Source organism: Cricetulus griseus, chromosome 7 (assembly GCF_003668045.3).
Source record: "Cricetulus griseus strain 17A/GY chromosome 7, alternate assembly CriGri-PICRH-1.0, whole genome shotgun sequence".
Classification (NCBI taxonomy): domain Eukaryota; kingdom Metazoa; phylum Chordata; class Mammalia; order Rodentia; family Cricetidae; genus Cricetulus; species Cricetulus griseus.
This window is the reverse complement of record NC_048600.1, coordinates 122,204,351-122,265,298: the sequence shown is the minus strand read 5'-3', so window position 1 is coordinate 122,265,298 and position 60,948 is coordinate 122,204,351. Positions and strand designations below refer to the sequence as shown.

The following is a 60,948-nucleotide window of genomic DNA, read 5'->3' as shown; positions in this document are numbered from 1 at the left end:
GTAGACAGTGGAAGGTGGGGGCCTTGAGAGGTTACTATGCAAAGCTATGAAGGTAAGAGCTATGATGCAAGAGAGATCCCACAGGATTGGGGATTGAGGACCATGGAGGCATCAGCTGAGGAAAGCAGCAGCCACGGAGTGGAGCCAGCTCAAGACAAAGGCTTCGTGTGTTTAACAGCAACCTTCTTACCCCGGGCTGTAGCATAGTGATCCGCCACATAGGGCATGATCAGGTACCTTTAAAAGCATCCTTAAAGTCTGGCACTAATGCTCACTCCTCCATCCAGTGTCCCTGGATCCACCTAGGTGGGAGCAAATGCTTTCCGGTTCTTTCAAATGGCTCTTAGGAATTACCGCCCACCTCGGTTTAATGATGCGGACATCCATCTAGCCCGGCTGTGAGCACTTTAAATTCCCTTCCACGAGTAGATCTTTTTGGTTGTTTGGCCTTGAACTCACAGAGATCTGCCTACTTTTGCCTCAGAAGTACTGGGATTAAAGGCATGCGCCACTATGCCTGGCACAGAAGTCATTTTATTGCTAGTGGTGTCCATCACATAAATGACACAGCAGAGAGTAAATTCTGAGGATTCAGGGGTTGGTTGAGACAGAATTAGCAGTCTTTGTCCTTTGAGATCTGAAACCCTGATCTAGAAGTTGACTGGAAAAGAATTAATCTCCTCTCCCCCTGACACCATACCCCCCTCCTTCCTTTCTCCCATCTCCTTCCTTCTCTCTTGCATTTCTTCCCCCCTTTCCTCAGTTTCCCTCTCCTCTCCTTCTCCTCCTTCCTTTTCCCCTTCCCCCTCCCTTCTTTTCCTTCCCCCTCTATTTCCTTCCCTCCTGCTCCCCATCCTAGGCCAGTGTTGGAGAACAGACTAGACGCAGGACCTTGTACATGCTAAGCAAATGCTCTATCAAGACAGTTAGCCCAGTTTGCAAATTCTTTCTTTTTTTTTTTTTTAAGTAACTTTACCAAGATACTATTCACCTGCTTTGAAATCTGCTCAGTAGCTTTTAGTATAGTTACAGAGTTGCGCAACTGTGATGACAATATGACTCTGTCTGCCTCAAAGCTGCCTCCACGGCTGTTCATCCTGTTTCCACTGCTGCCTATGTATTTGCATATTCTGGACATTTTCTATTACTATGTCCTGATGGTCTGATCATTAGGCTGAGTCATTTTGTAACTGGCTTCTTTCACTTTGCGTAGTGTCTTTGCATTTCACCCATGCTGCAGCGTCTCTAAGTCCTTCACCTCTTTTCATCCTGAATGCAGTCCATTGTATGGATACACCATATTTTATTTAGCCACCCATAAACGATTGGTTCCTGGTACTCTGTGACTATTGTAGATCATGCTGTTAGTAACATTCACGCACAAATTTTTGTGTGAATGTTTTCATTTCTCTTGGGTCTCCATCTGGGCTTAGAATGGCTACCACATAGGTTAGCTGTCTCGGTTAGGGTTTCTATTGCGATAAAACTCCACGACCTAAAGCCACTTGGGGAGGAAGGTGTAGGGGGGAAATGCTGGCCACGCCCCCTTCGGGGCTGGCAGAGGTGATGTCGGCCGCACACACTTGGGCATGGTCAGAGTGACATAGCAAGGCCTTAAATATGAGGGTCACATGCATGCGGCTCTCTCTGTTCCCTCACCGGTCTGGTTGTACAGGACTGGCTCCGTCACGTGAGTACTTTCCTAATAAACCATCTGCTTTTCAAACTAGCTCTGACTCCACTGCGATCCACATTCATTGCGTTCATCATTAGGAAGGGGTTTGTTTCACCTTAGGACTCTCAGCTCACACTCTGTCACTGAGGGAAGTCAGGGCCAGAACTCAAGGCAGGAACCTGGAGGCAGGAACTGATGCAGAGGCCGTGGAAGAGTACTGATGACTGCCTTTCTCTCCATGGCTCGCTCAGCCTGCTTTCTTATACCACCTCGGACCACCAGCCCAGGTGTGGCACCATCCACACTGGACTGGTCTCTCCCATATGAATCAATTAAGAATTACATCACAGCCTGTCAGTCAGATAGATGGAGGCTCAACTGAGGTTCCCTCTTCCCAGATGATCATAGCTGGTGTCAAGTTGACAGAAACTTTAGCCAGTAATGGAGATATTTTGAGGCTCTCCCAAACAGTTTTCCAAAAGTCACTGCCATTTTACAATCCCTCCAGCACAGTATTCGGTCTGCGTGTTCTTTCCATTCTTGCCGATGCTTACACCCGCCAGTGCATTTGCTTGCAGTCATCCTAGTAGGTATGAAGTAGCTTCTTGTGGTGTGGATTTGCATAGCCTTGATGGCTAAGGAGGATGAGTAGACCACCTGGAACCACCAGCCCAAGGGTGGCACCACCACATTGGGGTGGTCTCTCCATGTCAATAAAATTCAATAGAACCCTCAAATTGTGTGTGTGTGTGTGTGTGTGTGTGTGTGTGTGTGTGTGTGTGTGTGTTACATGTTACAGTATTCATGGAGGCTACAGGACAATCTGTGGGAGTCAGCTCTCTCTACCATTTGGGTCCCAGGATCAAACTCAGGTCATCTGTCCTCACAGAAGCCCTTTTATCCACTGAAGCATCTCATCTGACTCTGTTTTTGTTGTTTTCTTTTGAAACAGGATCTTGGCATTGTTTAATTCAGCCTGGCCTCAAACTCAATATGTGGCAATCCTCCTGCCTTAGCTCTTCCCAAATGTTGAGATTACGGACTTGTCATCCATCTGAAAGCTCAAATTCACTTTTTTTTTTTAAAGACAGGGTCTCACTGCATAGCCTTGGCCAGCTTAGAATACACTATGTAGACCAGGCTAGCCTCAAACTCACAGAGATCTATCTGCCTCCTGAGGGCTAGAATTAAATGCATGAGTTACCACACTTAGCATCTATGGAATCATTACTGCACAAATCTTGGTTGCTTGAGGACTGTGCTAAAGCAAGGGTCAACTTTCAGGAAATGAAGCCTGTGCTTTGGAGGCAGAGTGTCCTTCCTGATACTCAGTTCACTGAGGATCTTGAGCTGGGTTTTGTAAACAATCACGAGGATATCCTTAGCTATAAGCCCTACACTGCCAGAGAATGTCACTGGACTAGACCCTAATAGGGAAATAGTTTTCTAGACTCAAAGCACATCACTCCTCTGGCATCCGAGCCAGGGAGTTGATTTACCTTTTAAGGCTCATGCTTCTTGGGCACTATAGAGTTGTGAAAATATCGCCGAACCCTAAAGTTAGCTTTGGACTTGACTGTCAAAATACAAAATGATAGACTGAAAGTTGTTCACATTGAGAATCTCAGATGGGCTGGAGGGATGGCTCAGTGGCTAAAATCACTTACTGAGGCACGGTACAAAGACCTTGTAGAGGACCCAGGTTCAGTACCCAACCCACACAGCATCTCACAACCATCTGTAATTCTAGTTTCAGAGGCTCTGATACCCTTTCCTGACCTCAAACAGCATCAGGCACCACGAACGGTGTGCATACATACACGTACACAAAATATTCATACACATAAAATAAAAGTAAATCTTTGCTGGAGAGATGGCTGAGCAGTTAGTAAGGGAGTTTGTCTCTTAGCACCAATGTCAGAAAACTCACAACCATCTGTGACTCTAGCTCCAGGGGATCTGATGCCTCTGGCTTCCACAGGCACCCCCCCCCAACAAGTGACATATATTCAGACAGACACACATACATAACTAAAAGTAAAATAAGTCTTTTTTCTTTTTAAATCTCAGCCGGGTGTGGAGGTGGACGCCTTTCACTCAGGAAAGCAGAGAGAGGTGGATCTCTGTGATTTTGAGGCTAACCTGGTCTGTAGAGGCGTTCCAGGACAACTGGGACCCCACTCCTTCTCCCCCACCTCCCCCCAAAAAAGAGGAAAAAAATCTCAGGGCTGGTGAGATGACTCAGCAGACAGAGGCACCTGCTGCCTAGTCCAACAGTCAGAGTTCAGTCTTTGAGATGCACGTGTTAGGAGAGAACTGACTCCTGCAAGCTGTCCTCTCTCTCTCTCTCTCTCTCTCTCTCTCTCTCTCTCTCTCTCTCTCTCTCTCTCTCTCACACACACACACACACACACACACACACACACATGAACACACAATAAATAAATAAAAAAGGTAATTTTAAGAAATCTCAAAGAACAAAAGAAAGAAAGAAAGAAATCTCAGTTGGCAGCTAGGTGGCACACATCTGTCATCCCAGTACTTGGGAGGTAGAGACAAGAGGATCAGAAGTTCAAAGTCATCCTTGGATGGATACTTAATGAGCTCAAGGCCAATCCAAGCCACATAAAACTCTGTCTCAAAAAAAGCATCATCAAATCAAATAACCTGAGTTGGTAAACCCAGGTCTGGAGGCTAACACCCAGCCCTAAGGATGGGTCATGAGTTTGAATTTAGCCCAGGTAAGACAGTGAGTTCATATGGAGGGCAGAGGTTGACCATGGGTGATTCCCAAAACTGTGCTCTGCCTTGTATATTGAGGCTGAGTCTCTCACTTGAACCCAGAGCTCACAGATTCATCCAGCCAACTTTCCCAGGGTTCCCAGCCTCTGCCCCTGAATACAGGACTCACACTGAGGCAAGCTGTCGCCCCAGCTCCATGTTTTTAAAACATATAGTACAGACTGAGGCCTGCATGGTGTCTGTGCATCAGGGCCTCAGCTCTGCTGTGTCTGGAACCCTAACGCTGACATATACATACATGCATACATACAAACATACATGAAGACATGATCAAAATAACCTAGCCTGCCAGATATGAGAACCAAGGTCTCAAGCACCAGTCCCAGGACACCAACTTTGGTCATCTGGCTCCCAGCCAAACTCTCAACTGACCAGAGATCATGGGGCAGCCTAGCTTGTCTAGACCAAAGAACCACTCAATATACTCATGGGCCAAGACAAATGTAGTAGGTGTTGTCTTCAGTCACTAAGTTCTGGGGACAACCAGCAAAAGTTCATGTACAAGCTGACCTGTGATAGTCATTTCCCTTTTAATTCCTGGAATCATTGTCTAAAATGAAGGATCGGGATTGATTCTAGAAGCTTAAAACACCAGATGTCAGATTTTCTTTCAAAATGAGTTTTTTTTTTCAAACTAAGAAAAATATGCTGTCTTTAGAGAGATAGAAAGATTCAGATAGGAAGGTAACAAGATTGGCCATGAACTAGTGAGTTTTGCTTGTTTTGTTTGTTTGGCTGGTTTTCTGAAACGGGGTCTTGCCGTGTAGCTCTGTCAGGGCTAGAACTCACTAGGTAGCCCAGGCTAGCCTTCAGCTCACAGCAACTCTCCTACTTGAGCCTCCCAGGTGCTGGGATTATAGATACATATGTCATCATGCCCAGCTGCAGTTAGGAGATACCCTTGAAGCTGAGTGGCATGTGTGGGCTTATTATCCCAGTCTCTCCTCAAACTTCTTTCTTTTTTAAAGATGTGTTTTGTTGGTGTGTCTGTGTCAGTGTATGTCTGTGTATTTGTACGGGTGCTCCTTCCACTACAAACACTAAGCACAAAAGCAGGCTTCGGGTGGCCCCCTGTTTTGCCCTCCACTCAATTTTTCCTTTTCAGGCAGGGTCTCTCTCTCTCTCTCTCTCTCTCTCTCTCTCTCTCTCTCTCTCTCTCTCTCTCTACCTGTGGCTTGTGTTTCCTGGGCTAAGCTGGAAGCCAGCAAGTCCCAATAATAGTTTCTCTGCCTCCCTTGGAAGTGGGGCTCCAGGCGTGGGTGTATAGCATGCCCAGCTTGTTGTGTGGGTGCTGGGACTGGAACCCCAGTCTTAATGACAGTGCAGGAAGCACTCTTAACAGCTGAGCCATCTCTCCAGCCCTGTTCAAAATTTTTCTATAATGTAGGTTAAAAAAAAAAAGTCAAACGAACTGAGATGTGAAAATCAAGCCAACAATCCGAGACTTCTCAAATAATATGAGAATATGGGAGGCTTTAGTCTGCAGGTTATGGTGGCTTACACCTGCTACTCTAACATCTGAGAGACTGAGGCAGGAGGCCAGCCTGGGCTACACAGTGACATCCTGTCTCACACACTTTCCCTACAAATGCAGCTAATTTTTACCTTTATTTTAATGGTATGGGTGTTTTGCCTGCATGTATGTCTGTGTACTGCTTGCATGCTTGGTGCCTGTGGAAGTCAGAAGAGGAGGTCAGATTCCCTGGAACCGGAGTGACAGATTACTGTGAGCCACCATGTGGGTGCTGGAAAACAAACCTAGGTCCTCTGGAAGAGCAGCCAGTGCTCTTAAGCACTGTGCCACCTCTCCAGTCCCAGAATAACCCACTTAAAATTTATTTTAGTTTATTAATTTATTTTTTACATTCTAATCCCAGTCCCTCCTCCCTCTTCTCCTCTAGCTCCCCCCACCCCACCTCCCATCCGCTCCTCAGAGAGGGTAAGGCCTCCCCTAGGAAGTCTACTAAGTCTGTTCCATCATCTCAATAAAACAAGACCAAGGCTCCTCCCCACCCCTGTGTCTAGGTGTCGAGGCTGAGCAAGGTATCTCTCCATATAGAATGGGCTCCACTAAGTCAGTTTGTGCATTAGAGTTAGATTTTGGACCCGCTGCCAGTGGTCTCATATATTGCCCTAGCAGAATAACCCACTTTTGATGAACTTACTCTGACGTTGAAATAGGCCCACTAGTTAAATCCAAGGATCTTGCTTAGCACTGGGATTTCATGTAGAGCAACAGGAAAGCTAACTAAAGCAGCCAGACCTTCTCCTCAGCAGTATTTGGCCTTCAGTTTCATCTTTTGCACTTGACTTTTCTTCACTTGACAGGGACAGAAAAACAAGTCTGTCAAAAGCTATAAGTAGATAATCACAAAAAAGAAACCTTTTCTGTAGTGCTAGCCAGCAGACCCCACCACGGGGGGCCTTCATCACTGAGGTGCACACCTTGGCCTGAATTACCAAGTACTTTGTTTTGTTATAGACAAGATCTCATGTAGCACAGGGTGGCCTTGAACTCAGTATGTAGCCAAGGATGACCTCCAACTACTGAGCTACAGGTCTCCACCTCCCAAGTGCTGGGATTATAGGCGTGCACAGCCACGCTTCGTGTACATGAGGCAATCACTTTAGCAATGGAACCATATGCGGCCCCCTTTATGTTTTTCTTTCTCTCTTCATCTCTCTCTTTAGAGATGATGTCTCTTTAGAAACAGGGTCTCTCTATTTAGCCTCTGATGGCCTGGAACTCATTATGTAGACCAGGCTGGCCTTGAATTCACAGAAACCCATCTGCTTCTGCCTTCTGAGTGCTGGGATTAAAGGCGTGGGCCACCATGCCCAGCTCCATAGTACTAACTTTTAAGAGGACTTCATTGCTTCTGTGTTCCTATCATGTACCTTTATGTGGAAAACAAAGGTCTCCTTTAATGTAAGTGTGAATTCTAGACACAACTTTTCTCAGCACGCTTGTGAGCAACACACAAGATGACATAGTGAGCAGAACATCTAGTTTATATTGAAAACGTGCTGGAGACCCTCCTTTTTTCCATTGAATATTTCAAAAATTAAAAAAAAAACCTTGCAAAATCTAGTTCATGGCGCCCCCCTTCCCCAGAGCACTGGGTTCAAGGGCCCCACTCCTTTCTGAGCAAAGACCACAGCAGGGACTTTAGGACACTGCCTGAGGTCAAGCATTTTTGGAGGACCTGCCAGGTTCCTCAAGTCACACTCACAATAACCTCTGGTTTAACATGTAAACCTTGGGTTTCTTGTATTTCCTCAGGACCAAAAGGCCCCCTTTCTCTTCCAACAACCTATACTGGACTCAGGACACTGAGGTCATCTTATACCAGCATGTCAGTTAACCCTGACTGTGCCAAAGCACTTCCCAGACAGGAGTTTGGGGCTTAGCTGTTTCTTTTCCCAATATTGAATTAATTCCTTGTTTCAACACTAGAAGAAAAGTTTCTGCTTTTTGCTCTCTCTCTCTCTCTCTCTCTCTCTCTCTCCTCTCTCTCTCTCTCTCTCTCTTTCTGTGTGTGTTTGTGTGCGAATGTGTAGGTTGCCATGCATGTGTGTATTATGGGGGAGCTCATGGATGTATGTATGTGTGTGGGTAAGCTCATACACTCATACACGTGGGCAGGGGTGCGCCCATACATATGTTTGTATGGGAACCCAGGCATGTGTATGGGTGTGTGAGAAAGAGAGCTCATGTATGTGTGAATGTGTGTGTGTGAGAGAGAGAGCTCATGCATGTGGGTAGGGGTGTGCCCATGCATGTGTATGTATGGGAACCCAGGCATGTATATGTATGTGAGCATGTGTGCCTGTGTGTATGTGCCTGTGTGTGTGTGTGTGCCTGTGTGTGTGTGTGTGTGTGTGTGTGTGTGCGCGCGCGCGCGCGCGCGCGCACGTGTGTGCCTGTGTGCCTGTGTGTGTGTGCCTGTGCGTGTGTGCCTGTGTGTGTGTGCGTGCGTGCACACTTGCAGGCCGTCATAGGTATTGAGTATCTTCTTCTATCACTCTATTTTGGGAGATTTGATGACTCACTGAACCTAGAGCTTGCTGTTCTGGTGAGATGGCAGTGAGCTCCCTGGATCTGCTTGTCTCCTTCTCCCACCCTGGGTGACAGATGTGTACCACTGGACCTGCCAGGTGCTGGAGAGCTGAGCTCAGGTCATGTGTGTGCCACAAGCACTTCACCCACTGAGCCTTCTCCCCTCCAGGGCCTTTTCTTTCTCTTTCTTTTCTTTTCTTTTCCTTTCCTTTTTTTTTTTTTTTAAGTTTTTGTTTTGAGGGGAATGCCAATGTTCAAATTAGTTTCAATTTCCAGTCTCTAACCTCACAGAAAGCCTTAAAAAACTTGTCTCTGAAACCATACATTCTCCAACATTTACATAAAGTCCACATTTTATATTGTAATTTTTTTTTTCAGGATCCAGAGTTAAATATGTGAAAGTGAGGCCCTAAAGAAGAATTTTTATTTGCCAAAGGCCGGAGCCAACTGGCTGTAGAGCCAGCGCTGCTACTGGACCTTATCTTACAGCTGCTGGGCAGGTCCAGCTGTGAGGGAAACCCACGTTCAGTTGGGGGAAGGCAGCCATCCGTGGAGCCTTCAGCAAATGCCAAGGAGGAGGATTCAGGGCTGGGAGATGCTCATGGGTAAAGCGCTTGCCACTCAAGTGTGAGGACTGGAGCTGGAATCCCAGAGCCTGTGTAAATAAACACCAGGGTGGCCACCTGCAATCCCAGCCCTGGGAGCAAGTCCGCTAGCTTGGTGAGCTCTGAGTTCAGTTGAGAGACTCTGCCTCAATGAATAAGATGCAGAGCTATCACCACCACTCCCAACGGTACCACTGGGCCTTACACATGTATAGGAACACGTAACTCACAAACGCATACAGATGCAAATAGAAGGTATAATCGGGGGTGGTGAGCCATAGCTGTAATTCCAACGCCAGCTTGGGCTACATAAGAAATTTTTTTTAAAAAGCTGACAACTTATAACTTGGCTCTTTGTAAAGAACGGTAAGGAAGTGATTCTCAACCCGCTGAGTCAACTGACCCTTTCACAGGGGTTGCCCCAAACCACCAGAAAACAGATATTTACATTGACTTAGAACAATAGCAAAATTAGTTATGAAGTAGCAATGAAATAATTTGATGGTTGCCCCAACAACATGAAGAACTGCATCAAAGGGTGGCAGCATTAGGAAGGTTGAGAACCATTGGAGAGTGAATGATGGCCATGAGGTAGACTTTGTTTCTTTTTCAAGACAGGGTCCCACTATGTAGTCCTGGCTGTCCTTGAATTTGCTCTGTAGATCAGGCTGGCTTCAAACTCACAGACATCTGCCTGCCTCTGCTGAGATTAAAGGTGTGCATCACCACTGCTAGGCAGGGCTATTAGGTACACTTGACAAGATTTCATGAGAATGCTAATGGTACTTTTGTTTGGTATGTTGTATGCGGTCTGTGTATGTTCTTGTATGGCTGTGTGCATGGGTGCATGCAAGCATTTCTCTCTCTCTCTCTCTCTCTCTCTCTCTCTCTCTCTCTCTCTCTCTCTGTGTGTGTGTGTGTGTGTGTGTGTGTGTATATAACTCAGTGGTTGACATGGTCTTTATCACTCTCCAACTTCTTGTGACAGGGCTTCTCACCAATCCTGAAGTTTACAGATTCAGCCAGGCTGGCTGGCTGGCCGGCCAATGAGCTTCAGGGATCTATCTATAGCCCTGACATTCTAGGTGCCAACAAGCATGCCTAGCTTTTCACATGGGTTTTGGGGGTCAAGCTAAAGTCCTCATGCTTATGAAGCAGGCACTTGCTGAGTCATCAACCCAGCCAGGAATACTTATTTCTCTCATCATCTACATCTAAACCCCACTCTGCTGCCTAATAAGAAGGTGTCAGACTAACCCCAATAGAACATTCCACAAAATCCCTGGCTGGCACTCCTCAAAGCTGCCAGTATTAGGATGAACAAGAAAGACCGGAGAACAAGGGACGTCCAACAGCTGAGAGGAGCCCAAGGAGACATGACACATGTAATGCAGGGTCCTGCATGGCCTCCAGAAGACTTCAGGGGAAACTAAGGAATCATGGGATTCCTATATAATTGCCAGGCTTTCCTTATTGGCTCTTTGAGACAAGGTGTCGCTTTAGACAAGACTCTACTTAGTCTAACCAGAACTCCCGTCAATCCTCCTGTCATAGTCCTCCAAGAGCTGTGGTTAGCAGTTGTAAGCCACAAGCTCAGCTCGTTATCGGTTCGATAGTAGTGACAAATATTCCAAACGAATACCAGGCGTTCACTGGGGAAGCAGTTACAGGGTGAAATGCTCGGAATCCTTACTACCTGCCCAACCACACTCCTCCACTCTATTCTAAAATAAGGTTTACCGGTGGAAAAAAAAATGATGACTGATGTTGACTGGTTTTTTAAATATGAATTTGATTATAACGAGCTTAAGAGTAATCCTGCTGCAACTGGATGAGGCTGGGGCCCAGAAGCCTTCAGAGATCCTGTGCCTGTAAGAGAAGCGGGGAGCAGGTGTGCACCCCAATTCCTGCTACACAACAGTGGAGACCTGAGGACTCCATGTAGCCACATCTCCCATCTTTAGTCAGCAACTGTTTCCACAGCGGCAGAGTTGGAGAGACGCCTGATCTCTGTGCCTTCGGCAGGCTGTGCAAACTTCTGCTTTCCAATGTGAAACTCACCCCCTGCTTCACACTCAGTGTCAGAGTTAAAACAACATCATGCTATCAAATCGTTTATAAATGTTTATTAAATGTCAGTAATTTTTACAAAGCAAATATTAATAGTAAAGAGACAAATTTTGCAAAATATGTACAAAAGTAAGAAGCCTTAATGAATAGCAACTCGTTTTATAAAATGAAACCATTCCTTCCACTCTCAGACCTCCTGTAGAAATAATTTACTGCTACTCTGGAACCAAAACACTGGCCAAAAAAAATTTACAACAGTATCAGATAATGTGCTTAGTTCCTGGAAAGTTATAAAAAGATGTACGAAAAGAAATCTAAGCCACAAATACTTTTATACAGGGTAATATAAACCATGTCTCGTTAGGGACAGTATCTGAGGATTGCACTGAGTGCTTCGGATAAGGCTTCTTGTGCCCTGCGAGCTCACACCTAATGGAGAAAAGCCACCTAAAATATTTTGCGATTCTGCTTTCAAGTAAGAAAGAGTTAAAGAGAGGGCACACGGTATATCGTCTGCTTCATTACCATACGCACCCAGCAAGAACACATTGCCTCCTTCCTCCCTGTCACTCCTGGTACCATCACACAGGCATGGTTAATATAAAAATCACCACTCATTTTAGCAGGGTTGTGTCTGTGAATAAAAATCAGAATTACAAACCCAGAAGGTAGTTTATTATGGTCAGTGATTATCACAGATTGAAAATGTATGCCTCCTGGATTCAGGTAGGCTTCAATCCATCTGGGATCTCATCACCATAACATAGCAAAGGTCACAAAAATCGCTTTGCAGCCCACAGAACATTGCCCCATCCCAGTGCTTTAAAAGGAGAGTGGGAGTCTCTGCACTTGCGGAGCTGGGCCAGCAGGATCTCAAATCTGAGATCAGCCCTGGGTACACAGGGAGAGCCTGTGTCAAAAGCACACAAATACACAAGCAAACAAATGTAAAACAATGCTCTGTGCACTCAAAACTGGCTGCTTAGACCTGAAAGCTGTATGGAGGGATGGACAGGTCAATTCAGGTGGATGGAATAATGCTCGTGGACAAACACTGTTTTGATCAATCTGGCAAACGCCTTCCAGGCAAGGCTAGTGGTATGTAGCTGATGGTATCTGAAAGGCCATCATCAGGGTTTAACACAGAATTCAATCTCTAGTGTAAACTGCCTAAGCCCTAACCTCGTACCATAAGAAAATGGGCATCTCGTGCCCCAGGCTTTCTAGACTGAAAAGCCATCCCAATTTAAAAAAAAGAAAAAAGAAAAGAAAGTAGAAAGTGCTTTCATTCAAGCAGCACAACACAAAGATCACTTGGCTCATGGGTTTTAATGTGCTGGAACCATAGAAGGGGACATGATTTCCATACGGTTAAGGACCGTCAGAACTTCACTCTCCATCTTCCAAATAAAATGAAAAGAAATGAAAGGTAACAGAGCGGCTTTCTCTAGGTTTATTTGGGAATTTGTTACAAATATTTAGCTGGGCTTTACAGGTAGGGTGCATGGGTTCATACAGGAAATTCAGATTAACACTGACACTTGGTCTTCTCAAATGAGAAAAATAACATCGCTACAAATTGCAACCCAGAGTCACGTTTCAAATGGTTTGTTTGGGGTTTTGCCTAAATGTATCATTAAATAATGAAAGCACCAATTTGAGGGATTTCCAAATAGCTTGAGTTTCAGAATATAACCGCATAACTTAGACATTATTCTTCATATGAGCAAGGCATAACCGGGTGTGAATACGAATGCTGAGAAATGCATCCCATCCGAACAGAAGCCCTCGAATTTGGCTTACCCTGGAAGGTGACTTACTTAGAGGGCACGTGCTTTTTGCTGCATCTAACAACACTTCTTGTCACTTTCGGTACCAATGTGGTCTTTCTTTCTCTTACCTGAAATCAACAGCTGCCAACAACTGAACAAGCATTTCCCTATAGAGCATGGGCTTGCAAACTTCACAGAGGACCCCTTAGGCGTGAAGTGCCCACCAATGCCTGCGACAGGAAACATGCTCCTCTTTAGGACACCCTGTCTCATTTGGCTGCAGCTGCCCTCTGGCTATCAAGTACCCTTTCCAGAGAGAAAAACTAAAATGGAGGCTTCAATTTAATACAGACAGCATTTGGCAGAAAGAAACATTTCAGGCATTAAAAAATATTTAAGTGGCAGAAACACACCTTGAATTAAGATTATATGAAACCATGGAACAAAGCCCTTTCCCCATTTTAAAAAAAAAATTAGGGTCTAATTTGTGATGTTCTTTCATTTATAAGGCAACTCTGTAAAATATAAAAAATTTCAAAGTTAACCAAGACACTTGTGTGATCATTCGTTGGTATGCAGCAAGGGTGCAGGATCTCAGAATATGTGGAGTTAGGCACGGGTCATTACACTCACCCCCAAGACATGCAAAGCCGGTCCCCACAGAGCCTCAACTCCAGGTCACACTTTAGGGACCTGGGAGTCCGCACAGGGAGGGTGGAGCACCTTTTTAATTCTGTTGACTAAATCTTGCCCTTCCTCTTCACACAGCAATATTTCAGTATTTCAATTCACGAAAGGACCTGACTTTCAGGATGGAGGTGTTAGATTCCTTTCAAGCGTGGAGCAGAACTTTCTGGCTGGGCCTCCCAGTTCTTTGCACTCTAAACAATCCTATAGAAACTGCCAGTGAGTAGCCCACTGCTTCAGCATGTGTCTGGACCGCATTTGGGTCTGAGATTCTGCATGCTTCAGAAGGAAGTGCAGATGCCCGGGGTACTGTGTCTAGTCGGTGCTCCTGTCATTTCCTGGTGATAGTCACAACGGAGAAAAGTCAGTGATTCTGCTCGGCCAGGTACTATTTGTGTTCTCACCACAGAGCTTAAGTGTAACTGGATACAACTGCTTTCTGGAGGGGCTGACTTTTGCCTTCACTGTAGTTAGTTTTGGCCAATGCACAAAAATGTTTGCTAAATTAACACAGAACAAACCAAGTGTTACTGTGCACATGTTCAAATGTTCATCGGCACTGGAGTTATGCTAACCCCATGAATTTAAATGATACATTCTTTTTTGGCAAAAAGGACTAGATGTAGAACCATTCAGGTATGGATAAATTATGCTAACAACACCTGTACTTCTGATATTGGACTACATGTCTTAAGCTCATGTATTACCAAGGCAAGAAAACATTGGAATTTATAAACAAAAAAAGACAGCAAAAGTTCAAATCCAAGACAAATCAGGTCTATCAAGAACATATCCCTTTTTAGCACACTTAAGAGGCCCAGCTCTCATACCTGCCAGTAAAGAATAAGGACCACCATTGCCTGTGAGCCACAAAGTTGACCAATCTTTCAGGGCCCTATTTCTTGTCTGAGAAAAGTCACACAGTAAAATGACAGGCACCACAGTCCTCATGCATTCTCCAAGGAAAGCAGGGGTGTGCTCAGGCTCTGCAAACTCTCACAGGCCAGCTAGAACATGACAAATGTTTTAGAATGTCAGTCACTATGGTATATCTAATCACAAAGCTACTTTATGGGCATGGTTTAACTTAGCAGTGGTGTGTGTGTGTGTGTGTGTGTGTGTGTGTGTGTGTGTGTGTGTGAGAGAGAGAGAGAGAGAGAGAGAGAGAGAGAGAGAGAGAGAGAGAGAGAGAGAGACAGAAAGGCAAACCTCTGTAAGTATGGAACAAAAGAATTACTTATCCTTAGCTGCATTCTTAAGACATTCAAATGTACCCCAATAAAGCTGTTACCCCATACACAACAACAGCACCAACACACACAAACTTGTGTCGCCAGGGACACAAAGCATGAATGGGCTACTCAAATGATACCTTCTTGAATATTTCACAGGAAAATACTGCCCTCCAAGCTCTTGGTGACAAAAGAACCCCCAAAATGGCACAGTTCAGAGTTGCTGAGATTGAGACAGGAGGGCAAAAGAAAGAAGATCCAACAGTGATTCCTTCCAGCAAGGCATGAAACCAACTGAGACAGGACCAAAAAGTCACGCACGTGGCACTCTGGAACAGCTATGTTGATTCTTGTTACCAAGGTGCTTGCCCTTTCTAGTTGTTGCTATGGCCAAAATGTTTCTAACACAGCACATCAAGTTACTGATACTTAAATATGGAAAAGGCAAAATGCACGTCAACATAGTACATGTACCATTTGTGAACGCATCAGCATCAGGCCGAAATCCATACTGTAAACTTAAAACACTAAGGCATTACCTTTAGAAACTAAAGAAATGGAGAAGAAAACTACTGCTGTGTGTAAGCCTCTGAAGATCTAGACTGCTATTTCTTAGACTGAACTTTCTCTAACAGCCCTTTCAGAACAGGGGCTCCCGCTAACTAGGCATGCCACTGCTGTGTAAGGCACTCTCTCTTGGGTCTCATCTTAGAGCTGAACATTCCTAATCTCATCCCTACAAGTAGTTAAGGATACTGCCTATGCTTGGCACTGCAGGAGAATTCAGTTTGCAAGCAGAAGAATTCAAAACCTGAAATACACCTAGCGTGAGGCTGGCCAGGAAGTTACAACTGGACTTGAATGGAAGCTACGGTGAACCTGATCAAAGCCTGAATTCCAGCAGATATTGGCAATGTGTTAATTCAGCAGCTTTCAGCCACAAACTAAAGGCCACAGAAGGACTAAGATTTCCAAGAAGTTAGACACAGAATTGAGATCTTTCTAACTGTTTTTGTAAACTGCTATTTAAAAAAAAAAAAAAAAAAAAAAAAAAAAAAAAAAAAAAGGACGAACAGAAGACAATCAAAACCACAACAAGGTATTGAAACAGCAAATAGCAAGTCTTGTCATCACTGGAGCATGAGCTGCTTGAGGTTGTCGTGGAGGATCGTGTCCTTCACGTCTCGGAACACGAGGCGGATGTTCTCTGTGTTGATGGCGGTGGTGAAGTGGTGGTACAACGGCCTCTGCTGCTGGTCCCGGCGTTTGCCCCGGAAGCATTCCACCAGAAACTTTTGGACGTCTCTTAAGCAGTGTGGGTCCCCTTCAAATTCTAGGAAATAGTCTTTGATGCTCACAACTTGCACTTTCTCTTCAAGCAAGTCTGTCTTATTTAAGAAGAGGATTATAGAGACATTGCTGAAAACCCGGTTATTGACAATTGTCTCAAATATGTTCAGAGATTCTGTAAGGCGATTGGTCAGGCGATCCTCCATAAGCACCTGGTCAAATTCACTTGAAGACACAAGGAAAAGTATTGATGTCACACTGTCAAAGCATTCAAACCAACGTTTCCGTTCTGATCTCTGGCCACCTACATCAACCATTTTAAAAGGAACATTTTTAATTTCAAAGTCGTACTCATGGATGCCTTTGGTGGGTCTCCTGGCAAGCAGAATATCTTGCTGTGATGGAATGTAATCCTGGAAGAGAAAAGGGTTTATACTTAGAGGAGTCCACAAGTAGCAATAATGAAATGATTTTTAATGTGCAAATTAAATGATTTTCAAAAAAAAAAAAAAAAAAAAAAAGACAAGGTCTCACTAGTAGCTCAGGCTGGCTTCTAACTTACGATTCTTTGATCCTCCTGCCTCAGCCTCCCAGGTGCTAGAATTACAAGTGTGTAGCTCCACAGCTGGCAGCACTTCTCACACATAGGTGGAACTCCCAGCTGACTTCACCCACCTGCACTCCTAGGTCAAGCTAGAACGATTTCCCTGCCCATGCATCTCCATGCTGGTCCTTGCCCCTCTAAAAACAGGGATCTGTGAATAATTCATGAGGCTCACTTCCTGTGCCTGGTTCTGACCTCCTCTTTAACCCGTTACAAATGCTTCTTCATTATACACATCTCGTTCATGAGGCTGAATAAGCTCCACACTCTCATCCATGTGGAAAACACTTTACCTAGCTCGAGTGATTAACAATCACATTTTAGACCATAAGCTAGTCTGTTTCCAGGCAACGGTTCAAGCAGCTCTTACTCACTGAGGAAGAATGTACTCAGAGCCCCAGTGCCTCTGCTGAGGAACAGCACATTCATACCTGGAGGGCATTCACACCTGGCATACTTGTCTTGGAGGTGCATCACTGCCAAGAATGTTAGCTCTTCCTGAACTCTTCCTGTGGCCACTGCTATAGAGTGACCCACTGCTACTGTGATGATCCTCCTGCCTCTGCCTCTTAGTGCTAGGATTATACATTCATGCACGCACGAGTGTGTGAGTGTGTGAACACAGGCATGTGTGTTCACTCTCATGTGTAAGACAGTCCTGTGATGCTGTCCTGGAATTTGTTGACAATTCTCCTGTCTTAGTCTTACAGTGCCACGATTGCAGATCCTGCCACCATGTCAGGCTTTCCAGATCTTGTGAGCACAGAAACAAGATCCTGAACAAAGGCAGCTGCTGGTTGCAGGAAAGAGCAACTGCACTCAGTGGCACACTTCCTTCCGTGCCCTGATGGTTCTTCTTTCTCAGGCTAGTACTTTTCCATAAGTCACATGGCTCTTTGGCAATACTGAAACAGGAGCAGTTTTAATACTTATCTTCATGGTCAAAATATTTTAAAAGTCAAGGCAGGATGGAAAACTGACTTACAAGCTGTGCCTGCAACTTATGCCTTTCCAAAGGCTCAACACATAGTAGGGTTCTGCAGCTTCAATAGCAGAGAAGCAAATGGGATTCTGCGACTTGCCCTAAGTTCACAGAATGAGTGATGAATGCAGCTTTAGCCTCCTCTCCTTCACAACAACGCACTGGCTACACAGCCCTCCTTTGTACTCTACATGGCTTCAGGACTCTTCAGCCCAGCAGTTTACGCACCTACTATAAAAAGCCGGGATTGGCTAGACTACTTATTTACATTTACAAGCTATTTGTTGACTGCATACTTTGTGCCAGGTACTGTCACTAGGCACCAGGGACTTTAACTCTTACAATCAAGCTGGCAAGTGTGGTCCTCACAACAGAATGGGTAGAAGACAAAGTAACTATCAACTGTGAGACATGTAACAAGGAAGCAAGGGCTGATACAGACAGCTGCCTTACAAGCCTGCTGGGCCAGCACTAAAGCTCAGGAAGAGTTCAAGGTCATCTTTGACTACATAGTAAGTTCAAGTCTAGCCTGAGCTACAAGAGACCTAGCCTCAAAATACTACCCAACAATCAACAAAACCCCAGCAACAATGAAAAGGGGATGCATATGAATGATGTGTTTTGAGAAAGAACTAACTGAAAAACAGAAAAGCACATCAAGTTAGCTCTGTTTAGACTGTAAGAAAGCACTCTTTAAAAAAAAAATCATTAGCTAGGCATGATGGTGCATTCCTTCAATGTGGGAGGCAGGCACAAGCAGATCTCAGTGAGTCTGAGGCCAGTCTGGTCTACAAAGCAGTTTCCAAGGCCAGGTAATGAGACCTGGTCTCAAGAAAACAAACAACAACAACAACAACAACAAATGAGAGCTGGTCTAGGGTATGAGGAGGGCATGGGTTAATTCCCAGCACTCACATGGCAGATGTAACTACAGTTCCAGGGGAACCAACATCCTTTTCTGGGCTCCTGGGGTACCAGGTAAGTACTCATACACACACAGACAAGAGCTCATACACACAAAATAAAAATAAGTAACTTAAAAAAATGTTTAGGGCTGCGGAGGTGAGCTCAGTCAGTAAAGTGTATGCACACAGTCGAAGCCCGAGGCCCTGAGTTTGGATCCCCAGCACCCACATCAAAAGGTGGGTGTTAACAGAGCAGCACTTCCATCCCAGAGCTGGAGAGATGGGGACAGGAGGGTCCCTGGGCTGTCATCAGCTAGTCTAGACAAATGGTGAGCTCCAAGTTCAGGGAGACAGACCCTGTCTCAAACAAGGTAAGAAACAACCAAGGAAGACACACAACACTAGCCCTAGGCCCCTCCACCAGCATGTGCTTACGTGCAAATATAACCCGCCCGCCCACTAGTCCCCTAATGCTTTTCTCCAGTTCATGTATTAGGTGTACAAAGTAAGTCATAAAGAACTCAAGTTCTGGGAGATACTTGTATCTGTGGGGGAAAGCACGTTAAAAAAAAAATACTCCTTTAAAGGCAAACAAATGCAATTAAAAACTTAGTTTTGTTTTTTAAGACAGGCTGGCCTGAAACTTATGATCTACCTGCCTCAGCTTTCTGAGTCTAGAATTCTAGATGTGTTCCAATACACCAGCAGGCAAATTCAATTAGAGAAAGATAAGGAAAATGTGAAAATGATCCTGCTAAGGAGAAAAGTTCAGTCCCAGTGCCCCGAGTACTCGGTGCTTACCGTCTTCCCAGCAGCAGGTCAGTTCTGGGCTTTTCTTTTCTTTTCTTTCTTTTTTTTTTTTTGGTTTTTCGAGACAGGGTTTCTCTGTGGCTTTGGAGGTTGGCCTGGAACTAGCTCTTGTAGACCAGGCTGGTCTCAAACTCACAGAGATCCACCTGCCTCTGCCTCCCGAGTGCTGGGATTAAAGGCGTACACCACCAATGCCCGGCTCGGTTCTGGGCTTTTTCATCAGCACACTAACACTGAAGCCTCAGAGCCCAGAGTGCATTGAACCCAACAGAGATCTAAGAGGCAGCAGAGGCAACAGCACAGATTCCATGACTAACAAATTACTTCTAGGGCAATAGCTCTAAGCAGTGAAAACCTTAATTCCAACCACTCTTGGGTGTTCGCCAATAGAGAGAGCAGACAGACAGTAGCTCTCGCTCTTTGCTTGCCATGGGTACAGGGAAGCCATGAGCAGGCCTCAGCCCAGCTGAGTCACAGGCTCTAGTAAACACTGGGAAGATAAAAGAGTCCCCTTCCAAGGGCAACTCTCTCTTACCTCAGTCTCTTCAGCAGGCCTGGAGATAGAGCCCCACTCACTTCCCTGACTCTAATACAAAGGAGTCCTGCTCTATTTCTGTTACAGAAACCCCAACAGCATTGAAAAATAATAGATAATGGGCAATCTCATTTTCAAACACAAATCTCTTTCATGTTGAAAAAAAAAAAAACAACTAAGAAATCTGTCAGTGTTCGCAGCTATTAACCCTCTTTAAAAGGATGAATCAGGCCGCTGCCACTAGAAGAACAGGAGAAGGCAGGCTGCTTAGCATTTCCTCTAACTTTCCTAACAAGCTGCCCCCAAAGCTATCCCAATCACTGCTTCCAAGTCTCAATGACCATTGTTTTGAAACTTACTGGTACTCCAAGTTTATCCAAGTTATCCAGGAAATACTTCACAGACTCACCCTGAAAACAAGAAGAAAACAAAGTTACAAGGGCCTAGATGCTACACAGTTTATGCTGTACTGTGGGGCTGTACACTTGGTTCAAACACACTCTCCTTAGTCACACTCAGGGAAGGTGAAGCAGGAGGAGAACCAAGTGTAAGGATACATATGGGAGACTCTTGTCTCTAACAAAGGAAGGAAGGGAGGGAGGGAGGGAGGGAGGGAGGGAGGGAGGGAGAAAGCAAGCAAGCAAGACTTTGACAAACATTAACTTTAAAGCACTTCTAATGCACTGAAGTATAGCTGAGTCGTGCTGGTCTGCCATGCACAAGGCCTTGGACCAGTCCTCAGTGCTACAATAAACAAACACACAAACAGCCAATAAGAAGCCCACAATAGGCTACCACATTTGGTAAGGATGACAGCAAGGCACACTTGACCTGTGACAATAGGTTAGCCTGACTGAAAGAAAGGAAAACTATGCCTAGCACTACAAAAATTGTCACTGCGAAAGTTTTAAGGTCACTGTAGAGATTTTTGTTATGACACCAAATTTGGTAGGCTTGCTTTCCTGAAGGCTGGGTCCCTGTAGGCCTAGAAACCCTAGCAAAGAGCTTCTCAGGTTCTGCCACACTGAAGGCACTGTCTGTCCTGCACTCTGAATGGGTCTTCGCCTGGCCACAGGTGAGTAGCACCTAACACTGGACATTTGGAACACAGCAGATCACTAAGTTTTGTAAAGCTTTCAAAACCCATGTTTTATTCTACAGCATTTAAAACCCTATGCCAACAATTACGGCAATCTTATCACAAGTTTGTGGGAGGCTGTGGCACAGTGGCAGATTCGGGTTTTCCTATATTCTAATACTCAGCTGAAAGCTCCAGCTTTGTACCACCAGCAACAAAAACCTAGGCCGTTTTCCTTGAAACAGTGAGGCGGCCAAGTATCCAAATGCCAGTCATTCCTTTAGGCAAAAGCGGCATGGCCTGAAGAGAGTGGCTGAAGCAGCTGGAAATACCCCTCGTCACCCTTCAGTTTCTTGAGGCGATAGTCCAGTTTCTGTTTCAATACCTATTCATCAGAAAGACGCTCAAAGTGAAGCCTGAACACAAGTAACCATTTTACTGTTCACTCTAGAGCAGTCTTCAGGGTAAGCAGTCAGGGCTGGGGGGCTGTGTGTCACACCCACATACACTTCTGGCCACAAAACAGGCCGATGAAGAACACAACCAGTATGGACTGAGGCTCACATGTCGATCTGCTGCTCTTTACCTGAGGTACAGATGGTTGTGAGCTGCCTGGTGGGATGCTGGAAATCAAACCTGGGTCCTCTGGAAGAGCAGCCAGTGCTGAGCCATCATTTCAGCCCCAAGTTTTCCCATGCAAACTGGGTAGCATCCATCCCCTTGAGCAACCTGTGTTGTCTGCAGGTTTAGAATCCCCCCTACCCCCCCACAAAACACATGGCGGGGGGGGGGGGCAGTTGAATATTTGCTTTGAGACACAATCCTCCAGAAGGTACCTGTCAGTTTTAAGGAGATTTCTACAGCTGAACTGAACACAAATGGGGACCTGAGCATAAATATAGATGTGTCACTTATAATTGTCACTTAACTGTTTCTCCTTGCTATTTCTAAATGGAAACACATAGCAACTTGCATTCAAGGACCTGGTAAAATGAAATTGCTATAAAATCAATATTTCAGAGTAAAGAACAAGGATTGTGCCACTGGTTCCTGACCTGCAGGAACTAAGCACATGCACGCACGCATGGCACGCACGCACTAAATAGAAGCTTGTGTCTATGACTTTATCTGTACATGTGTGTACAGATGCATATACATGTGATCCTAAACAGAAGTCAGAAGAGGGTATTCCTCTGTCTAGTTCTTTTTGAGGCAGGCTCTCTCCCTACACCAAGGCTTACATTTTCTAAGTTAGGCTGGTAGCCAGCATGGCCCAGATGCCCTGTCTCTGCCTTGCTCAGAGCTGGCGCCTTGTTACGTGGATGCTGGAATACAAACACAATTGTCCTTGTGACTGTGTGGTGAGCAAGCTTAACTGCTGTGCCATCTCTCTAGCCCTGAGAACGCTTTTAATTTTCCCCATTGTTTTCAAGACAGGGTTTCTCTGTATAGTCCTGGCTGCCCTGGAATTCACTCTGTAGACCAGGCTGGCCTTGAACATACAGAGATCTGCCTGCCTCTGCCTTCTGAGTGAAGGGTGTGTGCCACCATGTCCGGTGGCATGGACAGTATTTCTAAGTACTATCTTTTAAACACAGTTTTCATTTTCCTTCCTTCCATCCTCTCTCTTCTTCTTCAGGCAGGGTTTCTCTATGTAACAGTCCTGGTTGTCCTGGAACTTGCTTTGTAAACCAGGCTGGCCTTGAACTCACTGAAACCTGCCTGCCTCTGCCTCCCAAGTGCTGGGATTAAAGGTGTGGGTCACCACCACCACCACCACCACCACCACCACCACCACCACCACCACCACCTGACAGGATTTCATTTTTTAAGGAATAGTTGTAATATTTCTTCCTCCCTCCCCTTCCCTTTCCTGCCCCTCCAGGGTTTCACTGAATAACCACGGCTGGCTTTGAACTCACAGCAGAACTACTAGGCCTCCTGAGTGCTGCCATTACAGGAGTGGGTTACAGCCTGGAAGCTTTAATAACAATGCTAGACAAACGGCTGTGAGTTCACAGTTTTCTGTACCTTTCCAATTATACCACAGAGATCCTTTGGGCGGAGTTAAACATCTTTAACTGCTAAGCTCCCCTGGCTCCTCCTCTCCACACAGGTGAAACACTGAGTCATTCTTCAAGAGAGAATCTAGACAACAAAAGAAGCCGACTGGTGGCACTTGGGACATGGAGGTGGCCTGAGGACCAGGTCAAGGTGATCCTCAGTCACATTACGACGCAAAGTCAGCCTGGGTTATTTCAGTCCTGCCTCAAAGAATAAAGCAAAACCAAAAAATGAAAAGAAAACCACGTCCATATCAACACTACAAATTCAACTACACAGAAAGCATTAGTTGAAAGTCAGAATACCCTCCCCATGAGTACATGAGTATTATCTGAAGCAGCATCCTTCCTTCCCTTCCAAATAAATACTTGCACCACCCTATTGTTTGAGAGGGTTTACAGAAAACAGTACACATTACAAATCGGTGCAAAACTCTTAGAAAGTCAGGAACATTATGCCCCATAAAACCTTTAATGGCCTTTGGTCTGTCCCTAGGAATTTACTCAGCATAAACAAAGAATGCTCAGAAAAGGACATTTAAGCTGGAAGTGATGACCCACACCGGAGGATCAGGAGTCCACAATAACCAGCAGCTTAATGTAAGCCTGGGATACCTGAGACCCTTTCTCCAACACCACCTCAAAAGGAATAAATAAATAAAATGTCATTATTCAGTGCCAATTACAACAATAAAATCTGGAATATTATTTTTCCACATAGAATTAGGAAAGAAATGTAAGGACTCCAGGTATACCTAAACCTAAAATACTACATTGTCAAATATAATTATTTGCCATCACTGCCACATATGAAAAATAGTTGTGCTAGTAAATTCTAAGCTGAAGTGGCAGATTGGAAAGTCAGAGCCGACAACCTTGACCTGCAAGGCATTCTTTAACCTTTGTTCTTGAAAATGTGGCACAATCCTCACACAATAGCAAAGCCCAACTCATGTTTACATCAGGGTCTTTAGTCTTTTATCATACATGGTTACATTATTCAGTGTTTTCATGAACAAAGCTGTGGTCATTGTATGTGGTTGGCCTTACCTTGCTGTCATTAAAAAGATCTTAATTCTATAGCGCATCTTAATTCAAAGATGTATGAGACTGTTAGCTCAGCTGTATATGAACTCCTTAAAATATGGGCAAAGGTAACTCACTCTGCAACACTGTAGGCAACTCTAGCCTATAAGCCTAGCACTAGAAGGGCTGAAGCTGGGAAACTGCCGTGAGTTTGAGGCCAGCCTTCCTTACAGGGTAAGTTCTAATCAAGCTTGGGCTATCCAGTGAGACCCAGAGGAAGAAGAGAGAAGGGGAGAAAAAAAGGAGAAAAGAAGAAGAGGAGGAGGAAGAGAAGAAATCATGCCATTTTTAGAACTACAAATTCTTTAAACAGTTCAGAGTGCATACTATTCTTCCAGAGGCCCTACACTTGGTCCCCAGCACCTATACCCAGCAGTCAGCAGCCACATCCAGTGGCTCACAATCACCTGTAACTCCAGCTTCAGGGGATCTGATACCCCCCTCTTCCAGCCTCTGTGGACACCTGCATTCGTATGCACATACCTACACATATAATCAAGGACATAATACATACAATGTTATTACTGTGGAAAACATATTGTGCCTAAAATTGTCTATAATCAAAAAGCGTATGTTGGGACTGGAGAGATGGGGCAATTTGCTTCTTCCTCTCCTGCTCTGCCTTGTCACTCTTGACAAGATCTTGCCATGTAGCCTATGCTGACCTTGAATTCAAGATACTGCTGTTGACACCTCTAGAGTTCTATAAAATTTTGTCAGTAGCTTTTAAATAGAAAAACCACAGCAAAAACTCTTCTTCTGATCTCAAAAATAAATAAATAAAATAAATAAATACAAAATGTTTATAATCTGCAGTTTACTCATGAAGGACATGGACACATGGCAGTGGTTCTGTACTGGGGGCCTGGGGCTTGTGATGGTCCCGCTGTTGGTGTCCAGTGCTGGGTGCCTGGCATTTGGCATCCTCCTCCAAGAGTGTGTGTGAACCAAGGATGGCATTAGTGCTGGGAGAAGGCTGCCCCTAACTACTTTTTCTTAACAAGCTCAGAGGTGCTCACATCTTCTAGTTTTCTAATGCTGGTGTGAAGGAAAAGAAGGGAATCAGAGTTCTTTCTTTAACCCTGTATGAGTGATTTGGACAAGTTCCCAAAATTCCCCAGGTCCCAATTTCCTCAATAGTGGAAAGAATTCAGTGGCTCAATAATCACTCCTTTACTGCACAAAGAACTCTGACTCAAAGATAGATTCTCATGCTGGGCTGTGGTGGCTCACACCTTTAATCCCAGAACCCGGGAGGCATAGGCAAGCAGATCTCTGTGAGTTCAAGACTAGTGTGGCCTACAGATCAAATCCCAGGACTACAAGAAGAAACCTTGACTCAAAAAATAAAAATAAAAAAAAAAAGAAATGAAGGAAGGAAGGAAACAGAAGCAGGCAGACAGACATCCAGTCTCCTTTCAGAATAGGTCACTTTATTACCCTGAATTTTGCTTCTGTTGTCTTATTATCAGAGCCATGCAGCTTAGTCTCTCTACAAATACAATACAGGATCTCATGGAACACACAAAAAACACTACAAGGTTAAGACTTGTTGGTCCTAACTTGAAACTGGGTTAGTTTTTCTTGGCCCACTCTCTACTAGTAAAAGAAATTTTAAATCAAATTTCACATAAAAATTCATTTCCTAGGGGCTGGAGAGATGGCTCAGAGGTTAAGAGCACTGACTGCTCTTCCAGAGGTCCTGAGTTCAATTCCCAGCAACCACATGGTGGCTCACAACCATCCATTATGAGATCTGGTGCCCTCTTCTGGTGTGCAGATATACATGGAAGCTGAAAGTTGTATATATAATAAATAAATACAATCTTTAAAAAATTCATTTCCTGATTCAGACTTAACTCTCACGGTGTCACCTCTAATTCCCTTTCCTCTGCAGAGAGAGCAGTGAGGAGACTTTCTGTTCAGTCAAGAGCAGCATGTCACACAAGTCTAAAGCTTTCTGGCTTGTGAACATTTAGGATCCATGTAAACAATGGCACTGTGGCCTGCAGACCTGATTCTAGCCCTACATATCAGCTGGCAAAGTCAATGTACCCCAGTGAGCTTCATTTTATTCTGAAGTCTCAAATCCTGAGAGGCTCTATGACCTTTATTTTGCATCAGTTTTAGCAAGTTGTACCTAAGCTGGAAATGTCCCCCTTTCCCAAGAATCATGTTATAAACGCACTTTGTTTGTAAAGACATCATGGGTTAGGAGTCCTAGGTTTGAAGTTAATCAAAAAGCTGAGAGCCTGAGTTAGAAAGTAAACAAATCCAGTTCTCCTGACACCTACTGCCCAAGATGTTAATTCCAGGTGCTCTTCCCACACCCGAAAACAGCCGAAGGACAAGACTTGGTGCGTATCCTTTTCTGAAGACTATCACATTTCAGCTGGAGAGCCCAAGAATACACAAGAAAGGACCTATTCTTTAAGAAAAACATACTAACATTACTGACAGCCTTATGCCAACAGGGAAAAGATACTTAAAATAGTTAAGAAGTAGAGGTTTGAGAGCCTTAGCCAGGGTCCAGTGGTTCTGAGCACTTGTTGCTCTTCCAGTACCCAAGTTCTGGTCCCAGAACCCAAGTTAGGTGGTTCACAACCACCTGTAATTCTAGCTTCAGGGAGTCCAATGACCTCTCCCAGCTCTGTGTAAACTTCCAAATACACGATGCAGATACCCAGTTTACTTTCGAATGCAACGTTTGGCAATATGTAGCAATACCATTAACAAAGGCTGTCATTAGAGTGATACTGAAAAGAATACGCGCCACTTCAACCACAGTAGTAAACTACTTTTGATAGACAACCACTGGATTCTTTTTGTTTATCTAGAATGAAGATGAGATGTCTACGCACAAACGACAGGAGCCCACAGGCCAAATCCAGCCACTGCTAGTTTCATGGTTCATTTCTAAACGATTGGGGAAAACATGAAGAGTATTTTTAACATGTGAAATAGTATGAAATCGAATTTCAGGGTCTAAAGATCTCTTTGTATCACTGCACAGGGGACAATGAGGGTTACAGTGAGCAAGTTTCAAGCTGAGGACACTTCAAAGGGCACCAGCACTGACACTCCCCTCTACCTCCCCGCCTCTCTCTCATACACTGGTAAGTTCATATGTACCATAAAAAGAGGATTCTGAATGCCATGCTTTTAATATACAGCAAAACACCAGTATTTGTGTTGTTACTACTATAGATGGTGAAGCACTGTGTTTACTGTGTAATGACACTGTAGCTAACTAAAAGGGTACAACTGAAACACTGTGTTTACTGTGTAATGACACTGTAGCTAACTAAAAGGGTACATCTGAAACACTGTGTTTATTACCGTGTAATGACACTGTAGCTAACTAAAAGGATACTTCTGAAGCACTGTGTTTACCATGTAATGACACTGTAGCTAACTAAAAGGATACATCTGAAGCACTGTGTTTACTATGTAATGACACTGCAGCTAACTAAAAGGGTACATCTGAAGCACTGTTTACTATGTAATGACACTGTAGCTAACTAAAAGGGTACATCTGAAGCACTGTTTACTATGTAATGACACTGTAGCTAACTAAAAGGATACATCTGAAGCACTGTGTTTACTATGTAATGACACTGCAGCTAACTAAAAGGGTACATCTGAAGCACTGTTTACTATGTAATGACACTGCAGCTAACTAAAAGGGTACATCTGAAGCACTGTGTTTACTGTGTAATGACACTGTAGCTAACTAAAAGGGTACATCTGAAGCACTGTGTTTACTGTGTAACGACACTGCAGCTAACTAAAAGAGTACATCTGAAGCAGTTTACTATGCAATGACACTGCAGCTAACTAAAAGGCTACATCGTGGGTCAGCACTTGCAGACTAAACATCTCCACCTATTTCCAAAGTTTCCATGTGGTTCACTGTTATCCAATCGAGGAGTGTCATTTACTGCTGGAGAGTTGATTGTCATGTTTGATTGCAGCAGCCAAACAAGAATGCCCAGAGATGACAGACTGTTAGCCTTTCAGTGAGAACAGTTGCTTAGCGTTGAGGGCAGCAAGAACAACCTAAACACTAGGTGGATCTCTGTGAGTTCGAGGCCAAACTGGTCTATAAATCAAGTCCCAGGCCAGCTAGGGCTACATAACAGGACCCTGTCCCAAACAGAATTAGTAACAACAACAAAAAGACTAATGATTTCTAGGAGTTTCCTCCATTCCTGCCGAATTTGTCACCAATGGTGCTCAGTCAGCTGTTTGTCAAGTTCCAAGTACCTGAAGAACAGAGACAATGCTAAGATCAGGGCAACTGCTATTGGACTGTGATGGTGGGGAAAGCATGAGTGCAGCAGGAAGGGGGAGCCCGGGCAAACACACAAAGCCATGGAACCACTAGGCACCGAATCCCTCATCAACAGGTACCTTGTGGGAAACACATTAAGTTTAACAGTGCCAACAAGAAATTTAATTTACTCTTGTGAACTTGGCCATCACTATGTCCAGGAATTTCGTCAGAAATAAGAGTCAATATTCATCTAGGTATATAGCTCAGTTGGTAGAACACTTTGCCTGCCATGCATGAAACCCTGGGTCCTACCCCCAGCACCAAGCTGCAGTGGCACACACCCGTAATCTCAGCATTTGAAGGAGGCAGGAGAATCAGGAAGGTCGTGATCATCCTCCGCCTTATAGCAAGTGTGAGGCCAAAATGAACAAAATGAGACCCAGTCTCAACTGGGAGGGAGAGAGTGAGGGAGGGAGGAAGGCAAGATGAAAATGAGTATTCTGATACGCCCTTTACAAGTTCAGTGCCTTGGGCTGAGAGATGATGGCTCAGCTGCTAAGGGCTAGGCTCACAACCAAAATACAAGGTCAGTGGCTCAAGAGTGGTGCCATCTTACTAAATTTTCTGACATAGGGATGAAATGGACTTTCTTCTTCTGGACAAGAACTACCCTTAACCACTGCTGCGGAACACTGGTTTTTTGAAATTAGCTTTGGGAAGAGTAGAGTCTATTCTTGAAGGAACTCAACCTAAAATTATAAGGCAAAACAGCCTATTTTGGGGAAGCTTATACTCTGGTAGATGAATCTCAACAACTGGCACTATGACTGAGTCTCTAGCAACGTCAAACTGTTTTTATACTCTCCAAGGTCAAAAGGAAGTGAATCCCCATTTCCACATAAATCTGCGATGCACATCCAGCTCCCAACTCCGACTCCAATTTCTGAAGCATGCTTTAGATCCTAATACAGGCACAAAATCCATTTAACTGTCAATTAAAGCTTCTCCCAGCCTTCCAGCAGAAGTGGTTAGCATGCAATGATGGCATGCCGAGAAGCACGGTGGGAAAACCTACAATTTTTCTGCGGGATAACTGCACTCGATGAGACTCCATGCTCATGTGGCAGTGTCTCTCTGCATTCTGCTGCTGAGGATGGAGCCGAGGACCTCATCCATGCCAGGCAGACACACTCTCCCACTGAGCTACATCCCTAACAAAGGCATGCTCAAGGATCAGATGTGTAAAGTGTTATTACACATCATCATTAATGGGCAAATATTTACAACTGAGTTTGAATAGGCAAAACAACCTAATTCTTCTGGCCAGTAAAGCCACTCTTACAAAAAGCTATATATAATTTTATAGCATTGCTATAAGTTTGTAGAAACTTCTATTCTCTTACAATACTCATGCATGAATAGTGTACAGTAATGTTCTTATGTGTTGGCATGAGAAGTCTCAACTATATTATCTGGCCCTTTAGGAAATATGTTCTAGAAATTTTATTTTGAGGTTTGGTGTGTAAGTATATAACCCTGACTGCCCTAGAACTCACTATGCAGATCAGGCTGGCTTCAAACTCAGAGACCCACTTGTCTCTGCCTCAGAAGTGCTGAGATTAAAGATATGTGGTAGCATGTCAAACACTTACTTTTGTTTTGTTTTGTGAGTCATACTATATTGCCCAGGCATTCAAATGCCTGAGCTTAAGTGATCCTTCTGCCTCAGCCTAAGGACTACATAGCCCATGCAACCACACCCAGCTTAGATAAACGGTTCTTACTGGTACAGACAAGAATTGTGCATATTAAAATAACACAGATTCTCAGATCTACTAAAAACCTGCCATGCCAAAATCTTAGCAAGCTGCAAGAGATTCGGATGGAGCCATCCTTGGCATCATTTCATAGCTCAACATACATTTTAAAATAACTTCATCTTTTGTGGCTATACAAAATTAACTTTTTAAAACCCTGCTAAGGGTTAGAGAGATGGCTCAAGGGTTAAGAGCTCTTGCTGCTCTTCCAGAGGACCTAAGTTTAGTTGCCAGCATATCTATGGGGCAGCTTACAAATGCCTACAAGCAACTCCAGTTCCAGAGGACCCATGACTGTCTCCATAGACACTTGCACTCATGTGGTACAAGTGCACACATACATTAATTCAAATTTAATTAAATTAAAAACTATAAAAAGCTGGGCATTAGTGGTGCACGCCTTTAATCCCAGCACTTGGGAGGCAGAGGCAGGCGGATCTCTGTGAGTTTGAGGCCAGCGTGGTTTACAGAGCGAGTGCCAGGACAAGCTCCAAAGCTACACAGAGAAACCCTGTCTCAAAAAACAAAAGAACAAAACAAAAACAAAACAAAATAAAACAAACAAACAAAAAAACTCAACCAAAACAAAACAAAAAACTATAAAAAAATAAATCTTTAAAAGCCTGGTAAAAGGGGCTAGAGATTGCTCAGGGGCTAAGAGCACTATCTTCCAGAAGACCCAGGTTCAATTCCCAGCATCCACATGGCAGCTAACAGCACATGTAATTGTAGTTCCAAGGGATCTGAAGCTCTTTTAGTCTCCAAATAAACCAGGCACACATGTGATATTCAGGCATATAGGCAGGCAAAATACACATACATAGGAAATTAAATAATAAAAAAATAAAAGCCTGATTAAAAATGCCAAGCTACGATGAAACTGTTAGAAACTTAATTTATTTTTATTTTATTGCAAGAGTAGGTTTTAAGCAACACTGCATATTCCTCATAATTCAATTAAGTCACATATATATGCATACTCATGTACAAATCAAGACTCCATTTGAGTTTAGGGACAGCCTGGTCTAAAGTGAAATAATGAATGAATAAAAATGAATGGAGGGCTAAAGGACAGAGCTAGACAAGGGCTTAATACTGAGAAATTCACCTGACTGGGATTGGTAAGGTAAGGATTTTGCAGAAAACTCAGGGAATAATGAAGGATCAAATATCCAATCAACTCATGCTGCTTGGTTAACATCTCAGGCAGCTGGGTGAGTCATACCTGTAAGCTCCGAACAGTATGGAACTATGTATGCCAAGACCTTATCCACAACAGAAAACCAAACCCAAACCTAGCCAAATCCCTATTTACTAAGAACCACCTAGAATACAAGGAAGATGTCATTCTCGGACATAAATATTGAAGCAGTGAGCCAGAATTTTTTGTTTGAATACTTAGCTGGTCCGAAGTGATTATACTATCTCCTGTTTTTCTCTTTAAAATGAGCCCCAAAGCCAGGAACGGTGGCAATGCCCATGAACCCCAGCACTTGAGGCTGAGACAGGAAAGATGCCATGAGTTCAAGGACAATCTGGACTGCACTTCACAGTGAGTATCAGGCCAACTCAGGATAAAGAAAAGCTTGACTTCCAACCTAAGGCTCCTTTCTTCCTTCCTTCCTTCCTCCTACACCCGACGACACTCATGCCCGACCCAACCCCTTCCTTCCATTCTTCATCTGAGGACCTTACTTTCCACATGCGAGACCAAAAGAATCCCAGCTAACCAGAGCAGCTAGTCTTGCCCATTTTACAGATTATGAAAAGTCTGAAGGACAGAAGTTATATGGTTTATCCAAGACTAACTTAGGGGATAGAAACTGAAAGAAAACTATTTTAGGGGCAAGAATTCAAATTCTTGGGGTTTTTTTCCCCAGTAAGAATCAGTTCTTGAAGAAACATGAATTTAAGATATACTCGCCCGGCAGTGGTAGTGCACGCCTTTAATCCCAGCACTCAGGAGGCAGAGGCAGGCAGGTATCTGTGAGTTCAATCGAGGTCAGCCTGGTCTACAGAGTGAGTACCAGGATTGGTCCCAAAGCTACACAGAGAAACCCTGTCTCAAAAAAAACCAAAATAACAACAAAAAAAGGAGAGATATACTCATATTACATTTTCTTTCCACTGACCACAGTTTCTCCCAGCTGCCCCTGGTGTCGGGAATCATATATCCCCTTCTGTTGTTTACACTGAGGGTTTGTGCCTCTCAAAGCACCTTACTTTGATATATGGTATCATATGGAAAGACCTAGGCTTGAACTTTTGCTCTCTGTATCCCAGAAAGAGATTATTATCTTGTACATAGTAACAGCTACAGGACATCTGCTGGATGCTTTGTATTGTAACTTCCCCTTTCCGACATCCTGTTTCCATCCTGTATTTCTACAAACGTCAGTCACTGAAAGTCTCACATATGGAATGATGGTTTTTAGAGTAGTGACTACTAAGTTCTATCTGCTTATACAGATATAAGCACAGACAACAGAAGAACAAGAAATGAACTTGTGTGTATGGCTAAGTTCTTCCAAGGCATAATAAAGTCCATTTATTTTTTCAGTGTGTATGTCTGGATATCATGAAAAGCACTATGGAAAGTTACAGTATCAAGATTATATGAAGACAAACCCAAAGACCTTTGGTGTGAGGACAATCATTAAATTGTTACCTCCATCAAAAAGGCATGCAAAAAAGTGATGAGGGCGGCAAAGGAGGATCTACAAGTGGAATTTTAAAATGACATTTATTCATGTGTGTGAGCGCATGTGTGTGCACATTCACAAGCTATGGCACCTTGTGAAGGTCAGAGAACACCTTGCAAGAGTCGGTTCTCTCCTTCCACAACACGGGTTCCAGGATTAAAGCAAGCACTTCCTTTACCCACTGAGTCAGTTCATTGGCCCTCAAACAGGACTGGATGATAGTGAATCTTCAGAATTGCTTTTTTCTCTGAGTAGACTTAGGTTTCTGAATACCTGTCTTCTAACCAATAGCCAGGCAGGGTGGGGCCCAGCCTCCTCCTCCTGCAGAGATTAGGAAGAGCCACAGATCATATGGAATGTGAAAGGTTCTGGCCACAAGTAGACAATCTACGGGCTAACACAAGACAAGAATTGTAGGTAGTATACATATATCATGTATGTCTTAACTTTACTGTACTGGACTATTTTTATAGATGATGATGAGAGTCAGAAAACACACTGAAATCTGCTAATTTGTACACTAGGAATTAGCTCTGTGCACAGCACTTAGTTATCAAGCCTGATCCCCAGCACTGGGGATAAAACATTTTCCACTCAGATGAACCACCATTGATTGCTTAATCTCGTAACACATTAACATGTGAAAAAATTAAATGCAAGGTTTCTTTTTTTTAATTTATAAAATAAATTTTTCCCAGAGTTTTTTTTTAATTTGAATTAGAAACAAGATTGTTTTACATGACAATCCCAGTTCCCTTCTCCCTCCCATCCTCCCCTACCCCCCCCAACTAAAACCCTACCTATCATATATCCTTTCTAAATGCAAGGTTTCTAAGTGGGAAATAAGTTTGCTTTGAAAAATATTAAAAAGACTTTTAAAGGGTCACATTTTTTATTTCCTGAACCTCTTTCAGCTGTTACTGCCATCACTTAAAACAGTCTTCTGTTAGAAATAAAGTGGTTAGAAAATATCAAAATTCAAAAGAAAAATCTACCCATTCATCAATATTCACATTGTAGGATATGGTAGTATAGGTCTATAATCAACCAGCCAACCAGCCAACCGACCAACCGACCAACCAACCCTCACTCTGTAGGGAGGGCCTATTGGCACAGGCCTGTAATTTCAGCTTCTTGGAAGGCAGGGGAGGTGAGGCAGGAGGGTTCTAGGTTGAAGGCCAGTCTGGGCCACAGAGTGAGTATAGTCTGGGCCACGGAGTGAGTATAGTCTGGGCCACGGAGTGAGTATAGTCTGGGTCACGGAGTGAGTATAGTCTGGGCCAGAATGAGTATAGTCTGGGCCACAGAGTGAGTACAGTCTGGGCCAGAGTGAGTATAGTCTGGGCCACTGAGTGAGTATAGTCTGGGCCACAGAGTGAGTATAGTCTGGGCCACGGAGTGAGTATAGTCTGGGCCAGAGTGAGTATAGTCTGGGCCACGGAGTGAGTATAGTCTGGGCCACGGAGTGAGTATAGTCTGGGCCAGAGTGAGTATAGTCTGGGCCACGGAGTGAGTATAGTCTGGGCCATGGAGTGAGTATAGTCTGGGCCACGGAGTGAGTATAGTCTGGGCCACGGAGTGAGTATAGTCTGGGCCACGGAGTGAGTATAGTCTGGGCCAGAGTGAGTATAGTCTGGGCCACGGAGTGAGTATAGTCTGGGCCATGGAGTGAGTATAGTCTGGGCCACGGAGTGAGTATAGTCTGGGTCACAGAGTGAGTATAGTCTGGGTCACAGAGTGAGTATAGTCTGGGCCACTCAAAAGAAGATACAGGTGGGAGGACAGCACACACTAATCCCAGTCTGTCTCACTTCTGCTCTGCTAACAGCTCAGCTTGCCTGGTTTCAAGGGGCTTTTCTTACTGATTCTTATCTTTGAGGTTTTTTTTTGTATTTCACTTTTCTCTGGGGAACAAAGTATTTGATGTGATACACACAGTACATTTTCAAAAAAGGGCAGAATTGTCATCTTTGTAAAAACTGTATATGTAAAGCACCTCACATTTTTTGTTTGGTTCACAAGGGGCATAATGACATTTACTGATGGCAAAAGAAGCTGCAATTTTGCCTCTGCTCTGTCAATATACCTATACCCAAACCAACTACACTCCAAGTTAATGAAATTTCAAATTTCTTACTATTTTTTTCCATGTCTCAATTAACAATTCTAAGGGCCAAAATTGGTCAGTTATACTAACTCTTAATATTTAAATGGAAAATTATTTTTTCAAAATAAATCTTTCTAAACCAATCTAGGATGGTTTTTAATAATGAAAGTAAAAATGTCCTAAGGAATACTATCTTTGGCTTGCTTAGATCCAAGGTTAGTCCACTTTTTCTATTATAACAACAGACAGGTTCACAGTGTAAGAAAAGAGACACTTGGGGAAAGAGCCAGGTCATCAACTTTATTATCCAGGCTGCCTCTAACTTGCTACAACTCTCAGCCAGTAAATGTTTCTTTATGTCAAGAGTTTTAGATTCATCACCAGAATAATCTGTGGCTAGTAATCTTAATGATGTAACTTATCTACTAAAAAGTAATTCTCCTACTACAGAAGTCATAAAGCAGCACCTTGTTTTATGAAATGCTTCATCCTGGAGGAACAGAGACCCAACCATTCTCTACCCAGCATTTATAAACACATGTGCATCCTATGAAGGTGCTCGATTCTGCCAGTATCTCACAGAAGTAAAACACTGCAGGAGTGGAACAGCTCTGACCAACAGGGCAGCCATACGGCAAGATCTACCCCATATGGTAATGTGAAGAACCACTCTTTTAGTTCTAAAGAATCGCTGAGCTGGTACCTCCAGGAAACGCTAATGTTGCAACCATAAAGGAGCAGGATATGAAGCTGGACAGAGAGCACAAAAGTGTTTATCTCAATACCCAGCATGTATTCAAATGCCGGAGGAAGATAACCAAAATGTCAACAGAGATGTCTCAGATGGTACAGAGCACCCCTGTGGGATCCCCCCACCCCCCAGACAGCATGTATGGTTTAGAATGCCACATCAGGCAGCTCACTACTCACTGCCTGTGATGACATTTCCAGGGGACCTCACACCTTGTTCTGGCCTCCTTGGGCACCTGTGCCCACACGATGCACACCGTGTGTACATTCAGACACACGCAAATGAAACATAATAGATAAACTGTCAAATAAAATTTCAATCATTCCCTCCAAGAAGCTAACAATTTTTCTACTCTTCGGTTTTTACATAATACATTTGATACAATAAAGGTTAAAGTTCTGAGTCTTGAAAATTGCTTCAATGTTAAATTTTTGAAAAGAGCCAATGGTACACAAATCTCAAAAACATATAAGGAACATGGAGGGGCTCAGATAGCCTGGTGAGTGTGGTGGTTTTGTTTTGTCAACTGGGCACAAGCTACACTCATCTGGGAAGAGGGACCCTTAACTGAGGAATTGCTGTCATCAGATGGACTGTAGACAAGTGTGTGGAACAATTTCTTGATTGATCTAGAGGGCCCAGCCCAAACAGGCAGTGCTACCCCCTGGAAAGGTGGTCCTGGGTGGTATAAGGGCAAACTGAGCAAACCATAGAGAGCAAGTCAGTGAGGACCGTTCCTCCACAGCCTCTGCTTCATTCAGCTCCTGCCTCCAGAGGTTCCTGCTTCCCTCAGTGACAGGCTACAACCCGCAAGCTAATATAAACCCTTTCCTCCCCCAAGTTGCTTTTGACTAGTGTTTTATCACAGCAACAGAAAAGCAAGGAAGAGCAGTGGGGAAAGCACTTCTGTGTGCAAAGCCTGACAACTGGAGTTCAACCTGAGCCCACACGGCAGGGCAGAATCTACTCCACAAGTTGTCCCCTGACCGCCACATGTGCCCTCCTCCCCATAAACACTCACTTACATGCCTTTTCCACAAACACACGTGTTTGTGTGCATGCTCTCTCTCTCTCTCTCTCTCTCTCTCTCTCTCTCTCTCTCTCTCTCTCTCTCTCTCTCTCATACACACACACACACACACACTCATATGCATACACCGAGTAAAAAAAGAAAATTGAGCTTTGCCACAACTAGATATCTTCAGTAGTACACTGGTTTTTGTTTTGTTTTCTTTTTCCCCATTTTCTAAAACTCAATGACCTCCACTGCAGGCAAGCGGGGAGAAAGTGGGAAACGGGAAGCTTTCCAACATACCCTCCTCTGTGGTCTCCAAGGGGAGTGTGGTCAGAGGCTTCCTCAGGCCCTACAGGCCCTATGGGTGCATAGCAGATGGCAGTTTAGCTCTACAGTGATCTACTACAAACCCCCAAACTCAAACACTACAGAATAATTAACATTAACTAATAAATGAGAAGCAGGGGATAGGAAAATCCAGATGGCTTCACTCCTAGTTTAGCGTTGACTCCACATTCCTAAGCTCTCTTGCCAATCGTGAAGTTCCACCCAGTCTATTTGTCTCATCCCTGAATCCCATCAGACAGCAAAGCAAGGCGATCTAAAAAGATTTCAAATACTGCCCAATGTGCAAATTAGCTCAATTAGTCACATCAGGTCCAGTCTCCAAGTCACGATGGGCTAATTCTGTTAGCATGAGAGAGAGAAGAGCACGGAACCGAGCACCAACCAGACAGCCTTGGCTTTGAATCCTGAACAACTAACTACCTGCTTTCTCTGAGGTCTTTTTAAAGCTAAAAACCAGCTGCAAACAGTGCAGTGAGTAACAGCACGAATCCTGCCAATGGCCACTATTTGTACTCCTCTCTACTAAGATTGAGAACTACCAGCACGGCAAACCAACAATCCGCTCGGGCTCCTTGGGTCTCCTCTGGGCCCACAACATAGCACGCATGGTATGTAGTCAAGCTTACTTGATGGAGAACTGAAGGGTATCAGGTATATACGATCACATTTCTGTCCTCACTTCTCTAAGTGAGAAGTGATCACATGTGAGACACTCAAGTACAGTCTGTAGTCACAGGTTCTACTCTACAGAGCCAACCAACTTCAATCTGCAAACACCAGGAAGAAAGTTCCCATCTGGAGCCATGCATGGTGGCTCACAGAAGTCTGCAAATTAGAGGCCAGCCTAGACTACATAGCAAAGCAAGAATTCCATGTGTACTGAACACATACATTTTCTTCTTTTCATTATTCCTGAAACAATGAAGTAAATAGCTACTTACACAGCATTATATTGTATGAGCATTATTAGTATGCTGGAGGTAATTTAAAGCACATGGCAGGTTATACTTAGGTTATATGCAAATACTACACCAGTTTATACCAGAGACTGCACATTAAGATTTTGCTATCCCAGGGGGTTACCAGACCCCTAAGGACATGAAGAGACAGCTACAAAAATAAAATAAAATAAAACTTCTGCAATTATCTTGAGACATTCTCTCATGTGTCCGAAGCTGGCCTTGAACTTGTTACATCTCTGAGGATAAGAACTGATCCTCCCTGCCACTACCGCCTAAGTGCTAGGATTACAGGTGCAGTACTACTGTGGCCCGTTTATGTGGTGCTAGAATCAAAGAGTAGGCTCTGAGCACACTACCAACTAAGCTATAGCCACAGCCCTTATCTAGCCTATTAACTCATTTTTAACTCTCCTTGAGTGCAATTCAAAGATATTGGTTAACACAAACGCAATGTGTCTGAACTTTTAAAAAGGTCTGGAAACCACAACTTGCTAAGCCAGGTGGTTGAAAGTGCTGCAAAAGGGAAATGAGAACAGTCAGCCTGACTTAAGTGAGTCTTCCCCACTTCCTCAGGCACTTCCAGTCTGGCCTCTCCCTCCCCATGTCACCTGCCACCCAGAACCTTTCTGCTGCCAGCTTTCCCTCCCCATGTCATTTGCCAGCCAGAACCTTTCTGCTGCCAGCTCCTTGCTGACATGTGGCCCTGTTCTGTCTTAAAGCGCAGTCCCAAGTTCCTACAGCATTTCTTCTCTTTAAAAACAAAACAAAACTGTATTTAGCTTATTTTCAGACATGGTCTTACTATGTAACTAGGTGACTTCAAGCAGGCAATCCTCCTGCCTTGATCTCCCAAGAGCTGTGCCAGTACACTCCAGGGCACTTCTTTTCATGGTGACTTTGGCCTCTGAACATTCTCCAAAGATGCCAAGGTTCCTCAAGCCTCTACCCTGAGCAGCCCTGTCTCTACATCTGAGACTTACACTCTGAGAAATCAAATACAATGCAAAAATAAATGTTCACAAACTTCTCCTCCAGTCCCAAACTCTACCCTGGATTCCAGACTCGAGGGTCAAACTCCACAGTGTCTCACCCACCTGGAGACACTGCTCCTCCTGCAGCTCTCCCAGCCAGACTTTTGCACCCAGGACAGGCCCAGGAGCAGGGCTCTCCACACTAACAGCCTCTATGCCTTGCCCAAGGTGCTCTGGTGGCTTCCCACTGCATTCAGGAACCCCCAACTCCTCAGTATGGAGTACAGGCCAGATAGTAAGCAGCTGTCAGCAGCCTCCTCCACCTGGTCAGGCCCCCTGCATGCTCTGCTCTGGACAACAATGAACAAGTTTTCTGATAAGCAACTGGCTTTTCCAACTTCACAGATGGGCTTCTTCTGCCTAGTGAATTCTTCCCCCTTCTCCCCTCCTGGCTGACACTTTCTCATCCATTATGTCTTAACTAAATATCACCTCCTTGAACCAAATTCTTGGTGTCTTAGTCCTTCCTAATCATTTCACCTGGAGCACCGATCGTATGTGTAATTATATATGCTTGCCTATTTATTGACCATAGTTAACTCAAATTAACATCTGTGACCAACACAGAGATTATTTTTATTTGGCCCCCTGGCAAATAAGCCTGCAAAACTATACCTGCCTCATCAATGGGTGTGCAACGGCACGTGACTGCATGGCTGCCAGGTGTACCCGCAGAACTGTTATGAACCTACACCCTGCTTTTCTGTTACCCAGGGCCTTCCTACCTGCATCATCTTTTTTACATTTGCTTTTTATTTTCCACATGTGAGGAGAGGGAAAAAATATTAAAATGAAACTAGACAATTAAAAGTAATAACTCATACCTGCATGTGTGAATGCACACCACATAAAAACATCAGACAAAAACATATTCCTATGAAAATGTAATTGCTATAAAATAAAACTTTTAAATCAGATTAAGATATCATAAGGTATCATATATTAAGGTTAAGGCTGAAGGAAATAGTTTCACAGAAAGCATGGCAAATTAGCAATCATCAAAAGTAGCAAATCATTTGTATAGCAAGATTTCTAACTGAACTGGCTAAATCCCATCATTCATTTCAGATTTGTATAAGTATGTGGCTTTGAACTCAGGGCCTTCATCAGAGCAGGCAAATGTACGGTAACTCCAGCCCATTGCACCTTTGTGAATATATAGAATTTTATTATCCGGGTTTAGTAAAATAATGAAAATGAAATTTGGAAAGCACCATGCCTAGGAGTAGCCATGGTTTTTGTCTGCAATACACCCATACACATTCCCTCCCTTGTCAGGCCTACTGCAGCAGTTAGCTGGGCAATCACAAGCAAACCGCCCCCAGCATTGTGGAAACCGTGGGCAGCTGCTCATTGCTAATAACGTCCACAAATCTTTTACTTAACAGCAAATGGATAACAAACTACACAATCTTCAGTCTGAAGGCTAAGCAAAAATCACGATAATAGACGATGAAAGATTCTCTATGTAATTTCTATCCTACTTAACACACACATGCACACACGCACACACATTTAAGTTGAGAGAGCACACCGGCAGTTCCAGTTCCTGGTGACTGAGGCAGGAGGATTCTAAGTTCAAGGCTGTTCAAACTTAGTAACAATTTAAGTACCATGTGTAGCGACTTGCACCTGTAATCCAACACTGAGGAGACTGAGGTAGGAGAAGAGCTGTAAATCTGAGGCCAGCCTGGGCTACATAGTAAGCTCCACAGTTCTGTACTGTGGAGTAAGAAAGACCCTGTCTTAAAAGGAGATGTAGTGAGATTCTGTCTCACAGTAGAATAAAAAACACTTAGGAGTCAGGCACAGTAGCTGAGGGAGGAGGTTTACAAGTTCTATGCCAGGTTGAGCCACAGTCAGACCGTCTCTCAAAAAGCCAAACAAACAGTCTTTTGTCCATTGTGCTCAATGCTTAGGCTCAAGCCCTAACATGACAGACAGACAGACAGACAGACAGACAGACGATGGACTGGCTGCAGAGACGGCTCAGCAATTAGGAGCATTGGCTGCTCTTTTGGAAGACCCAGGTTTGATTCCCAGCAACACAAACTGGCTCACAACTATCTGCAACTCACCATTTTCTGGCCCCCAAGGGAACCAGGCAAGCAGGTGCTACAAAGACATTCGTGCAGGCAAACCCCCCATGTGAATACAAATGAATGAATGAATGAGTGGATACGTGTCGGGTGTGGTAGTGAATGTCTATAGTCCCATCAATTGAGATGTGGAGTCAGGAGAATTAGTTAAAGAACATCCTTGGTTACACAGTTCAAGGTCAGCCTGAGCTATACTAGGCCCTACCTAAAAACAAACAGAGCATGGAGGCAGAGATGGAAGAAATTAACAGAAGGAACATTTTAGTTACTTGGGGCTGGAAAGACAGCTGGCTCAGTGGATAAAAGCACTGGATGCTCTCCTAGGTTAAATTCCCAGCACCCACACGGCAACTAATAACCATCCAGAACACCTATCCCAAGGAATCTGACCCCCTATTTTGGCCCTCATGTACATTGCATATAAGTGAGGCAAGACACTCATACATGTATCTTTTTAAAAAAGTGCTCCAAAGACTAGAAAACACCCAAAGGTGTTAAAAAACAAAAGTCCCTCTACTCTACTTATTCATTTCAGCTCTTTTTCTTCTTAAAAAGAGAAATGTTCAAACTAAATCAAATTACAAACTAAATATGATTGTTCTGGTTCAAAGAACCCAAAGATCTTTGGGGATGTAAAGACAGGATACGAGTTTTGTTTAATAATACTGTTTGGGGGGTTTTGTTTTGAGACAAGGCTTCTCTGAATAGACTTGGCTGTCCTGTGACTGGCTCTGTAGACCAGATTGGCCTCAAACTCAGAGATCTGCCTGCCTCTGCCTCCTGAGTGCTGAAATTAAAGGCATGCACCATTACTACGCAGCTATTAATACTGTTTTTAAATGCTACAATCAATAGCTGTTTTCTTTTCTTCAGGGAGAACAAATGTGAAATTTTTTCTTGATTAAGACAAAGTTGAAATTCTCAAACTAATTATTTTTTTAGCTATTTTTGTACAAAATGCTAAGTTTATCTCACAAAAAGCAACACAAAACCATTTTTTTAACACTGAGTATTAAAAAATAAGAATGTGGGATTTTTTTTTTTTTTTAATCTTGGAAATGAAGACTAATTACCCTCTGTAACCTGGGAACTCATGGGACCTCTGCCAAGTCACAGGCAGGGAAATGACAGAGCAGGAAAGGGTACGTGTGTGTAGTGTGTGTGTGTGTGTGTGTGTGTGTGTGTGTGTGTGTTTACAGGCCATAGAGAGGGGACAGAGACAAGGGGGAGGGAGAAGGGAGAGACAGCATTCAGCTGGAAGGCAAGCAGGGTGCCTGCACCTATGCAGTGGGACGGCAAGCTGAAGTCCAGGTCAGCACACCTCCAGCAGGGCACAGGGATTCGAGCCCTTCTCCCTACACAGCCAGACAGAGCTCTCAGGAACAGTTTCCAACCGCATACTGCTGGCTAGAAATTCCATTGTCAAAGGGAGATGACGGTGAGTCAGTTCCATCACATATCTATACAATGCTTTATAGTTTAAGTCATTTTTGTAGTTGAGTACCTAAAATCTGAAACCCTCCAAAACACAAACTTGATGCCACAAGTGGGAAATTCCATGCCTGCATCATGTGACAAGTCCCAGTCAAAACACAGGCACCCTTAAGCAACTATATAGTTACCTTCAGGCTATGCACACAAAGTGTGCATAAAATATAGGTGAAGTTCATGTGTAGGCTTGGGTTTCAGCCTTTACTATATGGATGCAAATATTTGAAAAGATGGAAAATCTGAAACCCAAAATGTGTCTGATGCCAAGAATTTCAGACAAGAGATGCTCAACCTGAATTACATTTGGTTCTTTAGGATTAAAGAATTTATTTTTAAAACTATTCAAAAATATGCACCCAAAGGCAGTTCACAACTGCCTATAACTGGGGTTTCAGGGGATCTGATGCCCTCTTCTGATGTCTGTGGGCACCTATGTATCCGTGGTATATACAATTTGTACATAAACTCATACAGGCCCATACAAATATCTTATCTGAAAGTCAAGCACAGTGCTATTAAGAGGCAGCCAGAGCCAATGTACCGAAGAGCACTTCAGTTCCTCTGGATGTGTGATCCTCCTGGAAAGAACATGGTGTACCAATGTAACTCAGGCATTCTACTTTATTCAGAATTCAGGACTGTTTTATTAGCAATCAAGTTCAGAAGAGTAAAACCAATCAAAGCTTACAGTACTTCCTTTGACTGCTACTTATGTGCACATGGCATATAAGGAATATTAATAGCTAATATTAATAATATTGCTAAAAAATGCCAGGCATCATGCTAACATCTTATATGGATCATCCCATGTAATCCTTACAACAGACAACAGAGTCCACAGTCATCTGTATTTTTATATTCACTGAAGCCAACTGAATGAGGCCGAGGGGCTTGCCCCTAGTTAGCACCTAGATTGACTGCCAGGGAAGACTGATTGACTAATCACCTTGCTCTACTTTTAGCCTACCAGTCAGAAGCTACCTCAGAAAGTAAGGGATCACATTAAAGCCCACATAAAAATGTTTCCTTCTTTGAAAGTGGTTAACTTTTTAACTAGTACAGGAAAGAAAATCATAACCAAGTACATAGGCCTGCCTACTTGAACCACAAAGCAAAATAACACAACAGAGAAAATCTACCCAAGGGATTTATGTCCATTACAGACACCATATGGATGAGAAAGTCTACCCACTGCACTGATTTTAAAATCTTGAATTGGGCCTGGTGCAAAAAGCCTGTACTGCCTGCACTCAGCAGTCTGAACAAGAGGATCACAGGGCACCCCAAACAAACAAACAAAAACTTGGATGCAGCTTTCCAAAAGAAGAGCAATTAAATGTGAAAGATTAACTACCATCACTACTATGTATCACCAACTTCAGCCAAGTCCACTGAAGTCCAGTTCTCAAAACTATTTCCTTGATCTCTATCAGCCCATTTTAATACAGCTCTGCTCCTGTGGCTGTAACAAATTCTGCTGAAAAGCAGTATCTTGTAAAGAAGATAGGCTTATAAAACTGACAGAGATAAAGGCTAGAACTAAGAATGAAGTATGCTCAAGCAAGGAAATAAAAGTGACTGTAAATCCAGAAATACAATTTTTAAAATTAGGCCATTTCTGACCATTACACAAATTTGTGACAAGCAGCAATCTGGGCTGCTCATACACACAGTATGGGCACATGATGTCTCTCTATATAAGGAGTTTGTGAAAATGACATTCCTCTCTCCAAAGCAAAAGCAAATCTGGGAAACAGACACAAGACAGGCAGTCATCTTCAGTGACATCTCCAGAAAAAGACAGCACCTTGGATGAGGCTTCCCGCCACTGTGAGCTGTAAGGAAGGGAAGCCTCAAGCTGAGCCTGCCCCAAGACAAACTATGCACACAATAAACCACTCACAGTAGGCAAGCTCACTGCCAACGGCAGGTAAGAGTACTTCTATCCTGGCTGTAAGTTAGCGAATAAAGAACAAGGAATAAATAGGAACATTATGAACACTCCAAATGTGAAAAAGGACATGTGAATATCACTGCAATGCCAAACATTAACAGGACCTTCCACAGACTCAATAGTGGTCTGCTGGTTATTGGGTAAAAGGGAATCCAAAAAGGCTGGAAATGAGAGGAAAGACAACTGTTCCAGGGACATAATTCTTGAGTGCTTGCAGAAGGGGTCAGTGGCAAGGCAAGGAGTGATGGACCAGGGGTGAGCAGACAGGACTCCCACTTGGAAGTCTACTATCACTGACTAGGTCTGGAGACCAAAACATCAAGGAACCTGTGCCCAGGCCTCACTCTTTCCCATCTATGAGCTGAGAACAACAGCAAGTATCTTGTCACGGTTTGTTGTTGAATTAGGGGATGTTATATGCAACAGTGATTTGAAAAATACCAAGCAACTGTCCCAAACCTTGAGGTACTAAACATCGATTATAGTTATCAGCACTATCAATTAACTCTCTGAGGTACTAAACAGGGATTATAGTTATCAGCACTATCAATTAACTCTCTAGAAAAATAACAGGCACCCCCCCAGCTTGTTCAAGCTGCATCCTATTTGTAGAGGGAGAATGGGAACAGTCCATCCAGGAAGTGCTTGGGCTGTTGTTTTCTTTAAAGTGAGCTCATAAACTTTTGTCCTGGATTCTGAAACTAAAGCCCAATTATAACTAGACTAGTCATAGCGAGACTACTTTGTTGTTCCATTGCTTTCCAATTTAATAAACACATTAGCAGCAGCACCAATTAGTTACCAGTAACTTTGTTTTCCATCAGAGGTGATTCTGAAGGCCCTGTACTACCCTTTAAAGTGTCAAGTTCCCAGGCATCCCCTGGGGTCTCTGGCTCTCTTCCTCTGGCTCTGTCCAGGGTCTCCAATATAACCTTTGTACTCTCTATGCAGCTGAAGCTGGTTTCCAACTCAAGATCCTCCTGCTTCAGCCTGGCCTCAGTCACCCTTCAAAGCAAAACCAAATTTGTGTTAAAGAATAAACAAGAGACTCATATGGTATTCTATTTCCAATATGTGTGCTGCAGTGCAAACAAAAGTATTTTACCAACCGCAACAAAATTTCCTAGTTTTACTTAGTTGATACTCTGCTCCTTTTCCAGACCACTGACTGAAGCAAAATAGTTACTTTGCTACACAGATTGCAGGAGAATCTGCCTCCACCAACAGCCTAGAGAAATGAAGCTATCATCAAGCACAAACTGTACCATCTAAGCAAGAAAAGTCAAGTCCCGGTGAAGGGACAATGATGATTAACAAGAAAGAGTAGTTTTGCTTTCAAGAGTTGCAAAGGCAGACTGGCCACTCACAGGAAGCTGCATTAATGCTGACAAAGTTAAACTGTTTACAGAAACTAGGAAGCTGTCCCCTGTTCCTCCCACTGTCACACACCCTGTCCTGTCCTCTGTGGCCAGTGTTGCTTATACTGCTTAACTGTAACTATAAATTGAACTAAGAGACTAGTAGGCGGTGGCTCCTAGGCATTTTGTCAGTCTGACTGTGCTGCCAGCTTTATCATGTCCAGCCAGTCCTCCACCCAGCCAACCTCACCTAGGCAGTCATCAGGATTACCAAATGTCCTACCCACTGCACTCTTAGAAGCTTTTTAAAGTGCACTCATGCTGTGTGTCACAAGCACTGTGGTAGGTGACCATGAACTGACAGCCAAGGTGTAAGTAGCTAAAAGAGACCACTTCTTCCAACATATTACCCTCACATGCTGGCTTACAACTAGAAAGGCACCTGACATTTGGACATTTATGTGATGCTGAGATTTTTCTTTTCTACGTAAGCTGTTTAGTTCACCCACAACGGAAACTAACTAGAAAATGAAATGTATGACCTGAGAATTTTGAGAAAAATCCTATCTGCACCCAAAATTACAACTAACAAACGAGTAGTTCACTGCAGCATGGCTACCCTTATCCCTTGTCTGAAAACCAAGGGGCACTCACTCAGCTTCAGCAAAAAGGGTCTCTAAAAAACGTCAGCCATTTTTTTTTCTCATTTCAATTTGCAGTAAGAAGTCAAATACAATAAACTACTGGTTGAAATGAAAAACTTTTAAAGACATTTCTTTATTTAATTATTCATTGAGGAAGGGAGTGCATGTCACAGCTCAAGTGTGGAGGTTCACAATCATCCCTAACTCTGGTTCTAAGGAATCCAATATCCTCTTCTGACCTCCACAGGCACTAAGCATATATGCAGGCAAAACACACAAAGTAATTAAAAACAACAACAACAACAACAAAAACCTAGTATTTAAAATCTGACTATACCAATGCTCCAAATGAAGGAAGATCTAATGAACACGCATGGCCCAGAAAAACCCTGGCAGAAAAACTATATAAAGAGAGCTAGGGAACACATGGGAATTAATAGGTTATAGCGTATGTCCAGCTGCCTATCAATTACATCCTTGAAATCACAGGTAAGCTAGCTGGAGCCTTTACCCACAACAAGGGGTATGTTCTAAAGGCAGGGGAAACTATCGGGGCTCTCTGAGTAAATTCATGCTGTTTCAACAAGATTATTCTGGAGTCTAAGAGGACAACGAACAACACAGAAAGAAGAGGACAAGGGCATCAAAAGTTACAGAGAGAAAAGACAGCACCTGTGGATCAGCTGTATGTCGGGAAGGCACCCACAGTGACTCTGGGAAAGAATTCAAATAAGCAACATGCTTCATTAGTGCCAAACACCATAGCCCATTCAAAAAATCCAATAATCAAGTACCAATCATAGGTCAGATACTACTGAAAATACACTCACTCTACAAGGGTAGAGAAATCCTTGCTTCCAGATACCAGTGGATCTCACTTGATTCTCTCTTCTTGCGCCACTACTTTTTATCAGAAAAAAAAAAAAAGAATTTCTGGAATCCACCTTTCCCTGTCATTAACAGCATTCTTCCATTGAAACATTGACTGGCTCAAGTCAAGAATGCACAGGTCTTCATCCTGAGTGGTTTTGTTTGCTCTTGTTAAATTAAATATATAATTCACCATTCTTAACAGTGACACAGACCCTGATATGAGAATAAGATACGAAAGTACAGATTCAAAAACTGCCAGTGGCATCCCAACTTCAATTAGATAGGCCTAGGACAAATGGAGAAGTTTTGTTCCCACAGGGAACTCTCAGATACACTGTTGTTCGTTTATTCATTCAGGGTGTACTGACTACTTACTGTGCAGTTGGCTGTTTTTTCCCTGGCCTTGGGAAGATAAACATCTGAGAAAACAGTGGAAAGTGTGTCTATTGAGAAAATAAACTAAGAAGGATAATAATAAGCTGCCCTTAAACAGGAGGGTGGAAGAAGAAAATGCTGAGAAGGGATATGTGGAGTGCCAGCAAGTCTACAGAAAGGCTGTAAAGGTAAAATGACAAAGGGACCAAAGGTCAAAGCCAACCAGGAATCTGGTGACTGGATGAATGTCTTGTCAAGTTAAATTTATACTTTCCAATATATAATGCTGCCGGATGCTCAATACAAAAATATGAAACAGTGTATACATGCATGAACTGTACTAGCCAGCACATAACATACGATACACTAAGGATTTAAGACATGGTTTCTAGAACAGTCTAGACTGTTACTGACCATAGACTGTACCAAGGAAGACGGGGGTGGGATGGGGGGGGTGGGGGGTGGGGTGGGGTGAGTTGTACATCCTTGTCTAGACACGCCCATGAGGACCACCTGAACAATTTCCTAAGCAGTTTTACTTTTAACTGTCACTTTAATTATATTACAGGAAAGCACACTGGCTACATTGCTACTGCTGATAGATCCTTTCTGGAATTTGGCAAATACAATCAAAGTGCTCACAATTAAATTATAAAATGTTTGGTTAAAAATGCTATCTCAATTCTTGGTTTTGTATTTTTTTTTTTTTTTTTTTTTAAGTCGGAGCCTTGCTGTGTCACCCAGGCCTGGAACTTGTGATTCTTCTGCTTCTGGCTTACAAGGAGCTTAGGGTATAGGCATGAGCCCCAAGCCCCACACATGTTATAACTCTACCTTGGATTAGATCCTTTTTTCCTACCCTTCAACAGTACCTAAGAGCTATGGAGTACTTTATAATCTCTTTTAGGATAAAGGAGGCAAAACAAATGGAAATTGTTTCCCATGTGAAACAAGAACACAAAAACAGTATTTCATTTCTTATAAAATATTTTACAGAGTAGTCTCTCAGCTGGGCATGGGGACTCGAGCCTATAATCCTAGCACTTAGGAGACAGAGAAATGAGGGTCACTGCAAGTTTAAGGCCAGCCTGGTCTACAAAGTAAGGAGAAAAAAAGGGTCTAATCTCTCCCTATCAAACTCATCTCTGTCATAAAATAAGTGCTTCAGAGGCTAACTAGCACATGTGAACAACCAGACTCACTCACTGGACTTATCCTTAAAAGAAAGAGGTCATCAGAAAGTCATTATGACATTACTTTCTAACCACTGAAATAGCTTCATTAAATCTATAGGGTTGACCTTTGCTTAGTGAAAGGGACACACAGCAAACCAAGTATTGAAGGCTACATTTTTGAATGAACAGATTACACCATGGAAGTTTGGAGTGGAGTGGAAATGGAGTGGGCTAAACCAGACATTACTAAAAGTCGTTTAACAAAGTATCCTTCAGAGCTAGGGTGGCTCAGCAGGTAAAGGCACTTGCCACCAAGCCTGAGGACCTGAGTTTTATGCCCATAACCCACATGCTAGAGGAGAACCAATACCCGCAGGTGGTCCTCTGACATCCACATATATGCTATGGCATGCAGATGCCCCCCAAACACATATAAGTAAAAACACACCAAAGGAACAAAAATAATAAATTAAACATTTTAGAGAAGTGAATGTCTTACCAGTTGGAATTCCCGGCGCCGGTCGTAGGCATTCTGTATACCACTGTCATCCCACAAGGCTTTTATAGCAGGAAGATACTGCAAAAAAACTCGAGTCTCCACCATCCCCTGGGCAGCCATGGGGGCACGGGTATCAAATGCCATCAACTTGTCACCATGGAGCTGGTTTTTGTTATCTCCCCAGGGAATATGAAGCTTCTCTCGGGCATCTACCAGCACCCTCATACCTTTGTTTAAAAAGGAAAAAAAAAAAAATGTGAGGAAGAGTCATTAAGATACCATCACAACCTTTCACCCCAGTGTTATTCAGTATTGGTTCCTTAATTTTTTTTAGCTATTACAGAACCCCCACTCCCTAAATGGAGACCAGAATCAAAACAGAACCTTTATCTTCTCAGAGGTTTAAAAAACAATTGTTCATTGTCTTAAAAGTAGAAGCCTTGGAAAGTAAATATCGATAACAAAAATCTCTCTTGGAAGGATTTTAATATGCTGTCATCCATAAAATCATGTCTGAAGTGGAAGGAGGTCAAAACCAGAAATGGAAAAAATAAATAATGCTGCCCAGCCCTGAGTCACTGTGTTCAGTCAGAGTCCTTCAGCTCCTACCAATACTTTCTTCCAGGACACTCTCAGACTCAGTTTCAAATCAGTACAGTCACCTGCTGGCTTTACAGTTACCTAAAAGCCAAACCAACTGCAAAATGATACACAAACAGAGGTCTCCACTTACTTAGGTCAATTCAAACTCAATACTCTTAGCACCAAACTGTTACTTCTGTCTCAATCTATTAGGAAGTCCTTTCTTGGGATACATGAAAAAACTGTTTTGCTTTCAACTTTCTGATCACCCCAAGAAAATAAGATGCCTAGTTAGACTTAGGCTTGATCACACAATAATGCTCAAAGTAATTCTTAGGCCCAGTATATATCAAAAAAGCAGGTGTTTACCTTACAGTGAATACTTTAGTCTATTCATTAACATAATTCTTTAAGTTCAACTGCATCAGGATACAAAGGTACCTTCAATTATGGGCTAGCAAGGTACACTACAGCCTTAGAAGAGACCTTAATTAGTTTTGTGCTAAACATTAGGGCAGACTAAATACAAGCACTCTTTACAGTTTAACTGCAGAGGTACAGGCTAAGAAAGAGCCGTGGACTGTGAGCTCTTGGCCTAGCCTTCTCCCCTCATTGCCCTACAATGCCTCCCTCTCTAGTTTTTCCCCATTTGAAATCCTGAAGAGGCGGGAGGAGAGACATGAAGGGGTTTGCTTCATGTACTTCCTGAACAACAACAAAAAACCCACTTAAAAAAAAATAAAGCCACATAACAACTGAAAAGATCTACGATCGTAGTTTGCTTCGAAGTCCCAGATAAAACAGGGTGACTCCTTAATCACTCAAAACATAGGGCTCTGTGCCTCAGTTTTGACAATGTCTTTTATGTAGAAGATACATAACACTAAAGAAAAATTTTTAAGAAAGGTGATATTTCAAATGACAAGAGCCACCTCCAAAACTTCCTTGAATGCTAGGAAATAAAGATGTCGTGTGTTTTTCACTGAGGAACAATATTTTAATTTTAAAATATTGTCAAACAGAATTTGTAACGCCCATGATCCAACACCACACATATTCACTAACTTCTGTAGGTCTCTTATGACTTTTAAGCCAAAGAGTCTTCGTAGTTAAACATACATTCATTTAAGTATTAGAAATGTTGCCCGTTTTATTCCCCCTCCTGCTCCGAGTTATTAAGCAAAAGAGAAAGAAAGCAACATGTTGAACTGTTGAGTACAAACATCCTGTAGCACTGGGGCGATAAAACCACTTGTGCTAGGTTTTTTTTTTTTTTTTTTTTTTTTTTTTTTTTTTTTTTTAATAGGCTCTCCTGATGCTAGTTCAGTAAACTCGACACCCTTGAGTTTCATACCTCTTGCCCCAAAAGGCCCCAGAGGCTGTCACTCTATGCCCTTGACAAGAGTCTCAGGGCAAAAAAAAAAAAAAAAAAAAAAAAAGTTTCCTCATTGCGGCGGTTCCAGAACTTGCTTAACTCAAGAGGTGGCCTAGGAAGCCCAGAGCTGGAAGGGTATCTGCGCCGGTTTCTAGGGTCACCCACCCACCCACCCGTGGCGGGGAGAAGAGGGAGGGGTTGAGAGTGTGGGACCTGGGGCTGCTGATGGGGTGGGCTTGTCTGGTGTGCTGGGAGGACACCAGTCGCCCTGCTGCCCGGAGTCACCCTGCTCGCCACACTTCCCTCTCGGAGGGGGCGAGGCCAGCCGAGGGGTGCGGGGCCGACCGTGACCCTCACTGGGGTAGCACGGGGGGACAGCGGGGCGCCCCGGATCTGAGGGGCCAGGGCACAGCGGCGCACGGGACGGCGCCCGAGGCGCGCCCACCCGCTCGCTCGCTCGCTCGCGGGCTCGCCCGTCCGATCTGGTCCGATCCAGTGTCCTCAGACTTGGGACCGGCGGGTGAGGGCGGTGCCCGGCCCGGCTCCCCAGGGGTCCCCGGGTCCCCGAGCCCCGCCGCGCCCCCGCACCTTTGATCACGTTGCTGTAGATGGTGGGGCGGAACTCCTCGCGCGCGCGCTGGTCGAAGTCCTGGCCGTGGATGATCCGCATCTGCTTCAGGAAGGTGGACTTGCCGCTCTCGCCCGCACCCAGCAGCAGGATCTTCACCAGCCGCTTCACGTAGGTCTTCTCCCGCGACAGGCATTTGTCGATCTCCTTGGACTTGCGCTGCTGCTCGGCCTCGCCGTTCGTCAACACGCAGCCCGGGAAGCACACGGACAGCACGGAGCGCGACGGCAGGAAGTCCGCCATCTTGCCGCCGCCGCCGCCGCCTCGGCGGGCCCCTGCGGCTCCTCCACCTCCTCCTCCGGCAGCGGCTGGCTCCGGCAAGGCGGCTGGAGGGCGGGGAGCGCAGCGGCGGCCCGAGCGCGCCCGGGGAGGGAGGGAACCCGAGGACTGACTCGCCAGGGCGGGCCGCGCCGGCCGGGGGAGGGTGGGAGGGGTGGGAGGGAGGGCGGGCCCAGGGAGGGGCGGTGGCCCTCCGGGCGTGCACGCCCCCGTCGCCCGACGGGCACGCGCACGCAGGCACGCCGCGCTGGGGAGGCCGGCGCGAGTCCCGCTCCGCCCCCCCACCGCTCGCTGGCCGAGGAGGCTGCGGCCGGGAGCGCGCGCGGTGAGAGGCGGAGCCCCCCGCGAGTCACGCGGGCCGGGCTGGGCGCGCGCCTGCCGGGCCGGACTTTCTGTTTCCCTTTAGTGCCGTCGCTTCCCGGAGCCCCGAGGCGAGTGAGCCCATCCCGATGCCACTCTCTTAGGGACTCCTTCTCTCTGCAGTTCTCACTGCCCTTTCCCCTAGTGACTCGCCCGCCGCCTGCTGTCACCTCCTATTTTGAGATCATTGGCTGGGACATTACCGCACAGACCACCGCAAGCCTGGAAGGTTCCTGGGTGCCTCCTCCTTCCTTCATCACATTTTGTCCCCCCACTCCACCACCCCCCCCTTATTTTAACTCTTGAGATAGGATTTCATCGTACAGCAAAAGCTGGCTTAAATTTGTGGCAATCCTCCTGCCTCAGCCTACCTCTCCACTGCTGGGATTACAGGCAAGCGCTTTAATCCAAGCCCACGCATTTAATTAGCAGCGACTCCCTTGCCATTCTACCATCCTGAGTCTAGAAGGATATCTAGATGTCAAATGTCTTATTGATCAACACCCCTCTGGAGCAGTTCAGGGCATTATTGATACCTGCCCTGGTTTGAGAAGAGTTAGAGTTGATGCTGTTCATGTGAGATGTGCTAGCAAGGTCTCTGGTGGCTGGCTCGCTAATGTGGATCCCACCCGAGCTTCATTTGTGACTTGGGTAATGCCTGCTGAGGTCAGTGAATGGTGGAGAGGGTGAGGTCATGGTGAAAATCCCCCTAAACCGGACACTGTGATGCGCGTTCTTCCCAAGGAAGCAGATAAGCCTACAGCATAGGACTGCGGCAGGACATTTTAGGTTTCCTGCCAGATTACAGAGGATATGACTGGCAAGAGACTTTTTTTTTTTCCTGTCATAACAGCAGATCAGGCCAGGACACCTGAAAAGACTCCTGATGACACACGTGACAAATGACAGCTGGGTTGCCTGTGTGAGTGTGTAGCAAGGACCTCAGAAGCCAACTTCTTCATTCTTTGTCAGTTTCAAAGGGGAAAGGCGGTTGATGCCTGTCTGGTTTTGTCTCAATATTTTTTGCTGCTGGTTTTGGGCTCGTGCAACTGGAGAACTTCCTGTGTGTTAAGGATCCAGGGGTAAGAGGTCAGCACAGTGAGAGGCCAGTGCACAAGTTTAAATCTAAAAACCAGCACTAAGTCAATCAGTTACTGTCATTTGGATTGGTGACTGAGAAGCCCGTGACTCAGTACACTGGCTGCAATAAACAATACCTGGAGTGGAATTATTTCCTATTACACCCACCAAAACTTTAGAGTGGACCTGAGCCTGCAGAGTAGACCATCTGCAAAGTGGGCTCAGTTCACAGCCAACATCCATGGATGTAGGGTCAGGCCTAATGTAAGACAAAAGCCTGCTGGGAGTGAATGGACAGCCTCTAGATAGCTTTGACCACTCCCTGTTAGGAGTGCCCTGTTCTAGAGCCAGGAAGAAAATAGCTTCCACCCAGGACAGGCAGGTAGTACAAAGCCCCTGAGTTACTGCCAGTTTCTAAGATGAACTCCTTAGCAAAAACAGAGGAGGGAAGTGCCTACGTTAGATTAACTACCTACATTTTCCTGAGGTGTGCACAACATAATGGAAAAGCAAGGATGCCTAGGAGGCAGGAAGGGATTCCTGCCCTGCCAGTTCTTGTTGGGACATGTAGTGCAGCAGAGAGGCTGTTCAAAGTCCTGAATGGAAGGAACCTTTCCTTGGAACGAATTTGGCTTGGGGTGAGCCTGGCTGCTCTAATCAGGGTTTCTGGAAAGAAACCTTTAAAGGCCCACCTGGGGTTTGGCTGCTGCTCTTAACTGGTAATCAAGACCCTTTGTAAGCATGAAAAAGTGAGTCCGTTGAGTGGTTCTTCGAAAGTTAAACGTAGAACCGCCACGTGACCCAGCAGCCCCACTCCTAGGTATATATCCCAGAGAACTGAGAACACTGCTCATTCATCCATGTTCATGGCAGCGCTGTTAATAACAAAATAAACTCGTAACACTCAACCACCCAAATGCCCGTTGGTGACTGAATGGATGAACAAAGTGTGATTCATAGAAGCAATAGATTGTGCGGTCATAAAAAGGGTGAAAGTACTGATAGAAGGGGCTGGGAGAAGGCTTGGCGTTTAAAGTGCCTGTTGTACGAGCATGAGGGCTGTGGTTCTAATCCCCCAGAGCCCATGAAAATGCCAAGTGGAATTGGTGGCTTGGAAGATAGGAGATAGGATTCCAGAGCACGCTGGCTAGCTAGAGAAGCCAAATCAGCAAGCTCTGGATCCAAGTGAGAGAACCTGCCTCGGTGAATAAGGTGCATTCACACGCACACACATGTCCATACACATGCAGTATATGTGTGGCAGCAGTGGGGACCGGGACACCGCTACACGGTATGAGAATCAACTTTGGGAACATTAACCTTATCGCGGGAGGTACATGTTGTATGGTTTGGTTTCTGTGAAATGTCCAGACTGGATACACCTACAGAAACAACATAGGAATAGCTGCCAGGGGTTGAGTGTCAGGGAAGAATGCTACAGTGTGTGTTTAATAGATTGTTGCCTTTGAGGGTGATGAATGAAAGTGTTTGGAGACCAGATAATAGTGATGGTGACAAAGCACTGCGAATGTACCCAGTGCTGAATTGCATATGTGAAAGTGACCACATGATGGCTTTGTGTGTTAGGAGAATCTTACTATAGAAGGTTAAAAAAACAAAAACAAAACAAAAAAAAAAAAAAACAAATCAAGGAAGAGATATTTTACATAAATGATATTTGGCATCATTTGACATTGAAGTTATGAAAGTGCCACAGTGTGTAACATTAATGAATGGAAGGGCCATTGTGTAGCATCTAATGAATGGAAATGCTACAGTGTGCAACCTGTCATGAATGGAAGTACCATTGTGTTTAAACTAATGCAGTTTAAGTGATTTACAACAGAAGCAAAAGCCTACTCTAGCGGCTGCCTCCACTCATACTGTCTTCTAAGGGAGAACAGAGTCTACCTGTTAGCACGGAACCTGCTGGATGCTGTTTCTAACAGGTCCATACCCTTAACCCATTAGAAAGGTCGCTATCATGGCCAGCCAGTTAATCCATATGCAGAAGAGTGGTTTAGGCCTGCCCTGCCCCCCAAGCTGGGTCACAATGATAGGAACACTTGAGCGAGCGGCTGCGGTGTTCTTTCTGGAAGGACAAAGTTCAGTGGCAAGATGAAGGAAGGAGCCCTTCCCTGTCCACTGTTGTCCTCGAAGTCTATTCGTAATCCTTCTTTGGGAGCTGAAAGACTTGTTTTGTAGTCCTGGTTTATTTTTAATTTCTAAAAAAAACGGTATTGCTTAGCTTATTTACCAGCTTTTGTGCCAAATAACTTTGGCATGTTTACAAAAATCAGGATTATCCATAAAGGACAAAAATGTGTCACCCTCAGACATATTCAAAAGAATGTGCCAGAGGCTCCAGGACCAGTTCCAAAGAGGAGTTAAAAAAAAAAAAAAAGTCTTTCATTTGAATGATGGGAAATATAATTTAAATAAATGCATTGCTTGCCAAGGTGGCTACTTACTAGTCAGGGTGGGGCAGCACCCATTTAGAAGTGTTTATTTAAAAAAATCAGTCACATCACTTGGTAGTTAAACCTTGGATTAATTTTCTAATGGGGACAATGACACATGCAGCATTTGCCTTGCACAACTCTGCCATCTCACCATCAGCCTAAAATAGTTGGATTCTAATCCTTTCTTACAGATCAAGCAGGCACCGATTCCCTTATGTACCCTCTGCCCTTCCAGGAAGGGGAGGGAATAGGGAATCCCTAAGCGAGCTCCCCTCCCCACCAACCCAATAATACAAGCCCTGCAGTGTGTAATGTTTAAAATGCCTGCAAGCACTCTGACCTACTTTATCTCATTCACTACTCACAATAGCCTGACTAGGAACACCCGGCCCTAGCCTCATGCTCTTTGGCCACTGCAAGGAGCTGCCAGGAGGAAAAACTTAAAAGGACTCCCTCAAAGTTTTCCTTGCAGTGGCCAGTTGCAGACCCTGCCAGAACTGGAAGCACCCTGTTTTGATTGGAGGGTGAAGGGAGGGCGTGAGACAGGGTCTGTTGTAGCACAAGCTGATCTTGAGGGTTTTTTTTGTTGTTGTTGTCGCTTTAATTAATTGATTAAAATAAAATTTTAATTGATTTTATGTATATGAGTGTTTTGCCTGCCTGTGTGTGGGGGCTGCACATACATGCCTGGTGCCCGAGGAGGTCAGAAGAGGTCATTGGATTCTCTAGAACTGGAGTTATAAGTGATTGTGAACCACCATGTGGGTGCTAGGAACTGAACTTGGGTCCTCTCCAAGAGCAAGAGGTGCTCTTAGCTACTGAACCATCTCTCCAGCCTCTCCCCACCTCCTTATATACATTTTAGAGACAGGATTTCATGTGATGTAGCACAGCCTGGTCTTGAAGTCTGTATGTAGCAGAGGATGATTTTGAATTTCTTTCATTGTCTGCATTGGAGGCACACACGTGTACTGGTGTGCGTAACTGTGGTTGAGCATATAAAGGCCAGAGGAGGGCTTTGACTATTTCGTTTCATGGCTCTCTACCTTATTCCCTTGCTCCCTTGAGTCAGGGTTTCTTGCTGAGCCTGGAGCTAGGCTAGCAACCAGCAAACCCCAAGAATCTTCCTGTCTCTATCCCCTACAGCAATGGGGTTACAGGCTCATGAGACCACAACCTACTTTTTAACATGGGTGCTGGGGATTCAAACTCAGGCCCTCAGTGGCTTTTACCCACTGAGCCCTGGCCTCTGGCCTTGGACTCTTTACCCCCAAATGCTGGAATCACAGGCAGGAGCCAATGTGGGTAGGTCCTATTTTGACTCTTATCACAGTGCTTTCTCTCTGGTACACCCAAACAACCCTAATGCTCAGGCTCCCTGGATGTGTGACACTCAGGCCTAAGACAAGAAGGTAACTGTATTTAGCTTTGAGGCACTGTAGTGTTCTGCAGTTTTGTTTGTGGGTTGGTCTGTCTGTTTTTCCAGCTCCTTCCAGGCTGGCTGCCATCTTGAAGTTCTCCAGCTGTTAGACTGATTCGAGTAAAATGTTCCCTACTTTGAGCTCAGGCTCTGGTTGTAAAATGTTCCAGGTGGCTGCTGGAGGGGGTGAAAAAAAGAGGAGCAGAGCTTATGGCAATATTTACCTGGGATGTAAACCCCATATGCTATTCGCTCAGCGTGAGTTAGATCTAAAAAGGCAATGTTTCTGTTTCGGTAATGCAATTTGATGTGGCCCTTCCCAGAAGAGACTTCTCTCATGTGGAAAGATTCATATGAAAGTAGACTTGTGGAATCGAATGGTGGGTGATTTTGTTTGTTGTTGTTAATAACGGAAAACATGGCTTTAATTCCTGGTTGTATTTCTCTCAGTCTCCAGAACACATCTATGAGCTGTTGATGGCCAGCTGAAACCTCAGCTCACCCTCCATCTGGAGCCTGTGCTGGTCAAAGGCATGCATCAGTGTGAAACATGTAGACACACCTCACTGTGAAACCTCAAACCCATGGACAGGCACTACACACAGCCCTGCGCACACATCGGAGACTCTTCCCGGAATCCCCAAAACATGCCGCTCGCTCTATCTCGTTTATCTTCCGCTACCACTCTGTGTGTGTGTGTGTTGGGGGGTGTGCAGGTGCATACTCCCCTGGGTGAGCATACAGAGGTCAGAGAAGGATGTTAAGACAAGGTCTCATTGACGCAGAAGTTCCCCATTTCAGCTAGACTGAGACCTGGATGGCCACTCTCTTTGTCCCCTGGGGGTTATAGGCGACTCAGTGGTACCCAGCTTTTTTACATGGGTGCTATACACTTGAACTCATTCTTGCAGAGCAAGCACTCCTGCTCACTGAGCCATCTCCCCAACTGTCCTCCATTTTGCCCCCTTAAAATAGGGTCTCAGTACAGAGCTCAGGCTGGTCTCATACTTTAAATAAATTCTCCCACCTCAGCCACCTGAGTGTATACTGGGATGATAGGTGTACGCCACCATGCCTGCTTCTCCTGTCAGTTTGAAAGATGGGAGGTTCTTGTTTTCTTGACGGAAACAAGAATCATTTAAACACCGGTTCTGCTTCCCCAGGGAAATTCGAATCTGCTCCCAATCTGGTGGTAGCTGCTTTCCCATGGAACACTGAGTTAGCAGGCTTGGACCTGCCACTTCTGGCAACCACTCTCCCGTGGCTGGCTGGCAGGCTCAGTTTTCAGGTATTGTCACATGTCACAGCCTGCTAAGCTGGCCTTTGCCTCACTAAAAAAAAAAAAATGCCTAGATGGAATACGTCAGCTGGTTGCGTTTGTCACACAGCCATAAAGGCTCATCCAGGGGTGCCGAGAAATGGTCCACGTGGCTTTTGTCTATCTGTGACAAGGCTCCTGGAGCAAATAATGTCATCAGCTCATCCTTCAGACTCTGCTGTCAGCTGCTAAGGAAAACGTCGAGGAAGGAAGGACTCAGGGCAAGGCAGCAGCTGCTGAGTCAGAATGATGGTATTGGAAGGCTTAGAGGAGAGGCTGTCAAGGCCAGGTTCCTCCTGCTGCAGTGTTAGCCTTCTGTGGCCCTGCCAGGATCCATCGGGAAGAGGAGAGGAGGCAGCAGAAGCCAGGGGAAGTGGCTCAAGACGTGACCAAGAATGTTGTGCTTGTGACTGCTTGAGCTGAAACAGGAGAAAACAAAACAAAAACAACAACAAAAACTCCTTTAGGTAGAGAGCTCAGCCACTGTTCCATCCGAACCAGTGTGACTCACAGTCACACATGGTTCCTTTCCTAAATCAGAGAAATCATGGACTATAGTGAGGGAACTTGGTAAGAACTCAGTTGATGGACCCCATCTTGCCTTTCTTATCTGTAAAATGGGTCATTACATGTAAAGAGTGGTGAAGATTAAATAATATAGATGTATATGCTCAGCGTCTGTTCTGTAAATGGGAGATGTGGTTTTAGACTATTAGAGGAAGAAGTAAGTCAATGGTGTTGAAACCCTTAGGAAACTTTGCAGTATTGTCATTGTTAGAATGTCTTCTTGGGGGCCAGAGAGATGGCTCAGTGGGTAAAGGCACCTACTACCAAACCTGATGACCTGAGTTTGATCTCAGGAACCCACATGGTAGAAGGAGAAAACTAATTCCTGCAAGTTGTCCTTTGACTGCCACGGTTGCACCTTGGCACACATGCATGCCCACATAGGAAACACACAAATAAATAAATGCAATAAAAAAATAAAAAGAACAAGAATGTCCTTGGATCCTTCCTAAGCCTTCCTATTGGTGGTTTAAATATGTTTGCTTGTTTCCTCTTTCCCATGCTTGAGTTTACTGGTGTGTTCTCAGTAGGATCCATGTCTGGTTGCAAGGGCCTAATACAAGAGGGGGAACCCCCCCCAAAAGAAACCAAAAACAGGCATATGAAGGTTGTTCCCTTAAATCTCAATATAGTGGTTCCACCAGAAGCCTAAGGAATCGTTTCATCAACCAGAGCAGAGGTGTTAGTGGAGATTTTGGAGTGATACATTAAGAGCTTGGGCTTTTTCCAGCGTGGTGGCACACATCTGTAAAGGAGGGCCATCAAAAGTTTGAGGCCAGCATGCTCTAATTAGCTGGTGAGACTGTCTCAAAAGAAAGGGAAGGGGGGAGGGAGGGAAGTGGAAGGAAGGGAGGGATGAAGGAGGAAAGAGGAGGGAGGGAGGGAGGGAGGGAGGGAAGAGAGAGGGAGTAGGTGTTCCCATCCATTCCACGGGTCAGTAACCTCACAAAGCTTTTGTAGCAGTTTTAGAAGATGGCAGACACTTGGTTCTGTTGGAACTGTCCAACTGATGAACTGGCATTGGTCATCAAGGTCATGGCTAATAAGGACACTTGTTTCTTCATCCCACATCCACGTGTCCAACAGCCACCAGTAGACAGGCCTCAGCCTAGAGTGGAGTGCATCCAGGTCCTCCTCTATCAGA

General features: G+C 44.4%; 1 protein-coding gene and 1 long non-coding RNA gene across 2 annotated transcripts; one reads left to right on the top strand and one right to left on the bottom strand.

Moving 5' to 3' along the window:
• Window positions 1–16,033: 16,033 nt before the first annotated feature.
• Window positions 16,034–52,561, bottom strand: Gna13 (G protein subunit alpha 13). Its single transcript, NM_001244057.1, is given in 4 exon segments — window positions 16,034–16,606; window positions 20,389–20,439; window positions 49,734–49,960; window positions 52,279–52,561. Coding segments are annotated over 4 exon segments (1,134 nt in total).
• A 331-nt stretch (window positions 52,562–52,892) lies between these two features.
• Window positions 52,893–59,903, top strand: LOC113836699. Its single transcript, XR_003487147.2, has 2 exons — window positions 52,893–55,328; window positions 58,370–59,903. It is a non-coding gene; the product is annotated as an uncharacterized LOC113836699 (long non-coding RNA).
• Window positions 59,904–60,948: the final 1,045 nt, after the last annotated feature.